The 72,089-nt window shown below is 44.3% G+C and overlaps 3 protein-coding genes across 3 annotated transcripts in view; 1 reads left to right on the top strand and 2 right to left on the bottom strand.

Annotated features, from left to right (window-relative positions):
- The window catches only part of cyth3b (cytohesin 3b), a 12,662-nt gene extending 428 nt beyond the window's left edge, over positions 1-12,234 (bottom strand). Inside the window, exons 1-7 of the mRNA XM_080856992.1 lie at positions 12,163-12,234; positions 11,778-11,890; positions 9,337-9,485; positions 8,348-8,459; positions 3,611-3,687; positions 3,338-3,409; positions 1,899-2,053 (exon numbers count right to left, since the gene is read on the bottom strand). Coding sequence (XP_080713118.1) covers positions 1,899-2,053; positions 3,338-3,409; positions 3,611-3,687; positions 8,348-8,459; positions 9,337-9,485; positions 11,778-11,838 — 626 coding nt within the window. The 5' untranslated portion in view covers positions 11,839-11,890; positions 12,163-12,234. The remainder of the gene's footprint in view (positions 1-1,898; positions 2,054-3,337; positions 3,410-3,610; positions 3,688-8,347; positions 8,460-9,336; positions 9,486-11,777; positions 11,891-12,162) is intronic.
- Positions 12,235-50,699: 38,465 nt separating this feature from the next.
- Positions 50,700-53,247, bottom strand: smim10l3 (small integral membrane protein 10 like 3). The gene is made up of 2 exons (XM_080855799.1): positions 52,945-53,247; positions 50,700-51,909 (listed from the first exon to the last, which is right to left on the bottom strand). Exons 1-2 carry the CDS (start codon positions 53,122-53,124, stop codon positions 51,889-51,891), a joined length of 201 nt encoding a protein of 66 aa, XP_080711925.1. The 5' UTR covers positions 53,125-53,247; the 3' UTR covers positions 50,700-51,888.
- A 495-nt stretch (positions 53,248-53,742) lies between these two features.
- Positions 53,743-56,103, top strand: LOC308379245 (uncharacterized protein). Its single transcript, XM_080856308.1, has 2 exons — positions 53,743-54,458; positions 54,566-56,103. The coding sequence occupies exons 1-2, from the start codon at positions 53,798-53,800 to the stop codon at positions 55,294-55,296; spliced, it is 1,392 nt and encodes a 463-aa protein (XP_080712434.1). The 5' UTR covers positions 53,743-53,797; the 3' UTR covers positions 55,297-56,103.
- Positions 56,104-72,089: the final 15,986 nt, after the last annotated feature.

Genomic DNA, 72,089 nt, shown 5'->3' with positions numbered 1-72,089 from the left:
TCTCTCTCTCCTCCATCACCACATTGACCCCCCCACCACCATCACCCTTCCCTACCTCACCTTAGCTCTTCCGTTGTCTCCATCTCCCCCAGCTGTGGCCTGCTCCCTGACCCTCACTCGCAGCCCTCTGACCACATATCATGTGAAAGAATAACAGGAACAAAGCCATCCATCTGAAACTGCACTCTCCACTGCGCAGTGGATCATCTCTCCCTCTGCAGAGACCCCGGCACAGAAAGAGAAGAGGCTCTGGCAGAGCTTCACAGAGGAGTTTTTCACGGCTGGAAATCTTGTTAGCTCCGGCACACATTCAACCCCCCCCACCCCCCCACCCAACCAAACCGAACCTAATGCAGATATCTTTCTGTGGCTTCTCCCTTTCTCTATCCCTGCAAGCAGTGCACATGAAAATAGGCTGAAAACCAGGACAGTATAGGAGGAGGAAGTGGTAAAGACAATACAGGCTATCAGATACACACCACTACATGAACGATCTCTGCTTCTTAAACCTATACAGAGGTGGATGTGTGGGGAGCTCAGATCTTACAGCTGTTATTACACACTAGCTGTACAGATGTTATAACACACTAGGTGTACAGATGTTATTACACACTAGCTGTACAGATGTTATAACATACTAGCTTGCAGTTTCAGAACCTAGACCATTCTCAGTGTGAATTTGTATAATAATGTCACACTTCAATTTGATGTTGTAGCTTTGGTTCAAAAAGGACTCCATTCGTTCCAAAAAAACAAACTCCACTTTGCGGGAAAAAATGGGGGCACTTTGTGACATGTGTGCAAAGCATGATTAAAGATTAAAGCAGATATGGGAGAGATGGAAAACCATAACCATTCCTATTGGGCATAAAAAAAATCTCAGATTGTGATAAAGCCCTCTTTCATCTGCCCAAATCCCTCATGGATGCTTCTGGAAAGATAACACGCTTGGTGGATCTCTGTTAGCATGGGGCTAGATTAGCACAGTGGTGGTGTGTGTGTGAGTGTGTGTGTGTGTGTGTGTGTACAGAGTTGGGGGGGGTAGGGGATATGTTTAAGTTTTGGCCTGTTTAAGGGACTGAGCCTCCTGCTGTTGCTGCTGTTGGTAATGGTGGTGATGCTTGTTACCCCCCTACCCTCCCCCCAGGGTGCTATAAGCAGAGGCTAATCCTCCCCTTCTTTTGCTCATGAAAGCGCAGGGGAGGGATATATGTGTGGGTAAGAGTGGATGGCTTACAGTCACTGTGGTGAGATATGTGATGAGCCTGCTGTTTCTCTACAAACAACCCTCACACAGCCCAGTGCCAGCCGCTGCATGCTACGGCGCAACATTCCAGCCTATTTCTATCCATGCATCTCTATCCACTGCACATAGCTGCATTATCATCCTGTTCTGCATCGCATAGCTGGAATCCCATTTGGGATGTTAATAAAGAAACTCCAAGTAGGGCGAACGAATGGCAAGACAATGGAAAGTTCCGGAAAGCTGTATGCTAAGCTGTGTGCTCAGCGTTCCCACATAGCTGGGGCTGGGATCATTAAGGCCAATTACAGGAGTCAGTTAATGCTGCTGAGGTGCATGAAATGCTAATGTCGCGCATTAATATTGGAGAGCCTGCCTCACTCAGCATGCACAAAATGACTTAAGTAAATGTATATTTTATTTTCCTGTCTTCCAAACAAAGATAGTCAGTTTTGTAGAGTGGGATAACGCCAGCTTCCAGCCTCTAGCTCTGCCTAGGGGGTTGGGGCAAAATTCAGCAGAATTCAACCCCTTTTCCATCGCATCCAGCTGTAGTGCTGCTGCCAAAAATCACTGCTCGTTTTGCCAAGGCTAAAACTCTTTTTTTTGTGCACAGGTTTTTAGAGAACACAAGTATTGGTATTGGGGCTCTTACTTGATGGATTTGATCCACTCCTCCTTCTCCTCAGGTGTGGGTGCTGATATCCTGTAGACCACGTGGTTGCCCTCCACAACCCTTCCATCCGCCTCCGTCTTGCAGGCCTTGATGACCTGGCCCTTGTGGTTGGGATTGTACAGCTCAAAGCAGTTCTGAGTGTGCCAGAGAGAAAGACAGAGAGGAGGAGAGAGGGTGAGAGAGAGAGAGAGAGGAGTGACCCAAAGGTAAAAACTGCCCACACATACAGCTGGACACAAGGAAAACAATACTGCTCAGAAGCAGATGTCACCAGGGCCTGATAAATGGAGACAATGACCCAATACCATATTTAGTTTGGGACAGAATAAAACAACTACAGCATGTGGTCAGTTATCACAATTCAGTGGGTGCATATTGTGCAAGTGTGCTGCTCTGTGGGTGAGGAGTGGTGGGTTAACACATGTGTGGTAAACATTAGCTCTGTCTGGGGGTGAGGTCTGACGCTGGGGGTGACGCTGGGGGTGAGGTCTGCCGCTGGGGGTGAGGTCTGACGCTGTCGGTGAGGTCTGACACTGGGGGTGAGGTCTGACGCTGGGGGTGATGCTGTGGGTGATTCTGGGGGTGAGGTCTGACACTGGGGGTGAGGTCTGACGCTGTTGGTGAGGTCTGACACTGGGGGTGAGGTCTGACGCTGGGGGTGAGGTCTAACGCTGTGGGTGACGCTGGGGGTGTGGTCTGACGCTGGGGGTGACGCTGTGGGTGACGCTGTGGGTGAGGTCTGACACTGGGGGTGACGCTGTGGGTGAGGGCCTGATGCTGGGGGTGAGGTCTGACGCTGGGGGTGAGGTCTGACGCTGTGGGTGACGCTGGGGGTGAGGTCTGACACTGGGGGTGAGGTCTGACGCTGGGGGTGAGGTCTGACGCTGTGGGTGAGGCCTGTAGCTGGGGGTGAAGCTGAGGTGAGGTCTGATGCTGTGGGTGAGGTCTGACGCTGGGGGTGAGGTCTAACACTGTGGGTGACGCTGGGGGTGTGGTCTGACGCTGGGGGTGACGCTGGGGGTGAGGTCTGCCGCTGGGGGTGAGGTCTGACACTGGGGGTGACGCTGGGGGTGAGGTCTGCCGCTGGGGGTGAGGTCTGCCGCTGGGGGTGAGGTCTGACGCTGGGGGTGAGGTCTGATGCTGGGGGTGAGGTCTGCCGCTGGGGGTGAGGTCTGATGCTTGGGGTGTCGCTGGGGGTGAGGTCTGACGCTGGGGGTCAGGTCTGATGCTTGGGGCGTCGCTGGGGGTGAGGTCTGACGCTGGGGGTCAGGTCTGATGCTGGGGGTGACGCTGTGGGTGAGGTCTGATTCTGGGGGGTGAGGTCTGACGCTGTGGGTGACGCTGGGGGTGACGCTGGGGGTGACGCTGGGGGTGAGGTCTGACGCAGGGGGTGTGGTCTGACGATGTGGGTGACTCACAGGCTTCCTGGGCTCATCCACCTCTCTGATGCTCAGGTTTTCCAGAGGGATGATGCCACGGGGCTCCTTGTCCTGCGTGACACACAAGAAAATAGGCCATTTCAAGACATTTCAAGAGCGGTCAAACGCTCCAAACACCATGCCGTCTGAGGGGTCTCGCCCAGACAAACAAACTCAGAGAGGTGAAATTGCTGCAGAGCAGCTGAGCCAGACCTGAATTACGTTGTGTGGCTATTCAGTGAGGATGTGTCTCTGGTTTTAAGTGTGACTTACTGTTGTGTACTCGAAGTAATAAAGGCAGTTGTCTGTCAGAATGAACCATCTCCTCTTCCAGGTTTTCACTCTCCCACCTGGCAGAGAGAAAGAGGAGAGAAGAGACAAGAGAAGGGCAGTGATGGTTAGTCCTGCTAAGACCTGCTCTCCATACGTTCTCCGGTTACCACCAGGGAGCCCCTGTGCAGACACCAGAGACGTGACTAAGCAGAGACACCATTAGAGGAGCCTCTTTCATCCTTGGCACACTTCTATCTGGGTGGGGAAGAAAAGCCGTGCAGCCTCTGGCCAGGAGCACAGTCTCTGCCCGCATATGTGGGGAGGGGAAAAAAAAGTGCTGTACACAGTTTCAGTTTAAAAGCTACCAGCACACCCCGAGGTCTCAGAGGAGAGGATTTTGCTACATCAGAAGAAAAAATAAAAGCAATAACACGCAAAGACTTCACAGTCATTTCACATTCAAAATCATAAGATTGTGCTGATGAACCCCTCGACTTGTATAAGGCAAAGCCCAACTCCGGGCTACTACAAGTCAAAAAGAACAACAAACGCCCATGACTGGAAGCGGCTCCAGTGTAAGGGCTTTTTTAAGGAGATGTCAGTACTGACTTGGATCATGGCAGGCAAACCTGGCCCACTCTCTCTCCCTAGGAGCAGCGGTGAGGCTGAAGCCAAAAGGTTGGATTTTTGCACTCATATATTAGCATGTTAGCATGGTACCCTGGTCAAGCAAGGACAATCGTTTTATGCGGCAAACAAATGGAATAATATTACGTTCAAGACTGAAAACTGATATCCAACCAATCACTCTCATACACTAGTTTTGGATTGCCTTGTTTACTGGCTGCACTCTCCTGTAGCTCTGTGTGGTCCTATTTGCTCATAGAGCTCCTGGATTAGCAGACGGCTTGCATATGTAGATGATGCCTGATGTAGCCAAAGCAAACAGCTGACTTTAGCCACCCAAAGACCCAACACTCATCAGCCTCTCTCTCTCTCTCTTTTTCACTTTCTCTCTTTCTCTCTTTTGCTCTCTCTCTCTCCCTCCCTCCATTCAACAGCTGCCCAGAGCACAGCTAAAGCCTTCTTGTCCCCGCCATCCAGACCTGAGACCACAGACGCTAACACAACAAATCAGAGCTGAGAGCCTGTCCCAGAGGAGCACTTAGCCACACACAGAGCCGCGCATGCACGCAAACAAAGTCCCACAGACACACGCGTGCACACACGCACACACGCACACACGCACACACACACACACACACACACACACACACACACACACACACACACACACACACTTACAGTCACACAGTTACATTTAGTCTTGAGTGAGCAGCACAGAGGCACTGAGAGGTTGGCTGACACGTCCCTGACTTCACAGCTGGTGGGAGTGCGAGGCGAGAGGAGAGAGGAGAGAGGAGAGAGGAGAGAGAGGAGAGAGAGGAGAGAGGGGAGAGGGGAGAGGGGAGAGGGGAGAGGAGAGAGGAGAGAGAGGAAAGGAGATGGGGGGCTGTTTGTCAAGCCTCCCTGGTGCCATGAGTGGAGGCCAAAAAAAATGACAAGCAGCCCAGAGGTGAAACAATTAGCGCCAGACGAGGATGTTGGCATGCTGGGTCCTGTCAGCAGTAGCGGGGGGGCTGGATGCGGGGGAGGGGGAGGGGGAAAGGCAGGGGTAAGGGTGGGGCAGGGGACAGGGGGGTGGCGGGCACAACAAATGATCCCATCAGGTACAGTTTCCTCTCTCACTCCAATCTTGTCCCCTCATTTTGCGTCTGTTGGCTCCAGTAACCCCAGTAGTCCAGAGACACACACATTTGTCAGAAGAGCTGTGGGATTTCCCCTAGGGTGAATATCCAAAAGAGATTGTGCAGTCGGATTGCAACCCATTCAAAGAAAAGGGCCAGTCACTCTGACAACTTCTTATCTGAAAAGAGCTTCCTCTCCCACTACGATGTGTCATCACACAGCCCTATAAAGTTCCCCAGTAACACCAGTTCACCAATTCACCTATAGGAACCTATTCACCTGTCTAGCAGCCCTTACTGACCACAGTGTTGGGGCTTTCACGTCAGCGCTGAGATCATCTCATTGCATATTTTGGGGGATTTTGCCAATTGAGCAATGCACATGAGTCATAGGTAGGGCTGGGGGTAAACGATTATTTTCAAAACGATTAATCTGGCGATTATTTTATCGAATAGTCGACTAATCTAACGACTAATTGGACGATTAGTCTAACGATTATTTTTCTGTTGCTCGATTAAAACCATAATGTATCTCAAATAAATATTCCAAAAAATCTTAATAATATACTTTAATGAGCACCGTTTTGCACAGCAAAAGTCCAACAATGCATTTCATGTTTATCTAGAGTTCACAGTAAAAATGTTTGGTACTCAAATGAGCCCTATCACATTTGGATGTGGTGCTCATTAATTTAAATGTTTTCAGTGCTTATAAAAACATTCATTCATTGATGAGCACTGCGCACCACCTTATGTGCAGCCCTGTCCTGGACATTGCTTGGCTGCATTAGTTGACATTGGCGATCTAACGTGGTGGTGAATCATGATTCATACTACAAGCTGGCCAACGTTAGTCTAATGTTATGTGTTTGACTCGTAAATGACCACAGCATGAGTTAGCTCTCTGTGCCGTTTGTTGGTGCTTGGTTGGCGTGTTCTGCAGCCGTAAGTTAACGTTTACCAAACTGACACAGCTGTCTAGCCGCTGCCGCTATAGTAGCTAGCTAACGTAACTACTAGCAACCAAGCACGAACAAACTGCACGGAGAGCTAAGAAGATAGTTAGCTAGCACCACCGAAGTGCGCAGAGCTCAAGCTACACAACACACTGAACAAACGTTAAATACGAGACAATAGGGTGCGTTTGAGAATGGAGATAGAAACGCACCCCATTGTCTCTCGTGAAGGGGACAATAAGTAACGTTGGTTACATTCATTTAACGTTTGTTCAGTGTGTTGTGTAGCTTGAGCTCTGCGCACTTCGGTGGTGCTAGCAAACTATAGCTCTCCGTGCAGTTTGTTCGTGCTTGGTTGCTAGTAGTTAACGTTAGCTAGCTACTAGTGTGTCAGTTTAGTTAACGTTAACTTACGGCTGCAGAACACGGCAACTAAGCATGAACAAACGGCACAGAGAGCTAAGTCATGGTGTTGGTCAGCTTATAGTATGTATCATGATTCACTACGTTAGATCGCCAATATCAACTAATGGCGCCAAGCAATTCCCTGGGTTTCTGCTCTCTCAGTCCTTGCGCAATGTTTGTTTCTGTTTGGGTCAACCACGTGTATGTGGCGAAGCGTCGACGTAAAAATATGGCGTCGACGTAATTTTGAAATCGACGCGTCGACATCATCGACGCATCGCTACAGCACTAGTCATAGGCATAATAACTCATAATAACTCATTATAACTCCAACTGAAACTGCAGATGGGAGAGGCTCTGGCACTGCCACACACCACTGAAGCCAGGGCAACACCGTGAGCCTGCAGAGACGTTACCTACAGCAGCACTGAAGCCAGGGCAACACCGTGAGCCTGAGAGACGTTACCTACAGCAGCACTGAAGCCAGGGCAACACCGTGAGCCTGAGAGACGTTACCTACAGCAGCACTGAAGCCAGGGCAACACCGTGAGCCTGAGAGACGTTACCTACAGCAGCAAGAATGCAGCCTGCATTAGCGTGGGGGTGGTGTCGGGGTTAGGAGCGAGGGGTGGGGGGAGGCTGGGGGGAGGTGGGGTAGGGTCATTGACTATAGCCCCACGCACACGTGCCTGACCTCTCACCCCGAGAGCCCAAAGGTCCCCAATGACAAGGAGAAGCAAAGCGCAGATGCCAGCTCATTGCGAGACAAGAAACGAAATGGAAGATGGAAGAAAAAGAGAGAAAAAAGCAGACACATACAGTATGTATGTCAGGCACCTAACCTGAGGGTGATGGAGCAGAGGTGAGGAGGAGCGCACAGGAAACGAGGGGTGAGAGGTCAGAGAGAGACAAGAGTGCTGCTAGTTACCTACCTCCTAGCAAAGAAGAAGGAGGGAGACAGCCAATCACAGAACAGAAAGGATGGGATCATAGGGGCAAGGAGGATATAAGGAATAGAAGAAGGAACACGTAAACAACAACAACAACAACAACAACAACAACAACAACAACAACAACATGAACAAGAAAGCAAGCCAGGCAACAAACAAACCAAGAAGACACACACAGACCAAGACACAAACCACATGCCCCTTGAGAGTAGATGTAAGGGGTGAGGAGTCGGGGGAGGGGGGGAGGGGGTTACAATTAAAAACACAAGTGAACACATGTGGGACAGTGTGTAAGTGTATGTGTGTAAGTGTGTGTGTGTGTTTGTGTGTGTTGGGGGGGGGGGGGGTCATTAAAGGCAAAAAAAAGTGGGTGTGCATGACCACTGCAACACATCGTTATGCAAACACACACAGACCAACACATTGTGCATGACATGAGTGTGTGCTGCTGACATCTCTTCCCTTAACATTCTTCTCTGCTGGAAACAGAGAGTTTTTGAGGGACCTCCTTGGGTACAGAGAGAGAGAGAGAGAGAGAGAGAGAGAGAAAGAGAGAGAGACAGAGAGACAGAGAGAAAGAGAAAGAGAGAGCGAGGGAGAGAGAGAGAGAGAGAGACAGAGAGAGAGGAAACAGATTTGGTTCTACCTCTTCTCTGTTCTGCTGCTATTCTCACTCACCCAGCTTCAGCAGCCATCCTTCTCTGTCTGGGTTGAAGAACGTGTGTGTCAGATCGTTGCCATCGTCCTCTGGGATTTTGAAAGGCTCACTCTTGATACTCTCGTACAGATTCTGGGAACAGAAGTGGAGGGGATCCAAAGGAGATAAGAGACAGAAAAACAGACAGACAGGGAAGTAGAGAAGGGCACGGTAACAGCAGACAATACACTGAACATTTTATGGGAGACAATGATACAGGAAAGTCTGAACACAGCACATCATCTTTGGCTGTTCCACACTACTGACTCTAGTGGTCCTGTTTTTGACTTGGATGGCATTTGACAGCAATGTTGACCCATAGCAGTTGCCTCACAACATCGCCTAGTGTATTATTAACCTCAATCAAAGAACAGAGCAATGCTTCTCAGAAATGTCTTCCAATGGTTTACCAGCAGAAAGGCTTCAAGCCTTTGAAACCTGAGGCACTTCAGACTAATTAGTCACTTCCTGAGTTAGAGAGTTCAGAGACGGCACGGGATGAGGAAAGATGTTCATACAGCTTCATGCTGAGCATGCCTGGGCACAGTGTGTGTACGTGAGTGTGTGTGTGTTTGGACATGTGTGTGTGTGCAAGAGTGAGTAAGTGCATAAATAATAAGTGTTATTAGTGTGTGTGTGTGTGTTATTAGTGTGTTTCTGTGTGTGTGTGTGCAAGTAGAATTAGGGGATTGCATAAGTATGTGTTCAAGCCTCTATGAAATGTGTGTGTGTGTGTGTGTGTGTGTGTCTGTGTCTGTGTGTCTGTGTCTGTGTCTGTGTCTGTGTCTGTGTCTGTGTCTGTGTCTGTGTCTGTGTCTGTGTCTGTGTAGGTGCATGTTGGTATGTGGTGTGCGTGTGTGTGTGTGTATGTGGTGTGTGTGTGTGTGTGTGTGTGTGTGTGTGTGTGTAAGTACATGTTGGTATGTGGTGTGTGTGTGTGTGTGTGTGGGTGTGTGTGTGCGTGTCGCACCCTCAGCAGCTCCTCAGGCAGGTCTCCTCCCTCGTTGATGCCGCGGTTCATGGAGATGAAGCGTTCAACAGGGGGCTTGTCCCTCACGTTGGGGTTGTGCAGGCTGGTGTTGAGCATGATGATGGCGAAAGAGAGCACATAGCACGTGTCTGTGGGAGACACACACACACACACACACACACAAACACACAACACGTGAGTTTCATTTTACACAGCGTGGGAGACACACACAAACACACAACACATGAGTTTCCTTTCCTTCTTTTCATTGGACCATTTCTTTTTTCGTTCACACATTTCTTTCACATGTCTGTAGCTGCATGTTACTTTACACAGAGAGTCGCATTCACCATTCAGTCTGATGTAATCACGTTCTGATCGTGACAGCACACTGATGGGCAGGATGTCGAGGGCTGATTAGATTAGACCCCGAGGCCAGGCACACATGAAGAAATGAAGACCGCTTCAGAGAGGCTCCCACCCAACCCAGAGTCACGCATGGAAACAAATCACAACACCGCACTCATTCAAGTTCATGTGTACTAGCAACAACAAATGAAATGGGTCTGTTCCCTTCAGCCAAACAAATATGCACACACGCTTACACACACACTCACACACACAAACACACTCACACACACACACACACACACACACACACACGCACACACGCACACGCACACACGCAAACACAGAAAGAGAACTGAAATCATGAACCCTGGCCTGGCCTTGTGTGTGAACTCAGTAGGAGCAGTAACCACCCTGCAGGCCCATTGGAGAGGTTTGTCTCAGTGGAGCATGTGTGTCTGTATGTGTGTGTGAGATTGTGTGTGTGTGTGTGTGAGATTGTGTGTGTGGCTGTATGTGTGTGTGAGTGTGTGAGTGGCTGTATGTGTGTGTATGGCTGTATATGTGGCTGTATGTGTGTGTGAGTGGCTGTATGTGTGTGTATGGCTGTATATGTGGCTGTATGTGTTTGTGCTGTATATGTGTGTGTGGCTGTATGTGTGGCTGTATGTGTTTGTGCTGTATATGTGTGTGTGGCTGTATGTGTGTTTGGCTGTATGTGTGGCTGTATGTGTGTGTGTGTGGCTGTATGTGTGTGTGTGGCTGTATGTGTGTGTGTGTGTGGCTGTATGTGTGTGTGTGTGGCTGTATGTGAGTGTGAGATTGTGTGTGTAGCTGTGTGTAAGTTTGCTTTAGTGAGAGTGAGTGTGTATGTGTAAATGCATGCCGCTTACATATGTGTGCATGCAAGCGTTTGTGTGCATGAGCGTGCATGCTTGTGTGCACGGTGATGTGTGTGTGGACCGATAGGTGTAGACCCAACCCAACCCAAAGTGCTTCATCTGAGTCCCGTACACTAGCCGCACGTGTAGGGCTCTCAGCCAGAGGGTGTGGAGCTCTGCGCTATTGATCGCTTGATCATTAGGATCAATATCATTACCGCAGCAGCCTACAGCCACGGCCTACAGGCCATCACAGGGGAAACAGTATTAACAGCAGATCAGCGGTCTGGTGGACGCCTCCTGCATCAGTGGGAGGGAGATAAGCACGTCATCAGAGGCTCTCTCTCCATACACACACCAAACATTATGGAGTACTGAGGCTCTCTCTGTCACACACACACCAAACATCATGGAGTACTGAGGCTCATACACACACCAAACATTATGGAGTACTGAGGCTTATACACACACCAAACATTATGGAGTACTGAGGCTCTCTCCCTCATACACACACTAAACATTATGGCGTACTGAGGCTCTCTCCGTCACACACACACCAAACATCATGGAGTACTGAGGCTCTCTCCCTCATACACACACTATGGAGTACTGAGGCTCTCTCCCTCATACACACACTAAACAATATGGAGTACTGAGGCTCTCTCCCTCATACACACACTAAACATTATGGAGTACTGAGGCTCTCTCCCTTATACACACACTAAACATTATGGAGTACTGAGGCTCTCTCCCTCATACACACACTATGGAGTACTGAGGCTCTCTCCCTCATACACACACTAAACAATATGGAGTACTGAGGCTCTCTCCTTCATACACACACCAACATTATTGAGTACTGAGGGGAATGACAGCGCTGGTCCTTTCAGTGCATATTTAGACACAGGCTTTCGTGTACAGAAGGAAACGAGATGAAAGGGAAATGCATCAAGGCGGTAGCACTGAAACCCACCAGACGACATTCACTCAGGGGACTCAGATGAAGGGAGCAAAGAGGACAAGGAGCATCAGGCCTTTGTCCCAGAAAGGTCCGTTCGGAACACAATGGTGCAGACACACATGCAGAACAAACCTGCCTAAAACTCTCCCCTTTCTAGAGTTGCTCTAAATCGTCTGGCTTGCCAAGACCAAAAGCTAGAGCAGAGAAAGAACATGACACTGTTGGATGTTGGCTTTGTTCCAGTAACTCACCTGTGGACTGAAAAACTCCCAGGTTGCACTGGCAGTATCGGGAGGCGAAGGCTTCCATCATACGGTCGATCTTCTGGGCCTCACCAGGCAGCCGAAAGCTCCAGAGAAACTGCCTGCATTGGGAAGAGGAGGAAGAGGATAGTCTGTAGCTGCAGCATTTAAGGGTCTTAAATCGCCAGATAAAAGTCCGTGATTTTAGTATCTCTGGAAGAAATGCGCGCATGAATTTCCTAATTCAATTTCTATGGCATTAGTGTTGGAGCCCAGCTAGGAAAGGTCTGGGCTCTACTACCTGTTTTTTCTTTGAATTCAAGCCTCTCGGATAACTGGATGGACGTTCCTGGCCTGTGTGCCTTCTTTTCTCCAAGTGTCAGGAAATGCTTACCTTAACGCCTGCACAAGGTTGAGGTCAGCAAACTCATGGAGCTCCACAAATGCCTGCAGGACTTTGATATTGAAATCATCCCTGAGGGCACAGACAGACAGACAGACAGACAGACAGACATACAGACAGACTGTGAGATAGGAATAAAAGAAGTCCAGGGCAGTGCCTGTAATTCCCACCTCCTGGAGACGCCGAAACAGGATATTATGGTCCACTGTATCAAAGGCGGCGCTTAGATCTAGCAGGACTAGTAGGCTGGGTGAGCCAGAGTCTGATGACATTAGGAGGTCACCACCCTCACCAGAGCAGTTTCGGTGCTATGGGAAGGTCTGAAACCAGACTGGAAGGATTCATATAGCTGGTGGGAGTGGAGATGGTTATGCAGCTGGAGGGAGACGACCTTTTCCAGGACCTTTGCTAGGAAGGGTAGGTTTGAGATGGGACGGTAGTTTGAGAGGTACTCAGGGTCCAGATTGTGCTTTTTAAGCACAGGTTTGATGGCTGCCAGTTTGAGGAAGGGGGCAACTTCACCAGTAGATAGGGACCTGTTTATTATGTGGGTTGCAGTGGGGACAATGGCTGTGAGGCAAGCTTTCAATAGAGATGTGGGGATGGGATCCAAAGAGCTGGTGGAGGAGTTCATTTTTAAAACAATGCTGGACATTGGGCTTGGGTGACCTCAGCAAAATGATCAAGGGCTGGGCCATCACGGGGGGCAAGATCCGAGGGAGGATCAGGTTGGTCGGGGGTGATGTTGCGCCTGATGTTATCGACCTTTGTTTTGAAAAAGTCCATGAAGCGGTTGCAGTCATCAGAGGAGGGAGTATTGGTGGTTGACCTGCAAGGTTCGAGCATCTGATTTATAGTGGAGAACAGGTGCCTTGGGTTATTATGGCCAGAGTCAATGAGAGTGGAGTAGTATGATGCCCTGGTAGCTCTAAGAGCAGAGGAATATATTTTCTGATGTTCTCTGAAGTACAGCTTGTGGACAGTTAAGCCAGTTCGCCTAAATCTGCGCTCAATTTTTCGACCCTCCGACTTAAGGGCTCTGAGATGGTCAGTGAACCAAGGGGCTGAGCGCTGGAAGGACACCAGCCGCGTTCTTTCAGGGGCAAACCTGTCTAGGCCATCTTGAAGAGTGTGGTTGTAGCGGTGTACATTCTCTTCAAGAGAGAGTGCAGGATCAGGCTCAGTCAGGGCAGAAGAGAGAGCATTTGATAGCAGGGCATGGTCAATGTCCTTGATCTTACGGAAGGTGATGGAGCGCTTGCTGCTGGGGGCAGGTGGTGTAGCAATAGTGTCCAGTAGTACCACACTGTGGTCAGATATGCCTAGGTCCAGGACATGGGTGTTGGAAACTGAGACATCGGCAGTGATGGCAAGATCAAGGGTGTGGCCGTGTTTATGGGTAGGTCCTTGTACATGCTGAGTGAGCGGGAGGCAATCAAGGAGGTTGAGGAAGTCAACGGCCAGCGGGCACTTGGGGGCATCTACATGGATATTGAAATCACCAAGTACCACCATCCTGGAATAGGTAGGGCACAGGGTTGTGAGGAGATTTGAGAAGTCTGATATAAAAGTAGGGTTAGCTCTGGGTGGTCTATAAATAAAAACAATTATCAGAGGTTGAGGGGTGAGGCTTCTGGCAGCTAAGCATTCAAAAGATGGGGAAACAGGGACCTGCAGTTCAACAAGGCCGAAAGTGTCCCGATAAAACACTGCCAGCCCCCCACCACGACCAGAGCTGCGTGCTTGTTCGATGTATTTATAGCCTGCAGGAGCCGCTTCATTTAAGGAGAGGTAGTCACCACTGTGATGCCAGGTTTCACTAAGACATAAAATGTCAATGTCATGGTCAGATCAAAATGCATTCAATATTAGTGATTTGTTTGTGAGGGACTGGATGTTAAGGGAGGCAAATTTGAGAGCCTTCTGTTTTTGGGGGGAGGGCGCGTGTTTTCTGAGAGGGCAGAGATTTTTTCTAGATCCGTGAGTGGTAGTGTTGGCACAGTGACTAGAATCCACTCCACGAAATCCATTCAGCAGAGAGTGCGGGGATCTCGCGGTGTTTCCCACGTTGGAGTGCAGAGGTCTCACGATGTTTCCTGTGCTGTTGTTGGCTGAGGCTATGGCGCGTCAGACGTGCGACAGGTGACCAGAGAGATGGGATGTTCGTCTCCGAGCAGCTTGGCTGATTATGGAAGATGCATTTTCTACCGGAGCCTCTGTGGATGTAGCGAGGGCGGCGAAGGAGTCCAAGTTCTTTGAGGATGGGGTTGTTTAGTCCAGGAGTGGTTGCGAGCTGGTATAGTTGAACACCATGGTGACCGATTAGGGATGCTGCCTAGCCTCGCTAGCTACACTGTGGTGAGATTGGAAAGTTGGAAAGTTGTCCGTCCAGGCGAGTATGATGGGTATGATGAGTATGATGGTTGGATCCCTGAGCCCTTTCCCTTAGAGCCCTTTTCCAGGTGGGACGGACAATGTTAAGAGTCTTTCAAAGATGTCAGCGTCCTCGCCTCAATAAAAAATTAAATAAAAACAAGTCTCCGGAATGATGTTTTGGTAGCTGAACTAACAAAGACCCTTATAACATTTTTAAATAGATCAAAAAGTACAAAAATCAATGGCTATGTACAGCGATTTAACTTAACTACGCTATTATATACAACAGAAGAACTGACATTTAGAATAAATTGAGATTACCGTAAAAATCTGACAAAAACTGGGCTAGACAGAGCGGCGTTAGACTCGCCAGCGTCCCCATAACCTAGCAACCCGATAGAGATATAGATAAGAAACACGTGTTCCCAAAGCCTGTCCTTTTTCATCGCCCATTTCATGCTCACTAAATCCAGACAATCGATTTCCTGTGATCTTTTTTTTGTCCTTTTTTTTGTGCTTGCGCCTCAGCCTCAGCGAGGAATGTAAAACAGAGCGGACCGTCGGCCAGAGGCTGAGTGGGAGGGAGGGGGGGAGCAGATAGCTGACTGGCTGGATGACTTACCTCTCTCCCAAGTAGTCCCCGATGACTGTTTTGTTCAGACCCTCGCCCTTGTACAGAAACTGAGAAATGTCCTCGGGGGTGTGCTGCAGCAGGTCGTTTTCCAGGAGAAACTGGATGCCCTGAAAGTCACACAGCCCCCAAGGTCATGAAACAGTCCACATTATGAACACATGCAAAGTTAGGGCACTTTCACTGGCAAAATCTATCTATCGACATGGCAGAAATTATCATTAACATAGCGAAACAACAACAGCCTTATTCTGAGTATTTCATGAGGGTTTATGTTGTCAACATGCCTTCTTGGGATCCATGTTGAATTTTTTCCGGCCCATGGCGATCTGTTTGTTTCTCTGCGTTGTTTTGCTGTAAGACAAATAGGAAAAAGTCAGAGATGCCTTTCAAAGAGAAGTGTAACAAAACAGTACCTGCCGCACTTATCCATCCTTACGTGGCAGAAATGTACTGAGGCACACAAACATGTCAGTGCCATGCCAGCTAATCTCAAGGCTATCCAATTAGCATGCCTGGAAAACCTCCGACGCACCAGCGTGGAGTACTGATGTATGTTAAAGGAGTTGACAGTCTACAGCTTCTACAGCACAGAGCAATCTCTTGCAACGTTCACAAATCTGGTGGTCTGTTAAGACCTGCATCTGGAGAAGAGATATCCACTCATTAGGTATAGGGTAAAGCAAAGAGGCCTTGGAGACTAGCTGCACCACTTCAGCGTGTTTGCACAACATGTCTGCTCCCCTTGCATCACACAGGGTCTGGTACAGAGGGCGGAGAGGAGTGTAAGGCCCCTCGGGATGCCAAACAGCCAAAACAATTCTGTACATTCCACTGTTGGGTGAACTTGGATCTTTGAAAATGTACAAAAAACAAGTACATTTCTCCCTGCCTTTTTAGACACATCGCCATCATATTTCATATTTAAGTGCAAATCATTTGAGGGGTATGCTGCTGAAAACGCTGCATCACTAAAAAGTGTCTTTTGGGCTGCGCCTTTCCAACACCCCCTCAGAGAGCATGTGTTCTGGCTCATTCTCTGGAACTGATACTTCACTTGAGCCCACTTCATAAAGAGAGTTAACCACCTACTGAAACAGACACACATACTAAAGATAAAGGAGGTTGGCAGAAGCTGTGTACGTGTATGTGTGTGTGTGTGTGTGTGTGTGCGTGCGTGCGTGTGTGCGTGCGTGCGTGCGTGCGTGCGTGCGCGTGCGTGCATTGTGTGTGTGTATGTGTGTGCATGTGTGTCTGTGTGTGTGTGTGTGTGTGTGTGTGTGTGTGCGCGTGCGCGTGCGTGCATTTGTGTGTGTGTGTGGGTGGGTGTGTGTGTGTGTGTGTGTGTGTGGGGGGGGGGGGGGGGGGGGGTTTGCTGTGGGATTACTTGGCTAACTGGTAACAAAGAACGTGCCCTCCACAAGCCTTCCCAGCATCCTCTGCACTGTGTGAACAGCAGCAGCATGGCGAAGACAAAAGAAGGATGATGGAAGGATGGAATCTCACCTGTCGCCCACGCAGGTCAGCTGCTCGATCTCAGTCATCACCTCAGCGATTTCAAACTTCAGACGCTGGGGAGAGAACACAACACACCCATAATTCCCCTTCTGAGCAGGCTTGAGGGGAGCCCATTGGCTTGAGTTAAAGCCTGTCAGGCTGGAACTCCATTTCATAGGCTGTTATTGGTCGTACTGACATTTCACTCAATTATTATAGTTGCAGTGACTGCATACTTTTTGTAAGGTTCAGAAATCAACCAAAAACCTCATCAGCTAAAAGCTACAATATGTGATTTATCTATAACCATAACCTTGCATATACTTTTCAAATTGACATATAACGTTGACATATATACCAATGGTGGAAAATATTGGTCCTGTAGAAATCAAGGGGATTGGGTTGGCAAAGCAAAGACATGTTTGGAGGGGAAAGAGCCGGTGTGGGTTTCTCCCGTCTCCCTTCCTCACATTCTCACCTCAATGTCATCCAGAAGCTCTTTCTTTCGTCTCCGTATGTTTGTCAACTCATCCCTCTCTTCTAAGGACAGGTCCTCTGGTACTGCGAGCGAAAAGGAAAAGGAAAACAAGAGCTGTTTTTAGTGCGGTCCTCACTCGCATCTCTGACCTTGCATTCCACCAAAAACACAGACATTCCTGCAAGGAAAACTGAACCAACAAATCCATGATCTATTGCACTGGCTTCTGCTCCAGTTTTCCACAGTGTCTGAGCCACTTCACTGGAAGGTAAGAGATATCATGCCAAAAGAGAGGAAAGATCCATTATTAAACCCAACAGCTCTGAATGCCCAGGCACAGGCACAGGCCCAAACACTAGGCATCTGCTAAACTGAAGAATTGTTGATTTTATTTGTTAGGCTGAGAGTGGCTTCCTTGCTCTGCTATAATTAGCAAGCCCATGCTACAGTTGGCTGAGCCCCAAGTCATTTTCGTAGAGCAGGATATTGCATCAATACATGCTTTATGTAACCCATATTAAACAGATACACGCACGCATGCACGCTCACACGCACACACACACACACACACACGCACGCAGATACATACACGCTCACACATACAAAGAAGCACGGGGGCACACACACACAGACACACTGTCCTCTTCTGGTACTATAGAGTCTGCGGAACAGATCAGTCAGCAGCAGCCTGCAGCCCCCACACCTCCATGTGTTACTACTGCTCTGAGTCTGAGAGTCTGAGAGCCAGGCAGAGAGAGGAAGTGGGTCACTCTCACACTGGAGCCCTGGCAGATTGGGCCCCTCATCCAGCCTCCTCCATCCATGGCTTGGGACACAAAATGCCGGTTATATCACCTCACTAAGCTGCTGCACAATTCATTTGTTGCCTTCCCCTTCATCAATATCTGCAGGACTTCTTAGTTGAGGGGGGGAATGACGTGATTAATACACTACTTGTTTAAATCGATAAACGAATGAATAAGTAAAACTAAAATAAACGCTTGGTGAGTCTTTAATAGCAGCGAGTATAAAGCTGTGATTGTCAAGTGCTACCCCCACAGGTAAGCCCGTTGTGAGTCTTGCTCGGGCCCAGCGACAAGATGATCTCCAAGGGCCCACCCCCCATCCTCATGGCGGGCCTGCCCGCAGGCAACCTACGCTTAATGCTCAAAGCAGAGTGCCTGCCCACTCACTCTCTCTCACACACACACAATTCACACACACACGTATTCACATGGTCTCAGAATTCATTCGCTGTCAAAAAACACAGAGATGGGTGGGGCTCCAATTGTTGAAGCACAGAGCTAGATGACAATCCCCCACTGTGTGTTTGCAAGCACACAGGCAAGCCAAAACGCTGGGTAATGTGATATCATTGAGTCTGAGGAGGGTCTCTCAAGCACATAATGAATTATACATGACTTGAGTCTAGTCAGGAAAAAGGAAGAGGACAGAGGTGACAGAACTGTGTGTGTGAGTGTGTAGGGGGGGGGGGGGATGTGTGTGTGTGTGTGTGTGGGTGGGTGTGTGTGTGTGTATGCCATCACAGAGTCGGGGGTTTTAAATTGTCAGAATGACAGTTGGGTGAAGCAGGTTACTGATGATAGACATATTTTGATGACCTTGACATACATCACTGAATGCTGAAAACAACTATCACTGCCTGTGTCAAAGCACCAACCCTAATCCACCATCACTTGGTGAAAGGAATTAAGAAGCAATCAGTTCTTGTTGGCATATGGAGTCCTTTGTTGGGAGATGTAGAGTTAGGACACTACCAATGTATAGAGCAGTTCTGCAGAAAATATTCATGAACTCAAACCTGATCAGCCATCAGCTGGGCTTCTGATGAAATGCTTGCTACAACAGTGTAACATCTAAGGTTGCTTTCTTTCAGGAACATCAACAGGAGCCACAGGGCAGGGAGCTCAGTCCCCAATTCTGAGTCCCTACCTCCCCAGCAGATCAGGTGCGGTTGGCCCACATGCGGGGAGTCCTGCTCCCCTAAGCCCATGTGACAGAATGACACATTATCATGCCAAGCCAACGGTGATGCCCACAGCGAAGCCTACCTTGGTGCGCTGCGATACCCCGCAGAAGGAATTTACGATACGCTCTAAATCTCTCGGCTGGACGCACCAACTGCTTATCCACATCTTGTGACTGTTAGGCTGCTTAGGAGGTGTGGAGTGTGATGGTGGTGGAGATGGTTGTGTGGGGTGGTGGTGGAGGTGGTGTGCCTCTACATTGTGCAGCACGAGCCCTTCAGCAGCTCATTGACAATGCGGAACATGGCTGCCCTGCTGGAACACCTCATTCTGTCATTCCAGGCACAGACAGATGCCAGAGACAGAAGCCATGAATAAAACAGGCAGATATTGGCAGACTGCTGATTCAAGAAATGGTCAGGTCAGACCTGTGGTCTTGTAGGCCTTACATGGGGCGCTTACAGATGCATGCCAAGCTCAGTCCGACCCAATAATAATGAATACCCCCCTGTCAAACTGTTTAGTTTTCAAAGGCTTTGGATCACAGAATAGCAGCCCGGGGGGGGGGGGGGGGGGGGGCTGCTTTGAAGAGAAGGCTGCCTTCTGGACGAGAGAGATGTCTGCACTGACTGGAGCAGCTCCTTCTCCTCCTTGGCATCAATAGCAGGCTAGGCTCCACCACTGACCTCAGCCCCCTTCCACGCCAGAAAGCTTACACAAGCAACATCAACCTCTATCAGCACTCCTCAGAAAAAGGCTCTCTCTCACACACACACACACACACACACACACACACACACACACACACACACACACACACACACACACACACACACACACACACACACACACACACACACACACATCAAAGCTCTTTCAAATCTTTTACATACCCCCTTGGCTCCATTTCCAAGGCCTCCTCTCTCTGGCTCGCATGGCGGACATTTCAACGTTCCTGGCCACATCTGTGTGTGGTCCCCAATACTGACCGCCTTCACACAGGGAGGTGTGAAAAAGACTGACGACTGGTTGCTCTGCTGCTTTGACATAAAAGTTTTCCCTGACAGTTCTTCCCCCTGCCAGCCCACTGTCACACACGCATGGAGCTTGCATACGTTTTAGAAACTACCCTGGCAAGTTGAACCGGCCTCTCTGTCTGGCCCGGTCTCTTTACTTCTCTGCTTGTTGTAACTTTAAGTTTATAGTTAACATTTGATGGACTTTCAGTTTATTATTTGAATAAGGGTTTAATTGAAGTTAAATTAAGCTTAAAGGGATTTGTATTTGGGAGGTATTTAAATGTGATTGATTGGTTTAATAATACTGTTTTTCTGATAATGCAGTAAATTCATATATAACTACTGATACAACAATAACTGAGCCAATCTTTTAGTAGACTTTAGACAATAGAACCACGAGGTGAATCAAAGGTCTTGGTGTTTATTTCTCACGTACAGGGAGTCAGTTCCACATCAAGATAGACAGGGTACCAGACTGAAGAGTATCACAGTGTTACAAGCTAAATACTGGTCGATCATGGGAGGATACCTTGGGGTGATAGGTCAAGGTGGGCAAAGGGGGATGTGAGTGGGAGGGGAGGTGAGGTGACCACCACCCCCCACGGAATGTTCCGGAACATGCATCCTGGTGAGAAGGTGATGTGTATTACATAGGCCATGAGTAGAGAGGGGATGTCTAGAGAGGTTCCGTTTAGCATAGGCCATGGGTGAGGGTGAGGCCAGACTGTGAATACACATGGCACACACACACACAAGAGCATACATGTATGCAATAGTAATTATATGACTATATCAATTTCCATCACTACATTTCCCATAGTGCACAGTGAGTTGCATTTCATGTTTACGTTTCCAACGGTCCTAGCTTGTATTGTGTGAGTGTTAAGTGAGAGATTTCTGCTAGTAAAAGTTCGTTTTTTTACCCAGTTGTGGAACTCCGTTTATTTCCTGCTGGCTAGTGAGATTAATACAACACTGCTCTGCCTCTACTCTCTGTCTGGCCTCACGGTCTCTTCACTTCTCTGCTCTGCCTCTACTCTCTGTTTGGCCTCACGGTGTCTTCACTTCTCTGCTCTTCCCCAGTGCTTGCAGGTGCTCCAAATAGAGAAGGGCCATGAAACGTCAACGAATCCCAGGAATAGGCTGTCATTTTTTGTTCAACTCTCGGAGGGGAGGCAAGACCCGTTTTCATCTGCACGGTACAGTTCATGAGGCATTACAGCTCAGCCTGTGCTGCTCAAATGCTGTCAGGAAAGTGAAGACATGCCTGTGTTTCTTGCCAAGAGCTGGGGAACAAACATTCGTTGACAACAGTCCAGTAAGTCGCTGCTAACCATAGACACCACATTTTGCACTGCACTGCACTGCACTGCTTTGGCTCTGTCCAACAACTCATTCATATGGACTTAAAATGAGAAGCTATGGCCTCTTTCACAGCCATTATGTTTTCACCAGCCTCAGACAAGATTTCTGTATTTTGCAGTGTGCTCAGCAACACTTCCAGGTGCCACAAGAGATAAGCCCTGAAAAGCATCTATGTTTTGAGAGACTTGTTTACAGTTTTTCTCCGTTGCTAACACTGAAAAACTTTTCAGATTATGACACAATGACCACAACCTGTACCTCATGTGCCAACTCCCTAAACCAATTCTGCTTAACTATAAGCAAAATTCTCTGCTTTAGACACAGATTTCAATTGTTAGCCGCACTTTCTTCAAAAACAACACACAATTCTCTACTTTAGACACAGATTTCATTTGTTAACCACACTTTCTACAAAATACTAAACACCATCCTCTCTACTTTGCACAGTTTATCAATGCCAAAACCTCCTTGCTTTCAGACAGAACACACTGCTATTCAAATGACAAAACTTCCATTTCCAAAGCTGTTGTGCAATTTGAAATCAAAACTTTAGCTCCTAGTTTGGAGAACAATTTATGGCAACATTGAAGTGAGAGGTGATCAGAGAGGCAGAGGAGTGAGAGTAAGAGGGGGAGGAAATTGATGAAGAGCAAGACGGAGAGCCATTACTGTATCTTTGATGAGATTCAGGCCAATGTGTTCAACCATGTGGTCAACATGGGTTTGACCATGCAGTAGGCTGGCAAGGCTGGCCAGAGGGTTCAACCAAACTTAAGCCGCTTCTCAGTTGCACCGATTCTCCGGACATTCAGGCTAGCTTTACACGACAACGATCTGAACACAAACCGCAAAAGTGGCGTTGCGTTCCCACTTTTTATTTCGCGTTTAGACGAGCGACTTTGGGTGGAAATCTGCATGCACACGGGGACGCAAAAATGTGTGAAACTTGATGTAGTATGCATGCCAGGTGGCTAGGTGGTACTGTGAAGCACTGTCATACAACAACACCAAGAGCGCGCGCATGCGTTGAAACGTCCTTCTACTTCTCTCCTTAGCGCGAAATCGAAATTCGGAAAACCAAAGCATGGCAGCAATCCGACATGTTAATTTCCTGTATGTGTGGCCATTAAAATAATGTTGAATCTGACGTTTGTTGGTGTTTGGATGTACTGCACATGGGTATGACGTCAACGCGTAGGCAAGGATAGCCAGCGTGAGCAGCTCAGAGCACACTTTTGCGTTTTCAACCCTTTAGACGGGAACGTGACGGTGGAGCGTTTTTAAGATTTCCACTCTGGAGGGTGGGTTCATTTCTTTGCGTTTTCAAGCCCCAAAAACGCTGTCGCCGTCTAAACGAAAGGCACATCTGATAAAATATTTTGTCGTTTTCACCCGGGAGCGTTGTCGTGTAAAGCCACCCTCAGAAGAGAGAATGGGTAAGAAACACTACTATGACAGTAAAACACTAGTTTGAATGCCTTATCAGGAGCATAGTATTCTTGTATTTAGAATATTTTACATTGTACTGTATTTGTAAAATTATAAACAAATACAAAGTGCAACCATTGATGACCAAGACAGCACTGAAACATTACTGTTCTGTATTGTAATCCAATCAAATGTTACTGTATTTTCAGATGTTTCACAACACAACAATTGTCGATATTGTCTAAAGCAAGAACAGGATGCAGTCTAGTGCTGTCATAATGTGTCATTCGGTGTTTGTAGGGTTAGGGTTAGGGTTAGCTGTGTGTACAAACACCGAATGACACATTATGACAACAGTCATGAACCAGTCATGAACAAAAATAACGTGTCATTAATGTGTATGACATGTGTCATGTCATTCTTATGACAGTGTCATGTCACCCTTATGTAGACCCCTTCAAATAAAGTGTTACCCAATATTTTACAACAGGAAAAGGCGTACAGTAACACTGGAGATGAAAAGGCATTATGCTCCTGATAAGGCCTTCATACTAGTGTTTTCCCATTTCATAGTAGTGTTTTCCATTTTTATTTTACATTTTTCTTTCTTTTTTTGTTGACTGTATCAATATCCTATTGTTTGTTCTGTGTAAATCATCTACACATTCGGTTGTGTTTGCTCTGATGTAAAGGCTACAGCACTTTTGAAAAAAAAAGAAATCTTTACTGTAAGTCGTTACTGTTTGTGAGTTGTTTTATATTTGACTTAAAACATTATACAGTTACAATATTTAATAATAATAACAGGAGAAAGCGTACAGTAACACTGGAGATGAAAAGGCATAAGGCTCCTGATAAGGCCTTCATACTAGTGTTTTCCCATTTCATAGTAGTGTTTTCCATTGAGCACATCAGTGTTCAATCAATGCTTAGAATGTCTACTCAAATAATGGTCTGTGTTTGTTGTTTGAAAACAAAATACCCTTTTGAGGTGACATAATAGTGTTTTGAAAGCAAGGTAGCATTTTGCAAGAGATATAAAGGGTTTTGCATTTTGTGTGAGTGGTTTTGGGATTTGGGTTAAGTGTTCAGAGAAACCGAGGCATGCTTTGAAAAATTGAGTTTTAGGAACGGAGAAAAACTGTAAGTTGTTACTGTATATTTGTGAGTTGTTTTATATTTGAGTTTAAACATTATACAGTTACAATATTTGGTAACACTTTATTTGAAGGGGTCTACATAAGGGTGGCATGACACTGTCATAAGAATGACATGACACATGTCATACACATTAATGACACGTTATTTTTGTTCATGACTGGTTCATGACTGCTGTCATAATGTGTCATTCGGTGTTTGTAGGGTTAGGGTTAGGGTTAGCTGTGTGTACAAACACCGAATGACACATTATGACAACAGTCATGAACCAGTCATGAACAAAAATAACGTGTCATTAATGTGTATGACATGTGTCATGTCATTCTTATGACAGTGTCATGTCACCCTTATGTAGACCCCTTCAAATAAAGTGTTACCCAATATTTTACAACAGGAAAAGGCGTACAGTAACACTGGAGATGAAAAGGCATTATGCTCCTGATAAGGCCTTCATACTAGTGTTTTCCCATTTCATAGTAGTGTTTTCCATTGAGAACAGCAGTGTTCAATCGATGCTTAGAATGTCTACTCATATAATGGTCTGTGTTTGTAATTTGAAAACAAAATAACCTTTTGAGGTGACATAATAGTGTTTTGAAAGCAAGGTAGCATTTTGCAAGAGATATAAAGGGTTTTGCATTTTGTGTGAGTGGTTTTGGGATTTGGGTTTAGAGTTCAGAGAAACCGAGGCATGCTTTGAAAAATTGAGAAAAACTGTAACAGGTAACTGGCTGCTATCTGTGAAATGAGTTGATCCGCCTCCACACGTGGGCCTGAAGTAGAGAGGCACAACTCACTACGCAACCACTGGGTTTCAAAAATGACAACATGGCTGTACATTCTTTTTTGACTTTTTGGACTAAAATGGGAACTGTAAAGGTTGATCAGTAATTCTCTAAGACCTGTTCTGTTTGACATTTGCAAGCTCCTGTTAGTCTGGCTCTCATTTACAGGCCGTCACCTCACAATAAGGTTGCCAAAACATGCAAAGTGTTCACAAGTTCATATGGGAAAAGGTGAAGAAGCATTTCAAAGGGCTTCTTTTCCAAATGTCTATTCCTCTCCTGCAGAACACATTATCATAGAGAAGTGTGCAAAGCTCATTTCATACACTGAATGAGGTATTTAAAAGACATGAAACAATTTACAATTAATGTACTTTTAATGAAGTGCCCTTTAAAAATAAACAGTAGCTTCTATCAAAAAATACTGAGTATTTTTCTGTTGTGAGAGACCTGCAGAAGCCATTAGTCTGGATAAGTCATCTGGCTTGAAAGGCTGCAGACCATAATACAGCACCTTTTGTTTTAAACTAATATTTTGAACAGGAATGAACACTCCAAATGGCTCCAGATGGAAACTTCAGTGCAAAGACAGAGGACTAATGGAGATTTCAGACTGTGATTGACATCTGCTCTTTGATGTGAGAGCACCCCGGTTCAACCTATCCTATATCCATACGCACCCTCCTTGAGTGTGGCGTTAGAAGAAATAAAAAGGTTTTGCAATGTTATTTTCAGATGTTTCACAACAATTGTCGATATTGTCTTGAGCAAGAACAGGATGCAGTCTAGTTTTTTTGTCCTTTTTTATTTGACATTTTTCTTTCTTTTTTTGTTGACTGTATCAATATCCTATTGTTTGTTCTGTGTCCCTGAGCTATATTTTCTTGTTTTTCTTAAATGTTAAAATATTTTCAAATGTTTCAAAAATGTTTTCAATTTGTATGCTTAAATGTTTTTCTTTTTTTTTAAATAGCCTGTATTTTATTTTCATTTGAATATTTCAATCTTGTAATGTAATTGGTTGTGTGAAAAGTTGACCCTTGAACTGAGGCTGTGGTAACGGAAGCTGGAGGGTGAACACGAGGGAAGAACCAAAGAGAGCAGCAAAGATAGCAGCTAGCTAGTTTTGAGCTCTGGATTTAAGATTGACACTGTACAGTAACGTACACTCTACACACTGGTTACGTCTACACCTAGGCTATAGGGTGAGACTAATGCTGAATAAGTTCCTCGGACAGACGACACACCGTGTTCTCCACACCGGACTTTCCATCGTCCTTTCCCCACGTTTTCCCAACGCCTTGAGGGAAAGGTTCGTTCATCTGCTAGCACCTTTTTGTTTGCTCTTAAGCGAAGCGGCCGATCGTTTCTTGTCCCACCGCCCACAAGCTACATACAGATCTGCAACGTTTGGGGGGTAATGAAAGGTTATGCCTGCATAGCATATAGGACTGTATATATATATGATTGTGTGCTGTTTCTTTTTGACTGTTTCTACTTATAGTAGTGTACATATGTGTGACGTGCCTTTTCAATATTTTATGTGCCATTGCTAATACTGTATATAGTTGTATACCACATTGGGCTAACGGTAGCCACATTGTAGCCTTAGCTGCTATAGCTCAAAGCTACCTAGCTTTGAAGTAACGTCAACGGTCAAGGTGACCTACGGTTAAGTTGAACACTTTACATAAGTAAACGTTTTTGATTTTACTTATAAACCGGATATTGTGTGTTTCATTGTTGATTGCTATACTGTAGGATTGGTATATTTAGGATTTGGGAATTATAGGTATATTATTAGGGAAATTACGATTGCTTAATGGTGGTGAAAAGAGTTCATTTAAGGAACACTATAAGATGGAAACAAACACTGTAAGGGTTTATCACTCATAGGGCCCTATCTTGCCGATCAGAAACGCAAGTAGGACGGCGCCAAACGTAAGTAGCTGTGTGGGCGGCTCTATGGCGCAGTTGCTATTTTAACGGCGGAAAAAACACACTTGCGTCCAGCGCAAGTGTCAAAAGGGTTGGTCCAAAGGAGGTTACTCAGCCATAGGTGTGGTTTGGGCGTAATATGCAATAAACCAATCCGAGCATCATCTCACATTCCCTTTAAGAGCGAGGAGCGCATAGTCCATAGCGGCTTGTTATTTTGATGGCGGAATTACCTGGTGGAAGACCGGAAAAGTTCACAGCCGAGGAGACCGACGTGAGATTTACAGCAATTTTTTGGCAAGCCATATATAATTACAAGGAAAATAAAGTATTTACCACATGAGGAAATCATTGTGATATCCATATCCAAGATATTTTAAAAATAGGCATACATCTAGCGTACACATTGACCCAAATAATTCAGGTTAATTGAAGCTGCGTGACATTTGATTTATTGTATGGGTTTGTAAAAAGCCGGGAGATAGATATATATGGGGATGCGAGAAACCCTCCAAAAGTTAGCAAAGTCAAGCAAGCATGGGAAGATATTGCCGTGATTGTTTCTGCTACGGGGCACCCGAAAACGGTGCCGAAAACGCTATAATGACGTCCGGAGACGTGGGACATCCAAGCTGGAAGGTAACACACGTTCTCGTGGCCTCACGGGAGGTGGATCTGCCTCGACCCAGGATCTGACGGCAGCAGAGGACATCGCCACGTCTACCCTCACGCCTGAGAGCGTGCAGGGATTTGGGGGCATGGAAATCGGCACCCAACCCAGTGCACCAGCTGACCAAACCCAAGGTACATAAATAAAGTCCACATACACAGAGATGAGTTTGCAAGATTTATAATAATACTGACATGAAATAAATGCAACAAAGCCATACAATAAATCAAATGTCACGCAGCTTCAATTAACCTGAATCATTTGGGTCAATGTGTACGCTAGATGTATGCCTAGTTTTAAAATATCTTGGATACGGATATCACAATGATTTCCTCATGTGGTAAATACTTTATTTTCCTTGTAATTATATATGGCTTGCCAAAAAATTGGTGTAAATCTCTCGTGTAAACGATAGAAGTAAAGTGTAGCCTATAGGTCCTATACTGAGCGGGCAAGCACATGCGCCCTTAAAATAGCGTTCTGAATACGCGTTACAGACTTTAGACATTGCGCCTCTGACATTAGACCAGCTTTTTTGTGGTCAATGGCGCACGGCGCACTGCGTTGTTTTGAGACTGCAAAATACCACTTGCGCCAGAGAAACGCCTTCTCTGTTCCGCCCCCGCCCATGTCGACGCAAGTTCATTTCGAAGCACGCCTCTGGAGGGAAAATCGCGCTGTGCGCCGGGTGCAAGATAGGAATGATACATGTGTCGGTGACAATGTCAATTGCGCTGGGTGCAAGATAGGGCCCATATAGTGTACGTAATTGTTTTAGAGAACTTGGGGAGCGCCCACTGTAAAAGGTTAGTTGAATTACAAGGTCATGCCATCCTCAAGGGCATGAGGGGTGCTACATGTGCAAATCATCTACACATTCTGTTGTGTTTGCTCTGATGTGAAGGCAACAGCACTTTTGAAAAAAAATTAAAAAAATATTTAAGTTGTTACTGTATATTTGTGAGTTGTTTTATATTTGAGTTAAAACATTATACAGTTACAATATTTTACAACAGGAAAAAGTGTACAGTAACACTGTAGATGAAAAGGCATTATGCTCCTGATAAGGCCTTCATACTAGTGTTTTCCATTGAGCACATCAGTGTTCAATAGATGCTTAGAATGTCTACTCATATAATGGTCTATGTTTGTAATTTGAAAACAAAATACCTGGCACTCCAAGCGTAACACTTAATACCCCTTTCGCCACAATAAAACCTGCTTGAGTGGGGAACCGGCACAAAAGGGGCATTCATGGCAAAGCTGTTTCAGCCTGCTCCTCCACGTCTGGGGCCCAGAATCCAAAGCTTCCTTCCTCTTCCTGATGGTGGTGAAAAAACAACAGGCTAATTGCTCTATTTTTGGCCCATTGACTGCCATGCTCTTCTGACCAATTATATTAGTAGCTTTTGGCAGAGGCGCTTGTTGTTCTTTATCTTGATTAGTGATTTAGTTGCTCCATTTTCCTCTTCTCTGCTCCTTATCATATAGTCCTCCTTGACCTTCAGTCTTCAAAGGAAAAGCTGCAGCTTAGTCAAGTGAGCCACTTCAGATGTGCGATGAGGAGACCATGAGGCTGCAATGTTAAATGGCACATGAAGTCTTTTCCACTGAATCCTGAGGAAAATCAACTTTAGCCTCAGCTGTTGGAACTTAGCTGTCAGCAAGACTGTATTTCATTCTGCAGTGTGTGGCTCATATTAAACTATGTTAAAAGCAGGGCGATGCTGGGGACAAATTAGGCTGTGAAACTGGCCTGAAAAAGGACGAGCTTGTAAGGATCAAGCTGTGGGAGAACAGCACTGACCCCACTGGGTAAACCTGGCTCACGGTGTTGATGTGGGGAGGGGGGCGAGTCATAACAAAGAGGTTGAGCCCAGCCACTTGGGGACTTTGAAGAAGTCAGGATTGGGACGGTGTAAGGTCCCTGGGATCGAACGGAGAGGCCACTGTGGATGCTCATCGCTTCGGCCCTCCGTGAGTCACTCAGGAAATGAGCGCAGGCTCTCATTCCAGGCCGTCTGATAGAGAGGCATGCAGGGAGAGACAAACAGGCCTCTTGCTTCTCTGACAGGACCTGTTTAGATTGGCTCCCCCCAGCCAGACAGCACATCTGGAAACGAGTAAAGAGGCGGGGGCGGGGGCTGGAGCACTAACCCCACACTCTCCAGTGTCTGTGAAAGAACACAAGCAGAGGAGAAATGTGTCTGAGGGAGGGCAGAAAGAGAGAGAGAGAGAGAGAGGGGAGGGGGGGGGGAGAGAAAGAGAAGAGAGACTGGGATCGCTTTTATTGGGGATCGAATGTGACGTGGGTGGAGAAGGTCCGGCATCCTGTGGTCTTTGGTGCTTTCACAAGCTGTTCATTGTTTTCTAGAAGCTTGTGGATCATGCTCTTGCACCGCTCATGACGTTTCCAATGAAATCTCCATCTGAGGTTGGGCTTTGTGGTTCCTGTTATCATTCAGCCTTTCGGTACAATTCCCACAGAGCAACAGTCCACATCATATGAACCTCCACATTCCCCGTCTTGTCATGCACTTTGGATAAAGGAATGCACTATCATGTAAAACGTCAGTAGAAATTAGTCTATGTAGAACTCAACCTGGCTGGACTGTGAAATATTCTCATCAACTGTTTGCTTAGTCACAGGTACATCTGAAGGCTGCTGCATCTCAACAGGGTTGGCCTCTTCACCTGGGGAACCATTCTCACCTGCTAGAGTTCACAACACAGTTCCCAACAGTGCAGGATTCTCAACTCCCTCTCATCACCTTGAAGCTACGCCCAGTCTGAGGAGATCCTGCAGGACCAAGTGGCTCCCCATATCTCCAGAGAAAATCCTCTGTGTATAACAGCTGATCTGAGAGCAGTCCCTGCGGGGCCAAGTGACTCCCCGTATCTCCAGGGAACATCCTCTGTGTCATTCACAGCTGATCTGAGAGCAAGTCCTCGCCTGCTCTTAGAAAGTAGAAGTTAGAAACAAAACAACACGCTTGACTCAAGGTTACTACCTTTGGGCTTTGAGCAGCTAGTCCCCTGGTGGCCTAGACATCTTCATCCTAACATACACATCCTCTTCATCCTAACATACACATCCTCATACCAAACACATGAGCTCACAGCAACAAGAATACAAAGCCCACCGAAACAAAGCAAATAACCCCAGGCCTGTGAAAATACGAGGCCCAACAATGCAGGCACATTTGGGAAAGCATGAAAACAAAACACTGGTGAAAAACAGATGAAAACAACATGATGAAATGAAACCCTGGACAGAGACCAGTCATCTGAGGACAGTTTTTGGGCCTGTCCAGCCCACTCAGACTCATGTGGTAAGCCCTTGATGATCAGCCCTCTGCCCATCCCTCTGATCCTGCTCCATCCAGCTTGATGATGGATTGACTTTTAAGCTGCCAGCCTTGACAAGTCAGCCTTGTAAAAGCACTGATATTAGCAGGACACAAAGATGACTGACTTACAACACTAAAAAAATACTACAGACCACAGATTTGTCCTCTGACCGTGAAATTGACTTGTTGATATTACTAAGATGCTTATGATAAGAACTGTCTTTTCATCTGTCCCTCTATGCTACACACAGCTACATATTTGTTCGGATAAAACTACTATAATCACTTGTTTCCTTCGAAGAAACCCAATCCTGTGTACACAGGGGATAAGGGTGGGATAGCATCTGGGGGAATTTGAAGGGAACCTCCCACACAAATGAAACCTATTGCCCAACTGCAAATACAATATCAGAGAACTGTTTCAATATGCAATAAACAACGACAGAATCAATCTAAATCATACACACATTCATATCCAAACCCTACTGTGGCTGAGTCGACCAGTCAGCTGTGATAATGCCTTTAAGATGCACACTGCAGGATCTGACACTGAGGACCTGAGTGACTGTTCTATTTTTATCCTTCTTATCTTTACTCCACATCCTCATTCTCTAGAGTCCATTGTTAGCTTTAGGATGCCGATTGGGGTTCCACTGAGTCTGCATGCACTACACGGCTCATGTGCAGATGTGAGGTGGCCTGGGGAGGGGGAGGGGAGAGGGGAGGTCAGCTCTCAGTGTGGACACATGTGTCCAATTTCCGATTTCAGTCCGATTTAAATTGGATATTGGACACATGTGTCTCCCCAGAACTAGATTCATTGTGTCCGACTTGAGTCCCACTGGACTCCTATGTAAACCCCTGGACACACGATTCGATTCCGCTGGTAATTGGACTGGGCGCGCATGTGTCTCTCGTATCTGATTCAAATTGGACAACAACAACTTTTGCACGTGCTTGAGATCGTGCCCACAGACATATAAATGCATCATATATAATGTATATGATATGATAAACGCTGCTAGACGCTCAGTTCTTGTGCTCCCTCTCATTCACGTTGAAATACTGAAAGCGAAACTGAAACTTAGAAACTGGAACGCAACTGTTTGGGACAGAACGCTAATTCAGTGAACAAATATTTTCATATTACTTTCCACCAGTTGTTAGTCATGTAATCCATTCATATCGATGTGAATCAACCAATACTAATACAACTTTAACTGTGGTGTGTTTTCGTTTCATTTCACAACGTATTTACTGTATAATCAACGGTAGCAGATGTAAACATTCCGCATTTGATTTGAACTGACACGGCCAAGATCTAGATTGGTCACTGCCATGTGATATAGAGCAGTTAACCCCCCATGGAGACCCCATGGAGAGAATTGGATGGGATCGGAGTGCTGCCATCATGTGCCCGCACTGACTGATTCACTGGCTCTAAGACCCAGCCTGTCAACTACCAGCAGTGGTTCACCCTCACCACATTACTTTCCCTGGCTGCTCCGATGTGATCAGCTGCATATGACAGCTGCCTGTCAGCCTCCACTGTGATGTGTCATGTAGTGATGCTGGCTCACACCATGATATCTGCATCTCCTGTCACTGACTTCTTTTTCAACCTGTTCATTCGATCATTCATAATATTAATAGATTCATAATAGTGCTTTTCTACAGTCATTAGTATCAATTACAGCAAATCAGCAGCTCTGGATCACACATAATATTGTCCATTCTTGAGGCTACATTAATAAATAATCACTTTAAACACCAAAGCCATATTCATTGCACAGACTTGCATAGTTTCCTTGCATAGTGTGGTTCCTGCAGCTGGAGCAGGGGGAAGCGTAAGCTTCAGACTGCTGTGCGTCGCGTTGTGACTCCCTCCCTGTGAAGAGTGAGCCTCAGACTGGGCTGTGTGTTGTGTCTCCCTCCCTGTGAAGAGTGAGCCTCAGACTGCTAACCCTAACCCTAACCCTAACCAGCTAGTTCTGAGCCCCTGACCCCTAATCCTGTCCCTATCATCTAGCCCTGCTCTGACTTCCTGAGCAGGCCCATGTGTTTCAGTCTCAGTGTGATTAACCAACTCCGCTGGAATGGGAGAAATATGAGACACACATACATACAGAGAGAGAGAAAGAAAGAGAGAGAGAGAGAGAGAGAGAGAGAGAGAGAGAGAGAGGGAGTCCGATTAAACACCATTTCCATCAGAATGGAGGGAACAGAAGATACACTCAGCTGTGCACAGATCTTTACCAACTAACCTACTTTGGCATCACACTATATACAATGTGACTCGAGCCTCCTCTTTTCCTCATCAGTGCACTTTCACACGCACACAAACACACACATACACACACACACACGCGCGCGCACACACGCACACACACACACATCCCTAATTACACATGCACCCCCATACACACACAAAACATCCATACACACATCAACTCACACAAATGCACACGTCGGTCTGTTTATCCGAGATCCGTGTATTATAAACACAGAAATCTCAGCATGCTGACTGTACCGAGTGTTTGCTTCAGCAGACAAACCTGCGTCTCCACCTGGAGCAGAGGAGAACTCAAGCGTAGGGGTGACTTGGGGTATCTAAATAAATAACACGGCCAGAGAGAGAGCCAATGAATTTTTCAATGACGCTGCATCCTGAGGCATGAAGCGTTTACAGAAAAATGTGTGAGATGGAGTGGAGGGGTGAGGATAGGTGGAGGAGGGGAGGGTGGTGTCAGGCAGCTGCATAGCTATCTGACATGAAGGATCGAAACAGTTCAAGCTGCGAGCCTGATGTAGTCAAGGGCCAAGTGTGGGGCTCAGTTAAGGCTGTTTGGCTGGGCAAGGACATGGGAGGGTGGAAGTCAGCTGCACTGTAAAACCCACACCATACAGGTCCTCAGAGGCCTTGACAAAAGGGTTTTCAAATACATACCGTCATGCAATTCACACCTCTGGGGAGGGGAACGCTTTGTTGTTAATGTTGCACCTTACACTGCATGAAATGTGGGATTTACGACAGTCTTCGACCCTGTGTATTGCCGTAGAAGCCCACATTGGTGTGAAAGCCCCCCTTCCCCTTGGCCAGGCCTAGGTTTTGTTATGTTAATTTAATTGACCTGGATTGAAAACAACTCCCCCCCCCGCCAGGGGAGGCACCCCGTCACTGCTTCACTGATTTCAAAAACCTGAAAGTCACAGGTTCGATCCCCACTAGTGGCAACCATGGCCCAAGTTGCTTAACGACTGTTAACGACTCTTAATGACTGTTATCAGAGTAAGCCTGACTCTGTATAATTACATGCCAGAAACGAATCTCAAGAACATTAAGGTGAAATAATAATATATAAGTTAGGAACATTACACATAGCCTAAGTTAAAACTTACCACACATACCACCATAAACATTTGAGATAATTCAACAAGAGATATTGAAAGACAGCTAACTCACTGCTTCGTCAAATAAGACAGATCAACTATATATATATATATCTGGAAACCACTTACAGATTCCGATTAGCTAAATTTGCGTCTGGATGGAAAGGTGTTATCATTCCCCATCCCACCCATGCTAAGCCATTTCTGGCATAACCTGCGATTTTTTAATAAGTTCTCACCACACAACGACGTCTCATCTTTGCTCCTTGAATGTCGATATGGTATGGTGTTATTGAAACTTACTACGTGTAAAAAACGTTTATTATTCGAGTCTAAAGTTTCTAATGTTGCCTCGGGCGCCTTTAAGTGAACATAATTAAAACTTCACATAAGTCCACTAAACAATTCCCAATTCCCACGCTCCAGTAACAGAAGAGAAATACCCCAGAGGAGGGAGGAATGATATACCAGTGACTTGGTCGCACATACGAGCATAAATCCTTACCAGCAAGGTGGCTAAGCGGTTAGACGCAGCACTAGGGATGCGTACCGGTACGCCGGACCGGTTCTGGACTTGTAAAAACGTTTAGGTCCAGGTCCAGAAAAACCGAAACCCCAGTGATTCGGTACTGGACTTGTAAAAAAATCTAGCACTCACATACTATATCCTTTTCGTTCAAGACCATCTTAAACCTTCCATAGATCGCGGAATTCGCGGTGGAAAAAGTCATTCCTATACCGTTACGCACCCAGACCGAAATGTCACGCAGATTTCGGTGCCTGAGCCGATATAAATAAATAACAGGAACAAATCATGCAGCTAAATCTTGAAAACTTACGTAAAATGTTGTCTTATAAACAGGAATTATTTCAGGCTGCAACATGAAACACAGGGGCTGCTTCCAAAACAGTAGAAAACTAGCGATAGCTAACTAGCAGTAACGTTAGTGGTGTCACTATGATCTATGAATTATTTTGTATTTTTTTGCCAGGCAGATTTCGTGGGGCACTATCACAACTGCCCTAGCTCCCAATATAAACTTTGTCCTGTGTTGCTCATTGGTGTTTTTATAGCAACAGTCTTATGACAATGAAGAGCAGGCAGCATTTCACAGAACAAGAACAAACAGAGCTAGCCATAAACCTTTTAACAGAGAAAATACCGAAAGGTAAACGGTCAAAAGTGTGGCTGTATTTTGCACAAAAAGATTCAAACATCGCGACGTGCAGCAAATGCAAAAGAGGGGAGAAGGTCAACAGCAAATCAGCAACCTCAGACTGACAAATAAACGGAGATCACAGCAAAACGTATCCTAGTCTCTTAAAGGGGAAGTGCACATTTTCTCGTACTCAGTGTGTTCAAGTAAAAAGATTAACTATAAACAGATAGAAAAGATAGGTATCAGAAATGGTGAATTCCATGAAATAAATAATACAATACAAACTAAATAATACATTTTTGACTCCAAAGGCAAATATGCTCATATTTTTGCAAAATAAGTTTGAAGCTGTAGTGTGTGCAGAGTGTGTGTGTGTTTTTTGTACTTATTTATATTTATTTAAGTAAACTATAAACTGTTGTTTACAGTTAATATAATGTTCATAGTTTGAAGTAAAAAAAAAAAAAAAAAACTGTAGTTTGAAGCCAAATGTTTTGTATGTATTTATATTAATAGTATACTTTAAACAGTTCATATATTCAATTATGCCATGGGTTCGGGTCCGGACTTATTAGGTCCGGACCTGAACCTAAACCTCTGGATTCGAATTCGGACCTGAACCTGAACGTGGGTTTAGGTATGCATCCCTAGCAGCACCATTAGGTACACAGTACCATTAACCTGAAGAGCGCAGGTTCGAAACTCGCGAAGCTCACGTAAGATTTCAAAATCTACCTGAAAAGACACAGGTTAGATATTCACAAGTGGCAAACATGCCCAAGTTGCGTAATGACTATCTCAATATCAGAGTAAGCCTGACTCTGTATAATTACATGCCAAAAGTGAATCTCAAGAACATTACAGAGAGGAAGCGCAGGAATATGAGTGGAACAGCCTCGTAAGTACATGCAACCCTCAAACTCTGAAAATTAAAGTCAAAATCAAAACCCTAAAGATAGAACTCTGAAAACGGAAGGCAAATCAAGAAATGTGATAACCCCGGAGCAAAACCCTAAAGACAGAATATTAATTAAATTAGTATCGAGTACATTTTAATTTCGTTTTAATGGGGCAATAGCTGTAAATGGGAGGGGATACGTTTTGTCAGTTGAAAGCTGACCAATAGACAGAATCTCATTCCGTCTCATCACAAGACGTTTTAATTCAATTCCTTGTCGTTTTCAACCAATGGCTGCAGCAGGGTGTGTGTGGCTAGACTGCTGACAGTCAATATGTTAATAAAAGCATTTCGCACCTCTGTCAGCGAGAGGTGAGAATGCTTAACACATCGCCCCCCCTCCCCTCGCCGGTCTGTTTCCGGGAAATTCCGTTCGTATGCGGCAGACGGATATTTCAGGGTAATGTCCGCGATCAGCCAGGAATGGTGATCATTCGCGGCTGTATCACAGCGTATACGGGGCCCGATAATCTTGGTTTTCGTGCAGTGTTATCGACCAAAATCATATTACATTTCGGTGGTAGTTGGCCACTAATTCAAAAGTCCCACTTGAGAAAGAATAAACCAGATGTGCAGAAATAGCACCGGCGGATTCAGAAAAGGAGATGGGTGCCATCGCCAGTATCCCTCTACAACCAAACCTCTATCATCATGTGTACTATCACCGGTAACCCTTGACAACCAAACCTCTATCATCATGTGTACTATCACCAGTAACCCTCGACAACCAAACCTCTATCATCACGTGTACCGTCACCAGTAACCCTTGACAACCAAACCTCTATCATCATGTGTATTATCACCAGTAACCCTTGACAACCAAACCTCTATCATCATGTGTACCATCACCAGTAACCCTTGACAACCAAACCTCTATCATCACGTGTACTATCACCAGTAACCCTTGACAACCAAACCTCTATCATTATGTGTACTATCACCAGTTTACAACCAAACCTCTATCATCATGTGTACCGTCACCATTAACCCTTGGCAACCAAACCTCTATCATTATGTGTACCATCACCAGTAACCCTTTACAACCGAACCTCTCCAGCCATCAGCTTACAGATGTGTCAGGACAGCAATGACTACATTTGTATGGAGCAAAAAAACATGACGTCAATTCATTTATATTTTTTTTCCCCACAGCAACTTACAGTACAGATTTTCTTTTGGGTGTGTGCACCCTGGGTAATGAGTGCGTGATCTTGATGCCGTTAACACCTTACCATACCACCATAGAACACACGTCACCTTATCCACAGAAAGCCATAAAACCACATTTTCACTCTAGACCCGTGATGAGCATCTCAGGAAGATAAGGACTCCCAAACTCCTTCCTTACGCACGGGGTGTCCCTGATTTTGTCTCTTAGGGAGTTCTGATTGGCCAGGGCAGCCCCTTGAGCCCTCGCTTCGACCCAAGGGGTTGAGTCTGGTGCTAATGAGCCCTTTAGGCCGGCATGCATCTCTGCTAGAAAGCAAGCACTCACACAACAGGAATGATACATAAACAAAGGGTACTCAATTGAAGCCTTAGTCTAGGATACATGAGACTGATATACACTCATATATCAAACTCTACATCCTGCTGATTATGCGTCCAACAAGATGGAGCTCTTGCTGACAGTGGTTCTTTAAAACAGGGAATAAACATTAAGTAACCCTGTCTTGTAAATATAAAAAAGACAAAAAGAATGAGCAGATGTCTCTCTTAAAGCCAAATGACACAAGGCCTGTATGAGGCCTTATCAAAGAACAAAGGCAACAGCAAGGAAGCAACCTTGCCCTGGAGTCCTGCTCACTCATCGTAACAGCATCCTGCTGACTGAGCCCGTTCCATTTATAGTCCTGTCTCACAACACCCACAACAGTACAGTACAGAAAAAACAATGTCCATGTCTCATCTCTGTGTATTACCTGATGGACATTACAAACAGGCAAAAGTTTAACTCTGTGGATTACGTGATGGACATTACAAAAAGGCACAAATTGAACCTGATCCATTTGCTTTGTTGCAGATTAAAAGGAAAATCATTGGTTTCATCCAGCACCACTGTTAGCATACCTTTAACATATTTATTTTCTTCTTCTCTTTAATCAATGGCATGGTCTTTCAATGTAAGAGCATTATTTATTAATTTCACATACAGATTTTGTAAGGTATTCCCTCAAAACCTGCCCTCTCTCTCTCAAATAGACCCCACCCAATTGTTGTGAAATGACCCCATAAACATTCACCTACCAAAAGAAGTCCAGGTATAATGTTGACCAATGAAAAGACAGAGATCTCCATCAAATGTCAAGCCAACTAACAATGCATATAGCAGTACTGCGTGCAGTGCCATTGCGTGAGTATTTGAATTTGAATTTGTCATTTATTGATACTAAGCAGAACCAACTCAGCATCGCTCATGTGCCACTACTACTGAGGGGACTCAGATATTCCACCAGATGAACATTAATACCATTAATATTTAAATGGACAGCCTAGATGGCACAACACCTACTTGCATTTGGAAACACTACATTAGTGAGAATTGGCTTGTGTGTTTTGCTCATTGTGTATGGAGCGACAGGCTGATCCTCTGCTCACCTGGGCATCAGGAGTCAGCACATTTATAATTCATCATTACAAATGGCCATCTCACTTTTGCTTGCCAGAAAATGGTCTCTCTCCCTTTCAAGCGCAGCCTAAGAGTTGGTTTACTGTACCAATGGATCGCATATTGTTCTTCCTCTTGCTCTTCTTTGGTTTCTCTGGGCCTGAACATCACCGCTACCACCTTCTGGGTGGGTGAGTGTGGGGATATAGATGATTGGCTTTCCTGTAGAACAAATAGCGTGGTCTGTGGTGGACCCACAGCCCATCAGCAAGCATGTGGTGAATTAGTTAGCATAAGTGGTTTGAAGCCACAGTAAAGGGGGCCACACTAGAGTGGGTTGACTGTAGGAATATGCATGGTTTTTACAGGGCTATATCTTTCAGTGCGTACAGTCAGAGAATGGGAGCCGACCTGGGAAGCTGCAGAAGTCTGTTGAAATGGTAACTGCCACTCTCTTGAACATGTGCTTATTTGCTGCCTTGTCTTTTTTATGGGAAAAATGGACAGCGTTGGTTTGAGAACATCTCATCTACACAACACTACACAAACACAACACTCCAGTTTAATGGTTAAGCAGAACGTACGTATATAAATAGCTTTCTTACTTTTACACATTGTTGTTTTCACTGATTTTTTTATCTTACATTTGCTAAATACCTTAACTGTAACTTTCCACTTCATCAACCAACATAACTATATTGTTTATGAGTTTCATACAGTATATATTCAATATTGAATTAAAAAATCCTGGTAATTTTATGGTCACCATATAGTACAAGCTCGATAAGTGTGACATTGTACAGTACAAAACTGCCCCCTCCTCCTCTTCAACCTTCATCTCCCTCCCTCTCCCTCTCCCTTTGAAACTCACTGTCTGCTGGTAGCGAGAGCTCAGGAAGTGGCTCCCCCACCATTGATTACTGGCTCCACAGGGGGGTCGTCGGCAGCGTACGACCCAGGAGGTCTCAGACGAGATCTCAACCAGGGCAGCCTCTCCCTCCAGTGCCTGTCTGATCCCCTCAGCCACTGCCTCCCACTGCTGTCTGGGAAGCTGGCATCACCCCATGTCCCCCCAGGTGACACCCCCAAAGGTGCCTACTAATGTGTGATTATTTGGGATATGAGCCCCCCCCCCCCCCCCCCATCACAAAGACTGAAAGTTGTGTGTGTGCAGGGATAAATGCCAGCACAGTCCTTGACTTTCAGGTTCGATGGTGGGGAAACACTTAACTGCTGTCTTGTTCTGACATTTAGCTCACAATGCTTGCAGGCGAGCCCAAGAAAGGGCTGGTCTTGGAAGAGCCGTTAAAAAGCTAAAAGGACCCGGAGCTGGGTTTCTTTTCAGCTTCCATTACCGGACCATATGCCCGTCAGTGCTGACATTTCCACACGCTTACACACAGACACTTGGGCAGCACAAAGAGGCCACTGTGTCCTCAAGAAGAACAGAAATACACAGCCTAAACTGGCCACTAGAGGCAGGCGAATTGTAGCACCGATTCGAATGCACATTTCTAAAGATGAATAACTCGCCACCTACAAAAACCATCTACTTTGTCTAAGGAAAGATCCTGCAGAACATCACAGAAGGGGCAAAGAGGTTCCTCTGGTATCCATGCTTGGAACTTTTGTTCTAGATGGCAAAGCAAATACAGTAGATGAAATGGCAATTTCAATGGCAAGAGAGCTATTAAGAATCCTCCACATTATTTTGTCAGCCTGGGTATGTTTCAACAAAACATTTTACCGTCCAGAAGGCAACCAAGCAACATTGTTCAACAGTGCCAAATGGGACAAGTGAGACCTTCTCTGGATGGCAATAAACCCTTTTTTGTCTTTTTCATTATGAGTGAAACTTCAATCATTATGGACCTCTGCCAGCCACATTCCACTGTGTTAAATAACACTTGTCAGACACAAAATACTTTCCAGCACCGATAACAGACGACAACTTACTACATACTTCCCTGTAGGACCTGTTGAGCCCAAAACGCTGGGTGAATAAAAACTTCAATGCAGAAGCGTGTTTATGACAGGGCTCTCTAGAGGCAGATGATTTCTCACTACGCTTGGCTGAAATGTAGGTCATATCGTACGTCTGCCTTCAGACACCTCTGCTTCCAGGAGATGGCATCCTAGCCGTCGTCCTTAGTAAGAACTTACGATCATTTTCTCAGTGAGTGTCCCCTCATGGTTAAGTACTGTAGCCAACAACAGCTGGTTCCAGTCCAGACCAACAGTAACTGTGCCCTCTCCACTGGGACAGGGCACCACATTCACTGCCTATTTAGTCTCTTGACCTGATGAAGTGTGCCACAGGATAAAGTACACTTTATACACAAATAATAGTAGGGCTTATCCAAAGAAGGACTGGAACAAAACTAATGGGATGGATATATGGGTCCGGCGTTATACACTGTAAAATGCAGCATATCATAAACAGCACTTAACTTAGATGGGAACAGGGAAGAAAGAGTAGTGGAAGTCTCACTTCTCCAGTGTGTTTTAAGACATGACATTAACCATGGCTGCATATTAACCACCACTATAAAACCAGAAACTGTCGAGACAAAAATAGGGTGGCGTGTACCTAACCTAGTGTGTGCATAGCCATAGCTTATTAAAGACTATTCTGTCTGCATCTGTTTATAAGTATATCTATTTCTGGATGAAGATAAACATGCAGACATGTGTCATAGGTTCCACGCATGGCGTTGATACAGTGCTGGGTACATCTCTTACTGCTGAAATGACAAACCTACCGTGGTTATCCTCGTCCGTGGTTGTCATTATGACTCAAAGGTGAAAACGAGTGAAAATTGTCCAAAGCAGTATGTAAGTTCGTGTCGCGAAGTCTTCCAAATGTTACGTGAACCAATTTGTTGCACTACCGAATACAACTGCTTGGCTAAACGTCAGCTAAAGAGCGCTTGTGATGGACTGAAACGTCATGATTTGTGAGTCGCTAATTCTGGGCATAAATTCACCAAAGCCACCGATTCGTACGGCTTTCGTTGTTATGTCCTGCGTCGACGTAGATTTCAGACTGAACTGAGTGGTCGCTTCAATTAGAGTACCGCTCACAGATAGCCTACCATCCAGCTGGAGATAGGTCCCCTTCATCAGAGGCGACACTCACATCTGTGCTCCACCACTCCCCCTCATCCTCCCTACGTCATTCCCGTCCGTCCCGCCCTACCGTGACAGCCACTAGCAAGGTACGTGACTGATGAAAGGTGCATTGTATTGAAATTATTACGCTTACACCTTATATATACTAACATGACAGAGGGGAAGAGATACATTCTGCAACTAGCAATTTAAATCTATCTATTTTCCTCACTCATTCAATCTGTACATCCGATGTGTATAGGCTACATAGGAGACGAGACCCAAGGCTGGACGAGAGCCGACTATTCATTTTAATGTAAAATCGACATTAGTCCATGAAGCCGTTGAACAGACAACATTTGTCGCAACGTGACTATTCACTACTTGCTAAGCGAAGTGAAGTCAATAATGTGCAGTTGGGTGGGAGTGAGGCGCACAGACAATGTCTGATTTCCAACACACGGATTCAGTTATCATTCCTTATGAAAATGGAGAAGCTACGTTTTCACATTTGTCGAGAGTCGAACAATGAGGATGATTTGAAGCCATCATTCCATTGTTTACTGGCAGACTTTGCATTGACAGGATTCAATACATTGTTTCTCTCGTGTTTCAAGGGTCAAATTATTATCGCAGACAGAAGGTGAAATGTAAGATGCAATAATATCCATAAGTGGGTCAAATGTTTAAAAAAAATCCAGTCGTATTACTCAAGTATCATGGTAGCCTATTTAAAGGATGGAAAGTTGGAAGTGAAGATTTTGACACTGGTTTGGCCCACAATGGGAGTAGAAGAAGTGGAATTGTAAAAGCAGAGTTGCACTGACAACATGGACAGTGCTAGAGAAAGAAATCTGAATTATTTAATAATGCCTCCGTGTCATTTTGATCTATTGACATGTTCACTTCAAAATCGAAGCCCAACCAAAAGATGAGATCAATGGGGAGCTTATGTGCCAAACGTATGCAGAGGTACTTACGTGGGTGCGTGTGTGCATGTGTGTGTGTGTGTGTGCGTGTGTGTCAGTGCACGTGCATGCAGTACAGGGGGAGACCACATGGAGAGCTGAGCTGGGGGCCTCTGGTTTGGGGGAGTATTTCCTGCGTGGGGGTGCAGCTGTTCAGCCTTGTGCAGGAAACATTCTGTTTTCTTAGTTTTGCCCTGCACCCCAATTTATAGGGTGGAACACTAAAAGGCAGGCAGGCAGGCAGTGTAGATTTTTTTTCTTCAACTTCAGTGTATATGCGATCAAGGCAGTAAATGGGTCATGCACATCATTTTAGTGCACAGATACAGTCAACTGTCCATTTCTCTAATTTGCCTATATGCTGTGTTTAGTGAAGTCATGCATAGTAAACTGCAGCACACTAATTGCCTCCACTGAAATTTCAAGAAGGCTGAATATGCAAACTATCTCTCTCTCTCTCTCTCTCTCTCTCTCTCTCTTACTCACTCACTAGCTCTTTCTGTGCACATGTGTGTGTGCATTTGAGTGTGTGTGTGTGCGTGCATGTGTGCATAACAAGTGTCAGACAGACGTGATGGAGGCTCAGATCAATCCCATCATGCTTCCCTACAGAACCCACATGGAGTTTGGCAATCACATTCCTTCACAGTGAGTCCGTTCGAACAGTAGCATGGCGAACAGTAGCATGGTTTTAAAGCGGGGCATGTGTCTGAGAGGCTGCCCTGTCTGCCCGGCCGGCTGGCAGGCTGGCTGTCTTGCTGGCTAAAGTGCTGCCAGGATGCACTGAGCCCACACCGGAGGGAGGGCCCGCCGGGCAGCATATGTCGGCCAGATTATGGCCTCTGTCAGAGGAGTCGGCTGTGCGCTGCTGACCGAGTTCACTTGCCCTGATTGAGCAGTCAGATAACCAAATTTCGGCACGCTCCAGTCGCCCCACTGTTGCCGGGGGGCATAACGTGCCCCTCAGCCTCCAATACCCCAACCCCCACCCCAGACAAGGCTCACTGCACCCTCTTTTTCCCCCTCTGTTTGGGGAACTAGGGGTGAGTGCCCCTGATGTGGTGAACCATAGGTTTTAGCAGTGAGTTTCAGATGCGCTTCATGAATATATATACGTGTGTATATGAATGGATATTATACTGTTTCATTTATGACATGCTCAAAAGATGATTACATGAAACATGGTTACTGGCTGGTTATGCTGTCACAATACCAGTCATAGGAAGAGCCATAGTTGGCAATATGACTTCACTGAATTCTTTCTACTTCGTTTACCTGCCTCACTATTGCCAGAGATATCACATACAAGAAGGCTCTGTATACCTTTGCATGAAATGAGGAAGCTGTTTCAGTGGATCTGTGAGGTTTGTCCACGGAGATATGTCATGATATATGTTGCTACTCTACTGTACACATAACCAAGGGACCTTCTGAGAACACTATAGAATAATTACAACCATAATCTTCTAGAGAGGAAAGGTTCAGTGATACGTGATTCGCGCTTAATTCCATTAGAGGTTTAGCGACATTCAGCAGCAGACTTTCCAGTGTCTATTCCAAAGTCAGGGAGCCAGCTCTCCCTGTTATTTGAGAAGTACCGTACTTGAGAAGTAGGAAAATGCCCAGAGTTGTCCCAGTGTCTGTGGAAGGATGTTAGGGAGTGGGGTGGAGGTGCTTCAGGACAGCCCCTCTCTCTCTGGGAAGGAATGTTAGGCAGTGGGGTGGAGGTGCTTCAGGACAGCCTCTCTCTCTCTTGGAAAGCATGTGGGTGTCAGAAGCTTCCTGTTGAGCTAGGCTCAGGGATATCACTGGGTCGCAGGAAGTGCATTGCATCTGCAGGCCTTCCGCCATCTGCATCGTTTCAGCTCCCTCCCTAACACTCTTTTCCACAAGCAGCAGAAATTCATCAGTCACTAATGGGTGCTTTGACATATCCACTTCCATCCTCCACAAAGAGAGGTTGTCCTCCCAAGAGGACACTACAGTGTGTGAAGAAATGGGTACACTCAAAAAAATATGTTTTGTTATGTCAATGTTTTCCTCCTAACTGAGTTTTGTTCAAAGTACAGAGGAAATAACTAACTTATGTGAAACCAACAAGACTGTATTAAGTAATTTCAATATTATTTGGTCAAGTTAGCCATAATTGATCAGGCAGTGTTCATCTGACTAAACAGACCTTCATTACACTGACCTAACTCAACTGGATTTACTAACACCAACTGAACAGCTCCTTGTAATTCCAATTTAACTGTCTTGAATAAGCAGTACCTAAATCGTTTTCATTGTTATAAAGCCTAGTTATGTCAACAAACAAACAAGGCTGACTTCAGTCAGTTTATTGTTGTACAATGTTGCACACGTGCATATAGTAGATGACCACACACACAAACACACGTCGCCGTGAATTTGACTTCTGCATTTTCCCATCCCGGACTGTCCTTCCTCCAGGACCCCAGGAGCAGTGGGCAGCTTTTAAACGCCTGGGGACCAAGTGAAGTGAACCGTCCATCTTGGTTAGGGATTGATTGGAGAGTGTGCTGTTGGGGTCCTTGTGGACACTGGGAGAACTCCACACAGAAAGGCCCGGGTACGTTGCCCACCTGAGCACTGAGGGTCTGGGGAGGACCTGCCCCTGAACCAACAGTGCCCCATGAGGGAATCAAACCCATGTTCTTCTTGCTGTGAGGCGGCAGTGCAAGGACCTGAGCCACCATGCCATAGCTTGGTTCTATAATATTATCTATTACCAATGAAAAGCGACAACAATCATGTGACATCAACGTAATATCATTCAACATATACCAAACTCTGGGTGTGGTAAAGAAAGCATTAAGTTTTATATAAAATGGTTATTTATTAGTAATTGAGCTTTTACATGCATCTTCAAGGACTGTCAGGCAAATCATCTACATTTATCAAATATTGAAATGTATTATATAGCAACGACAGTACGACCATTCTGATTGGCTAATGCGTAGTCATGCCATCCACATATTGCCCAATTCACCGGTTAATACGGATTCTTTTTGCTCTCTGAAGACAAGATCGCTATTTTAATGTATGTATGTCAGGTAACATTTTGTTAATCGGCTAGCTTGTTAGCTAGCTAACATGTGCTCATATATGCTTAGTTTTCGCAAGACAAATACAGTAGGACCAGCAATATCACTCTTAAACCATGCACAAATATTTCAACATCACAGAATTACCAGCTGGGTAAGACTGTGACCTCCAGCACATTCATTTGAACACAGCATCACACTCAGAATGTGCAATGTAAGACCTATAGAAACCCATCTAGGACCTTCTTGTATAGAGGTGATCGTGCCATTCACTCAACAGTGTTATTATATATTAACTTAGCTGGCTTCTTTTGCTTTAAAAAGTTTTCATTTTAAGTTAGACTTACTCAAGTAGACTAGATTTAGAGGTGATTGTTAATTTTAAGATAGACTAACTAAAGTGGACTACATTTTAGAGGTAATTGTTCATTTTAAGTTAGACTTACTAAAGTGGACTACATTTAAGAGGTAATTGTGCCATTCATTTAACAGTGTTATTTTGAATAAACTTAGCTGGCTTCTTTTGCTTTAACAAGTTTCCATTTTAAGTTAGACTTACTAAAGTGGACTAGATTTTAACCCTTTCGTGCATGGTGTCCACATGCGTGGACAGTTAATTAAACATAATTTTGTTTCGCATTATCATAGTAATATTCTCCAAACCACATAGGGGCAGTGACAGTAGACTTAGAGCAATATAATAACAATATGTATAATCTTGTATTTGGAATGTTAACTGTGTAATGACATCATTAAGTCAAGATGGCTGACGGTGCTGAACATGTGCTGAATACTCAGGCATATCTGTTAAAAACTTCTACCCAAGAAGGCAAAATCAGTCCCAAAAAAACATTAGCATGTAGGGGAAAGTGTGTTGAACAAATCTGTGTTAAAAAAAAATAAAATTTGATGTAAAATATAGTTTGTACACCCTAAAACCAACTGTCCACGTATGTGGACGTCATGCATCAGAGGTATCGGATGATATTAAATCTAATTATAAAACCTGCTATTATTTTTAATTTTTTTTCATTTCAAGTTTAGGTTCATTTTGAGTAAGAACATCAATCCAAAAAAAATGTAGACAATTTTTTTCATAATTCATGCATGAAAGGGTTAAAACCGAAATCAGAAATGTTAATTAAATTGAATATAAGTACATTTATTTGATTTAGCAACTCACAGAGTTCACTTTTTTGAGTGTACTTTATTTAAATTAATTTGTTTGTATTCTAGCTAAATTAGCTAAGGAGAAACTACATAGATGGTGTATTTACAGTCTCTCACTCCATTTACAACACGTACCATACATGGGAACATCTAAGAGGTTTTGCTCAAGAGGTCATGCTTTAGTAACTGATTCCATTTGTGTCTTGCACTCTCTTCGGGAGGCAGATGGGAGTAGACTACTACTCAACAATGGCATGGCACAGAAACATTGGTACCTTTGAAGACTGGCAGTATTGCAGGATCCAATGCCTTATTAGCTTCCACTGCCAGTTCCAGATTAGAATGGGAACAGCGTTCAAATCACTGATCAAGTATAGAGCTTTGAATACCACTTTACTATAAGACTACCCTCATAAAGGATTTATAAATGGTTTATGTATGTTAGTAATTAGGTAGTTAACACTTTATAAATCCTTACTAAACAATTATAAACAAGTCATAACACAGTTTTCATACATGAAACACTAAGCAATGGATGAAAGTTGACGCTTTTTGCTGCCCAAATGCATGCGCATACTATGTGTGACGTAGCTCATTACAGGGTCTATAAGGCTTCCTTTTGCCCGTTATAAATGGTAGTAACTCATTAATACATTTCGAGGAATTTCCCACTTTACAATAAGGCTCCGTTTTGCCAGTTATACATGTTAGTAAGATTAATAAGAAGTAAGCAGTAACTTGATCTTGCCAAATAGTGAGCCCACGTCGATGTATGAAAATGGTGTTATAACTTGTTTGTAATTGTTTATTAATGATTTAAAAAAGTGTTTACAACCTAATTGATAACCTAATTATAAACCATTTAAAAGTCCTTTATAACAGGTCTTACTGTAAAGTGGTACCGAGCTTGGTACAAGAAACACAAGTTCCTATTTATGCAGCTTACCCAGTGGGAATAACTGGATTCATTTTTGCGTAATGACATACACACAGCCAACCGAACAGACCTACTTTTAAAATGTATATTATAAGTCAAGATGTGTGTTTTAAACTGTAGGCTGACATGCCTGCTTGGAGCAGCTGCTAATACAAACACTCCTCATATCAACAGTCCGTTCTTCAGACTCTATGAGAGAATTATTCAATTTGTGGGTCAAACTAAAAAAAAATTCCAGACCATCAGCTCTATGTAAAAGATGACTTCTGTGTACTATTTCGAATGACGAAGCTAGAATTGCCCTCTTATCCTCTTGTAGGGCTACCTCGTGTGCTGTCGTTTTTTTCCATGACATGCAAAACATCATCATTTAAATTTGCATTCCAGTAGTTTCATGTGTTTGACAGTATTCCCAGGCACTGGATTGACCATTAGACTGTAATATATTTAATGCCGGACACTGAGTGATTTGATTTGTGAATATTGATTGCACTTATGAAGGTCTTATGACTACAGGCTGCACGGAAACAGTCTGCATAGTAGTAACCAGTTTTACCCAGTCAGTTTTTCGAATTTTCCTTTTGACTGACACGAGGGGTGACAATTATTCTTCCCTTCAGGTTTGCTCCCTGACAACACCTCCCTTCTTTGTACCTGCCGTACACACGCAGTAAAATGGTGTTCACTTGCTTAAGGTGATATGGTTCCAGCCACCAAACACATGCCAGGACATGTGGTTGAAACGTTGTAGACTCAGCCCATGAAGTCAGACTGAGGATTGGTGGGGCTGCCACTCAAAATGGTGTCAGGATTCCCTGAGTCTACAGAAGACTGCTCTGAGAGAGATTGCCTTTTCTGAAATGGTGTAGAGTACTCGGCCAAATGTTATCACATCAGGGTAACACACCGCTTAACTTTGAACCAGATTGCCCCTCTGTCCCCCTCCCTTCATTTGCATGTCACACAAGCGTTGCATGTATTCTCACGTGCAGGCAGAGATGCCGATCAGGATATCCTTGAGGGGAATAGATTTGTAGACTCCCACCACTCCAGTCAAATGGACAGGGGATGTTGTTAAGTATCAGGACAGCCTATGAAATGGGGACATGGATTTATTTTACTACAACCAAACTGGATATGAGTGTCAGTTACTTATACTGACCGTGAATGTTAAAAAACCATGCATGACTTGGGCTGAGAGACGCTTCAAACCTCAGCTAAGACATGGAACAATGGCCTTTCTGCACTCCCCTTCTCTAGCCCAGTAAACTCATCTTTTATTTGAACACATGGCAGGAGAGTGGCTTTAGACAGAATCTCAACTGTTACATGACATGCAAATGGTTGTATTGCATTCGCACCAACAGCAACATAGTTTGCCTAATCAAACTTTCTGTCAGTTAGGATTGCCGAGCCTTTACCTAAAATGCTTAACTGGTATCTGAACAGAAAATGTTTTGGTTAAGTAATTCATGTGAATTTGTGGTAGAAATGTATGGTTTAATAATCAAACAGTATTTAGTTTGAGTGACTTTAAATCCAGTAGATCGGTTAAGTAAATCTGTTTAATTTATGTAAAAAAATATATTTTAGTACCTAAAGAAAAGAAAAAGAATCTCAATTTACCAGCATTCAAGTTGAATTAATGCAATAAGTCAATGATCACACCTTCATGGCCTGTGCCTAATGTGTCCTCTGCACCTGTGACCTACACAGTGCACAAACAGCACGACACATCTGATCACAGAGATGATTTATCTTATCACAATGGTGCCTTTGTATCATCCGTCCCCTGATGCCATCATAATCTCTCATGTTTGATCTCCTCTGCGTGGACTACCGCATGTGTGTACAGCAGATGAATCCACTGTCTTATCTATTATCATTGCTTTCTGTTCCTACAACTCCCTCTCACTAACCCTGTTAAGCCATTTTCATTTAGAATTTTTTACAGGGGGGAGCATTACGGCAGTTGCCGTGGCAACACTTAGTGTTTTATTCCATTCTACCATTTGACCAGGGACTGTGTAGTAGGACGAGGTTTACACAAAACTGTGTCAGCGCTTAGTGAATAGCTGCACATAACATCCCCAAGAATATACCATATTCAATTCAAAGACAGGTTTGGGTAACAGTCTGTTCGTGTAAGTCAATGATGGCATCAGCAAAGTGACATTTATTTGTTAAAATAAGCCTTTACACTTTCCGCATATGAATGGAAATCCTTCTGCTGCTTAAAAAATAGAAATGGGCTTTCAATCCTGATGGGGAGCAACAAATTGGCATGTGCTGCCCCCTAGTGCTGAAAGACAGATTAGCAATATAATATAAGCAATTCTATCAAAATATCCCAAGACATATTCAACTCAGAGAATAAGACTGAAGCTCTCATGTGACATGTATGAGATAAATAAAGTCAAAGAATGTAAAACAAATATTTGTTCTGAATTTATTTATCCAAAACAACATTAGCTAAATCGAAGTGCATCCAATCCAGTGACTATAAGAGTTTCTTGAATGAACAACCTGTCACACACAAAACAAATTATTTGCATTTAAAAAAAAAAAGAATGTATAATAATAAATAAATAAAACTGTAACCTTACACTGTGACCATTACTGTACAATGTAACATTAGGTCTAAAGGCTGGGTGGAAAAGTGGTGCATGACCTAAGTACCAACAGATGTGTGTGTGCGTGTGCGTGTGCGTGTGCGTGTGCGTGTGCGTGTGCGTGTGCGTGTGTGTGTGTGTGTTAGTCATTCACGTGACTCCTCTCTGGCATTTTGGAGAACATGCAATGAGTGTAGGCTGTCATATGCTGCACAACTTCCACTGGGAACACATCCAGTTCTTAAAAATATCCATGGCTTTCCCAGCACTGGATCGGTCCTGTGCTGTGTGTACCTATCATCTTACGCTTCCTTACGACCAGGAAGTGAGAGGCCATGACTAAGCACAGTCTGAAGCCCCATTAAGAAGAATACAACCCACTCAAAAACAAGTGTATGTCTATAGAATCTGTGACATTCTGGTTTAAAAACGTTTCTTTTGATAAACTATAAATATTAAGGCTCCAGTTATTCCATATGAGAATAAGAGATGTGATCTGGCCAGGGCAAAGCAAAAAAAAAAAATAGGGTTGGCAATAATAATCATAACGATCCAAAAGGTGTAAGAATGCCCTGCAAGAGTATCCTCTGTATACATGCTAGACCACACTGAATTCCCTGCTCTTCCAGTTAACCCTTTATGTACCAGTTCACACAGGGGCATTTCCCTCCCACCCCACCCCACCCCAAGTCCCTAGGTAAACAGATGTGTCAACCCTCCTTCTGCTGGGCACTCCTGTCCTGAGGTAAACCGCTGGACACGTCCATAACATGCACCACAGCATCAACATAGAGCCTTCTTCATGAAGCCTGGACTCCATCTAACAGTCTTCAGCAGTGTCATTTCCCTGTGTTTTCCCAGAGTGTAGAGTCCCTTGTCACTGGACTCCTGCTTACAGTCTTCAGCTGGCTGCATGGTCATTTCCCTGTGCTTTCCACGAGTGTGGAGTCCCTTGTCACCGCTACTGACGTTAGAGAAACGTCGGTGCCACGCTGGAAACATTTTCAGGGAAACGGTGAAAAGTGGAGAGGACAGCAAAACGGTTGAGATGCAGATCAATGGATTTCAATGTGAACCTGCAGAGAAGACAATCAAGAGACAAAAAGTCAGGGCTTATGACAGGAGTCTCATTCTTTTGGGGGAAATTGAGTCTCATTTTCTTTGGGTGAAAACGCACCTCACAGTAAAAGTTCAGATTTCGGTACCACCCCTCTCCTTATAGCCTACCATTTTCATCCATTATTTAGGGACAATATTGTTATTGTATGTTTGTTATGATCTGTCTACTACTTGAGCTTGCGGAAGCCCAAGGACAGGTTCATAATATTGTAACATCTAGTACACTGACAGGCATTTTCATTTTGAAATCGTCAGGATTCTGACATGAGGTTGTGCAAGGGTTATCAATAGACTCACTAAATGAGTGAAGCAGATGACAGATTGTTGCCAAAAAGAACAAACAGGCATATTTAGCCTTCTTTTTTTTCCTTTTTTACTGCCAAACCAGTTCTTCTAGCATTCATGGCAAAAGAGTGACTCGAATTTGGTATTGCCTGACAAAAGGTAACATGACCGTCTCATCTCAACAATTTGGCGTTTGTGTACTCATCATCTAACATTTAAGTGTAGCCTACACAAAGGCATTCCGGTGTAGAAGATGCAAACGGTAGATTTTATTTACAAAAATGTTAAGATCAGCCGTACAACTGGAAATGCGACTCGTTTGTCGGTATATGACATCTTCATCACTGATTGTAGCGATAAAGTAAAGAAACAGTTCAGCGACTGCTCTAAACAGCAAATAATTATTGATGCATAATTGAAGTTGTGGCTCTACCTCACACAATCAGCAGTGTTTACATTTGGCGGAAGGTTGACAATGCGACAGGGTGACCAACTAGTTTACACCAGACATGAAATGTTTTGTGTAAGCAAACCCCGAAGAATGCCAATCACTGCAGAGTTTTTATAGTCAACAAATGCGGGCTACTATACCATGGTGTGCCTGAAATAGATTTATGGGTGGCAGCTTGCTAGCTAGTTAGCTCTAACCTTAAAATAAAGAGTTCAGTGTAAGGTGAGATTAATTCAAGAATCGCAAAGGTGTTTACCTGTAAGCGCACATTAAACATCATTGAGGCGATGAGGTAGAGGTATGGGAATCGGATTCGAAGTCGCCATGCAAGATCAAAAAATATTAACAAAGTCCGTGTGAGTCCCTTGGAAAAAACTCCATAAGTCCGACCAGCGGACCCCGAAAAACGAAACACTAAGTAATGCAGCCCCGCCATAAGACGCTGACTGTCGGTGTAGTTCTCAATGTAAGTCAAACCAATTATTTGTTAGTTAGCTATTTATAAAAGACATGCTGTTTTGAATTTGCTTAACACTCCATGTCTATTCTCTGTGCAGTCTCCCTGAAATCATCATCGTTCGGAGGAATAGACGTGCGACTCACGGATGGAGCAACAACTTCCGGTGACGTTGAAATGTCACTGGCTCTGTTGTTACACAATATTTGGGCATGAATTAACTTTAGATCATGTCACGCCCTGATAATTCCAATAATAATGTTAACGCTACATGCATAACAATAATACCGCAAGGTTGCTGTTTATAGAGTTGCAATGACAAAGTAATACCCACTGAGTCTTTATATTTTAAAGCAGGCCATACACAGTACCACATATACGTACGGGTAATTGTCACTTAAGTAATAAAAAGCACATTTCAACATATAATGTGCATGAAATGGAAACAAACATAGACATATGTGATATGTCTATGCCTACAACCATAGACATGTCTATGCCTACAACTACCACTAACCTAATCGTGACGTCAAACTCTGCGACCCGATGTAACAAAAAAACCGCGACGCTACCCGGACAAAAATACCAGAAGACAAATTGTAGCTGTGTGCCGAACCAACCAAATTGTTTTCGGTTCTTTAAAAACACAAATATGACGTCAAATATAGACGTCAGTGTCTCTTTTCTTAGATATGAACTGGCTTCCACGATTGAGCAAGCAGTACGGTCTGCAGTGGACACCGTTTTGAAAGATACAGCAAGGGTTGTGGGTATCAAACTAGCTGCCGCTCGCACCGCCGCCGCTGAGAGCCACCGAGAGAACCAAAGTTTGAGGGAACGATTGGAGCTATCAGAGAGTGAATTAAAAGCTGTGCGGTACTATATGACCGCGGCCGAAAAGAATATCAAACAGTGCCTACTTCTTAATAACCAGAACCAACCTCGATCCAGTGCATTGCGGCCACAATCCGAAGACAATCTCTTTCTCTTCTCACCCAACACCGTTGAAAGCAGTCAGTTGACTAGAGACCACTCTAGCCACCGCACCGTAAAGACTTTTAGAAACTCTCCAGGAAGGACTAGTTTTTCCAGAACACTTCCAAGCGTAGGTCTGTGCCTACCTACTCTCCAGTCAGAATGGCCCAGGAGTGTAACCAGTCGTCGCAGAATCAGATCATCAGTGGCACTGAACCAGTCTCTTTCGAGCCACAGCCAGGCCATCCAGGCCCCGACGGAACCAAACCAGATCTTAACTGGAACCGAGGAAGGAGACGGACAGTTTTTTATTGCCGACGACGGTGTCATTAATAAGGGTAAGTTGTTTCCCGTTCAATGATACTGCAAAATCGGTGAGAATGTGTCGATATAAACACAACTGAAGTGTGTGATTTCGTCATGTTAATTGTAACATTTCCCACAGAGTACAAAGGCACAATGATCTCCACAGATGATTGCAACAGGATTCCTGAAGAGCAGGAAGCTCCAGTGCAATCAGAGGACATATCAGACCTAACCAGATTTGAATTTGAAGTGGGTGGTGCTGCTGGGAATGTCAATGAACTGGGCCTCATTCAGGTGCTGGAGGACCATGAGGAGGTCAAAGACGCAATGATCAAGATCGAAGACGACCCAGAGCCTCAGAATATGGTTGCTTCTGTGCCTGACCCAAGTGCAGCGGCAGCAGCAGAAGTGACTGCGTCCTCGTCTTCCTTACTGTCCCAGGTGTCAGGCTCTCTGATGGGAATGGGGATGGGTGAGGGCAGTGCCCCCCTCCTGAGCACGGTGCAGACCTCCAGGGACGGATCGGAGAAGATCTACCGCTGCAACGTGTGCGGACGCGGCTTCCGGCGCTTCTACTGCCTGAAGACGCACCAGCGCATCCACACGGGGGAGCGACCCTACCCGTGCCGGTACTGCGAGAAGCGCTTCCGCCACCTGGACAGCCTGCACAAGCATCAGCGCATCCACACCGGCGAAAGGCCTTACCGCTGCGCACAGTGCGGTTGCTGCTTCCGCGAGCTGGGCCAGCTGAAGAAGCACAGGCTCACCCATTCCCCTGCCCAGACTGCCACCACCACGCCGCCCCACCCCTCGCTCTCACTCATGCCCAGCACAGCGTCCTTCACTTGGCCCCACCTGGACTCCACTTAGTTGGATTTGTTTTTGTTGTTGTCACATTGAATGTTTGTAATCACCTATTTCATTTTAATTTCTCTTCATTGTTGATATCTCTGAACACAGGTTCAGAGGTCATATAGAGCCTCAGATATGTCCATTCATTTTGAGAATGCAATACTGAAGACTGTTCACAACCCTAAAATGTCAACCTGTATGGCATAGACATGCCTCAAATTTCCAAGTGTGGCATGGTTGGCTGGAAGCCTTACAGTAGAGGTTGACAACCTGACATATCAGAGTATTTGTTTGTTTGAATTACATTAAGAAAACAACTTGAAGAAAAACAAATCTTCAGATATAAGACAGGGTCTCATTAATTGTTCAAAACCTGAACCAATGACAAGAGAATATTGAGAATAAAATATTGGAATATTCAGGAATTCGTATAAACAACGAATTGGACAGGATGCTTGGATATTCTGTTTAGACTTCTGCTCCTTGTAGTTTTAGTAGCTTGCTGGGTCTGACAGTTGTGTTGCAGCGTTTTGAAATCCTGAGGAAATCACACTTAAGACCTTAACAGCTTAAGGACCACAATAAGATAATTTATCATCGTTTTAATACCTAAGGCAGTGACTTTTTTTTCATGTGCGTCAGCTATACATTACAATGCCAATGGAAAGATGTGCTTAATTGTTTAGAGATAATATGAATTAGTGTACATGGTAATCAGGACTCAATTGATACATCTGCAATGCTGATCATGATATGCTATATCAATTATTAAACTGTCATATTGTCTTAATAACAGATACAACCTTTGTTACAATATAAGGTGTTTATCTTTAACATTTTTAAATTTACTCTTGGAGCTGGTAGCCTGTAGGCTTGAGAGATCTTGAAGTGATTATTTTCACAGTTTTGTGCAGATCAGGTAGCTTGGCAATATTTGTAGCCAAAGTGACTGGTTATAGATATTGTACAGATTAAACATTCAATAGTGAATATTTGAACCCACTGCAGATGAATGCCTTGCCCTTGCCTGAGCTTTTGGTAAGTCTGATATGTTGACCGCAGCAGTCAGTGAAGACAACACAATTGGAAACTAATAATATTTGCTGACGAAATATTTACAAGATAAGCTAATGGAGACGCCTCTGGTGAAGTGTCCTGATGGGAAACCCAATCTCGCACACACACACCGCAGTGGCATTGAATAAATTGAAAGAAAATGTACGATAAAAAAGCCTTGAAATAGTTAATCCAGAAGGGGAACTATTGCATTGTGGCATGAGAAACGCGGATTTGATGTTTGTCAGGTCGACAGAAGAGAAATCCATTGCCACACTAAAGGTCTGGTGTTAAATAACCTACTGACATTCAATTGATCATTAAATGGATCAAATACCAAAGGTCTGCCAATCGACAGTCAACCTGGCAATTGCTTATATAAATTCACAAATTTTGCATAGCATATATGACAGGCTTGTAGACCATTAACTCTGAATAAAGGCAGATAGGATGGAATGCAGGCAAATATAATGCATGTATGGATGCACCACAGGACAGAATCAGAAACAGCTAATTGGGAGTAAAAGCAGCACGCTTTGGTCACTGGACTTTGAAGACAGCGAATGTATACTGATTTCTATGGCAAGCCGTTTTAACATTTAATAGCTAGACTGAATATGTATTCTTCCTAGTCAGAAATAACATTTCAGATATCCAAAATGACATTCTTCCTATCTACAGTTTTGTTATGTCAGATATCCACAAGGACATTCTTCCTAGGACACATGACGCCGCTTTTACCAGTCATGCATATTGGGCTATACATTTCAGATAATCATAATCTTTACTATATATATATATACTGTGTGTATATATATATATATTTATGCTCCAGAAGAGGCTTCTCTAAGACTACAAGTGCATTGCTTTTCTTCCAATGAATGTTGATATCCTTAAAACCAACCTATCCAGAAATGAGGCCGTTTTCCTGAATCCAACTACTTACCAGTATAGAGTGTGGGAGTGACCGTTGTCATTTTGTATGGGGCCGACAAGCATTTTTGCAATTTCCAGTTGTAAAAAGAAAATTCCTTTTATGACATAATTAATGGGTTTTGGTAAATGGACACGATAACGCCCTTGGTAGTTAAATGAGTGCCTGAGAGAGCCCACATTTGATTCTGCTCAGTGAAATGCAAGTGCATGTCATCTCTAGACTAAGGACCAATAGAGTATGGGTGTTGATCGGGGGTTGTAGTGTTTAGTGTAAGCATTTTGGTTCCAAATAAAAAATCCCTATTGAAAAATTAGTTGGTTTTCGCAATATCTGTGAAAATACGGTGTGACCGGAACAATGCCGGAAGAAAACCTAGCTTAAAATGTAGTTATTAGTCTGTCTTTTGTAGTGAGGTGCCAGGAGGCAGGGATGCATAGTTCATGTTTAAATTAGAAGAGAAGGAAACGGTATAACCGAGAGCTGAAGCTTGTGTGGTGGAGGTCTCTTGTTTAGGCTCCAAAGTGATAGATATCACCAGATCAACCTTGTAATAGATTCTATTCTATCCATGGCCCTTTCTATGTATATCGCTGTGAAGTTTGTATGTCTTTGTCAGTGATTTGCCTTACAAAATCTAGCAAAACTTTCATTAAAGTTTGTCTTCTGTTTTGTCCTGTCTCGCTACCACCACGCCTATGATACTATGACATGGTGGGTCGACAGGTCTTGCTTTCTCAATCAATTTAGCTCTCTGAGGTACACATTGTTTTTCTTATTTGTACTGTAGTATCATTTGGCATTGACATTGACAATATCTTATACCATCTTGCCTCTTTTTCCATAAGAAAAGGTGAGTTTTAAAATGGCGTGGTTAAGGGGGTGATATTAATTGGGAAAAACAAACTAGAAGCATACCATTGATTTAAATGTGAAAAATTGGTAATAGTACACTTTACCCTTAGTTTTACATTCACAGGGGATTCAACTTGTTGATTAACATAATGGTTTTAATGGAATATGATTATATAACTGACTGAAAATATGTACAATAGTAACCAAATTTGACTGGTATCTTACATTTAACTGTAGCTTCTCTTAAAACTGTGAGCTAGCGTGTTAATTAGCTAACAAAACAATACAACATAGTTTACTATCTGAAAGTAAGGAAAACACGTTTACTGTTCAAAACACGACTGTGTGGACATTATAGGGAATGTAAATTGTTGTGTAGGTGAATTAAGGTGCAACTTTTGTGTGGGTGATGTTATAGGTTGAACTGACAACAGTACTGTTTTGAGTCAGTTTGTGACATTTCTGTTTGTTAAACTGGAAATAGCAAAAGCTAGGAATTGAATTTGAGTCTACATCCTGACACTTACAGTGGGGAAAATAAGTATTTGAAACCCTGGCGATTTCACAAATTTGGCCACTTGCAAAGAAATGTGTGATCTATAATTGTAATGGTAGGTGTATATTAACAGTGAGAAACAGAATATCATTAAAAAAAACAAGAAAAATGCATTTTATAACATTTATGTCTTTATTTGCATTTGATGCAAAAAATAAGTATTTGAACCCCTAGCAAAAACTGACTGACAAAAATGACTTAGTACTTGGTGGAATAGCCCTTGTTGGCAAGCACAGACGTCAGACGTTTCTTGTAGTTGGTCACCAGGTTTACACACATCTCAGGAGGGATTTTGGTCCACTCCTCTTTTCAGATCCCCTCCAAATCTTTAAGGTTGTGTTTTCAATATGAGGGAATGAGGTTCAAGCCCAATATTCCACGTTACATGGCCCCATCCATAGTCCCCTTTATGCGGTGGAGTCGTCCTGTACCCTTGGCAGAGAAACAGCCCCAAAGCATAATGTGACCACATTCTGTCTCCCAATCCTCCTTAGAATCATTCAAGTGTGCAATGGTAAACTTCAGATGGCCCTGTACATGCGCTTCCTTGAGCAGGGGGACCTTGCGAGTGCTGCAGTACTTCAACAAGTTAAGGCGGGGTGTGTTGCAAATGGTTTTCTTGGTGATTGTGGTCCCAGCTGCCTTGAGATCATTCACAAGCTCCCCCTGTGTAGTTCTGGGGTTATTCTGCACCTTTCGAATGATCACTGATACCGCACGAGGGGATATCTTGCATGGAGCCCCAGACCTAGAGCGATTAACATTTGTTTGGTGTTGCTTCCATTTACGAATAATCGCACCAATAGTTGTCTGCTTCTCACCAAGCTGCTTGTCAATGGTTTTGTAGCCCATTCCAGCCTTTTGCAGGTCTACAATCTTATCTCTGACAACTCTTTGGTCTTGCCCATGGTGGTGAGGTTGAAGGTGTGAAGTATGATTCTTTGGACAGGTTTCTTTTATAAACGTCACCAGTTGAGATCAGATTTACCTTGTTAGACCTAATGAGGACTAATCTGTGTGCTTCTTGGGCTGGTCATTGTGAGCCAGAATTCTTGCTGTTTGCTTGGGCGTTCAAATACTTATTTTTTTTGCATCAAATGCAAATGAAGTCATAAATGTTATAAAATGCAGTTTTCAGATTTTTTTTTGATATTCTGTTTCTCACTGTTAAAATACACCTATACAATTCTAGATCACACATTTCTTTGCAAGTGGCCAAACTTGCGAAATCGGTAGGGGTTTAAATACTTATTTTCCCCACTGTATAACTGACACTATATAACACTCGTGTGCCTTTAATTTATGTTTTTTTTTTAAGATTTAAACTTTTCAAAGCCATTTGTTTGCCCCCAAAAGTTTTATTTTTTCTGTTTTCATGACACGACCGCCTCATGGTTTTCTATTCGTTTTTCTAATGCCATCAATCTGTAGCTAAGGCTATTTCCTTCAATTCAGTTGCTTGATTATGTTGATGGTCAAATTGGGTAATCGTAAAATGAAAAATAAACTTTAGCTTGTTAAAAGGCACAGTGTGTAGTTTTTAGTAGCATCTTGTGATGAGGTTACACTGGCTGAATACCCTTCCCTTTACAAGCGTGTGGAAGTACCTATGGTGGCTATCAAATGCCATAACAACACGAAAAGCCCAGTCTCAAGCTAGTGGTTTGGTTTGTCCGTTCTGGGCTTATGTAGAAACATGGCAGTACAATGGTGAACGCAGTGGAAGAGGACCTGCTCCCTATCTAGATATGAAGGGCTCATTCTAAATGAATGAAAACACAAGGATTCATATAGTTACAAGTAATTATACACTAATGAAAACATAATTATTCATAATATATTCCATTTCTACTAATAGATGCCACTATCACACACTATCCCTTTAATACACTGAATCTATTTGTTTTCGACATATGGTTATTCTACATGCCACATCACCTGATCGAAGAAAAAAAAAAGTGTCCAATAAACATATTTTGGCAACCGTTTGCATATATTAGTAGATATCAGGATTGGCTGTCACTATTGACCTAATCACTGTCCTTCAATTCATAATCTTAAGAAATACTGGTAATCTATATAATTTTGTTACAACAACTGTATCTCCCTCCCATTCTACCTTAATTTCAATTGCCGCTTATTAGACATATAAACAGAAGTTGCTTCTCTGCTGCATTTATTCCATGATGACACCGACACGACTGAAAATGCAATTGTTCACTGTTATTGCTATACTGTATTGGCGGAATCTTCAGAAATGCCGAAGGCACTCCTTTAGAAATGCATTTCCTTATGTTGAACACTAGAGGGCATATTCCTTAAATAAAACGGAGTTGCGGACAGGGTGAGCTGCGGTGTGATTACATAAACCGCTGTAGATGATCCCCTACGTAGGCTGGTCGTCGTCGCTGCATTATATAACAGGGCCATGTGTACGTGTTGCAGACGATGGTGGGACAGGCTCTGACGTACAGTCTTTTTCAATGATTCAATTAAATAAGACGTTTAGGAGACAATATGAGATAATGTGGCCTAATTAGCCTATCATGAATTTAGTTTATACCTCTGAAATATCCTCAGAATGTTTCACCATTTATCAAAATGACTTTAAAGCCTTGGAGAATTCACTCTTACTATTTTTACAGGCCTTTTTCATCAAATCTGGAAGGCTTGTAGCCTATATGCTTTTAGACAGATAGTCCTGGAAGGGAAAGTTTAGTAAATGTTTACTGTCATGGTTTATTTGAGCTGGACAAATCTGTGGTTGCTTTATGTTACGTGATTTGAATTGTTGATATAATGGGCGCAATGGAAGTTAAGTAGCTAACATTATTTTATCTGCATTCTGTTGACTAAGTCCACGTTGCTGTGAGTGTCCTAGGTGCATATCGCATCATCATTTTATTATCTAAATGATTAAGCAAGAGCACGGAGAGGCTGTATAATAAACAACACCTGAAGGTTTTGCATTAGACTACAGGAAATCACCCTAGTTTTCATTGCCAACAACACAGTTGACAACACAGCTGTCTTATGTTAATTTTCAGCAGGTATGGTGGCTCATTTTAGGATTTATATATTGTATGGATTCCTGTTTTTGCTATCTTTGGGGTAGCTGTCCACCTTTACGTTCAAATTGATTTGCACTGTCCATTGAGCATGGACCTGCATACTTGTGTTCATAAATATTATAAAATATTTTGAAATTATACTATTTGTATTTCTACTTGGGTAATGAGATTGTGTACTCCACGGCCATCCCTGATCACCACGGAGTCGAGAAAGAGTGAGTAAACTCGTCCACTGGTCAGTCAAAAGAGTGTGAGTACACTGGTCCACTGGTCCACGGCACCTACTACTTTGTACTGCTTTGTAGTGGGTTGGGGGAATAGTACAATAGGTACGCATATTTAAGGAGACTGCAAGGATGGTGTACTGGTGGGTGGTGTACTGGTGAGTGGTGTAATGGTGAGTGGTGTAATGGTGAGTGGTGTACCGGTAGGTGGTGTCCAACCGATTGTGGTGGGCCGTTTGGCCCCAGCGCTGATTTTTCTCCCAAGGTTTAATGGTTGCCTTGCTTTATTGCATTAGTTGATGCACCAAAGTTCATTGTAATCTATCAGACAGCTCTGATGTCTCCAGTTGAGCATTTAACAGCAAATACATCCTCACCAGTCATCACACACAACTTTTGTGTAAGATGGGGGAACATCTTATCTACCCCTTTTAGTGTTGGGAACGGGGTCCGGCAGGGGGGTATATTATCCCCAGCCCTTTTCAATATCTATATGGACGACCTTTCCAGGCAGCTGGGGGAATGCAGTACAGGTTGTATGATAGGTGATTCCTTGGTCAACCACTTTATGTATGCAGACGACCTAGCTTTACTATCCCCGAGTACAGGTGGGTTTTAACAGCTGCTTAACATCTGCACTAATTATGGGGTCGATTTTGATGTTAAATATAATGCCAAGAAGAGCGTGGTAATGGTCTGTAGAACTAAGGAGGGCATGGATATTAAGTTTCCTGCCTTTCACCTTTCTGTGCAAGCTCTGGGGGTGTCCAATAGTACCAAATACTTAGGGCACATTATCACAGACACATTGGAGGATGATGCTGACATGTTTAGACAGAGGAGATTGCTCTATGTCCAAGCTAACATGTTGGTAAGAAAATTCCACCTCTGTACATATGATGTAAAAATTAATTTGTTTAGAGCCTACTGCTGCCCTCTCTATACAGCTCCACTCTGGGTGAATTACAAGAAGGAGAGCTTGCGTAAATTGAAAGTAGCCTATAATGACTGTCTTAGGATACTCCTGAAGAAACCCAGGAGTACTAGAGCCAGTCAGCTGTTCTGTAATATTGGTCTAACCACCTTCATGGCCTTGCTGAGGAACCTTACTTTTAAGTTTATGTGTCGGCTGGACCGCTCTTCAAATGTTATAATTGATCTGACGACAGACCCTGGCCGCAGCTCTGTCAAGTACACATCTAAGATCTGGGAACACTGGCATAAGTGTCTTTTTTAGCCCTTCTTTTCTTGTGTATTTATATGTATTTAAGATTGTATGTATGTATGTATATTTATATGTAATGTATTGATTTTATGTATTGTACATCTTCCATGTGGGCCTTGAGCCTGTAATAAAGTTTATTATTATTATTATTATTATATAAAAACCAGTACAGACTTGAAGGCTTTTGGATCTCCACTGTGCCGAGTATCCGTTTGCATCGATGTAAGCTCATTGGTTGGGGTGGTACAGGGTCATGCATATGTATGTCATTTGTGTTTCAGACTGATTGCTTTATAGGACTAGAGGATTGTTGTACCCAGAACTGTCTTTCATTAGGTTGGCTGTGTGCAACACATTTTGTTCACTACAGCATTACTTACTGAACTATTACATGCTACCTGGGTTTATCCAACCATTTGTTTGCCCATGTTTAAAGTTTGTAAGGGATGTTTATGAGCTGATTTTTCACCTGCACGGCTGGAGTAAAGTAGGTCAGGCTTGAATGTTGTTGCTGGTGTTGCGCAAGAGTAAACCCATGACCCCATTTCTCTCTGTGTGTGTGTGTGGGGGGGGGGGGGCTCATTGTTTGGTTTCCTGTAAGAGCTGTTCACCACATAATAAACCAAACATTAATAGAGGCGTTAATATGCTGGGTTCCTGAAACTCTTATCTCTTTAAGGGTTAGGGTTAGGTTCAGTGCACTTCCCCATTCGGCTAAGAGGAAGCAGCAGCATCTGTCTCAGGTCTACGTGTGTGTACACTGGAGAGGATTGGTAAACATTTGCACAATGCGGTTGCCGTTGCCCAACACAATCAGTGCACACTGCGCAGTCCTTTATGGAACCATAGAAACACATGCATAACACTAAGACACATCATTCAAATCAGGTGCCGGACCTGCTTGTAAACGTATTGAGCATAAAAACTGGGTAGATCATGATACCTCTGTTCAAATTGGCTGCATCTTCATGCCTAAAAGCTCAAATCCACTGCATGAACATAATATCGGTCTCTCTGCCAATCAATCAGCCTGTCTTGTACAGTCACTGCAACATAATAGCATCACTAGGTGAAAGTTGGCTTGCAGGCAATCCTATGAGCCACCCGATAACTGAATGACTCACAGCGTGCACATTTAGGATGAATTGAGTGCTGGCTTACAGTATTTACTTCCGTTCACTACTCTGTGTCCTGACCTGCCTTGACTGCTGCCGTGCGTTGGCCTCCAATGCTAAGCAGAGCTGCTGATCCACAGACCTTGCGACCTTTGCCCTAGTGCCCTAGTGTCCTGGGCGCTTGCTTACGTGAGCTTTTGCTGAATGAAAGCTTGCTGAGGTGGAGAATGGCGGTCGTGTAGCGAGAGTGTGTTTGTGTGTCACTGAAAACAACGCCTCTTGTTGATTTCCCCTCTCCTTTCATTGTTCTCCCATTTCGCTCAGCAGCTTAATGCGTTTTCCATCATATATTTGGTGTGTGTGTGTGTGTGTGTGTGTGTGTGTGTGTGTGTGTGTGTGTGTGTGTGTGTGTGTGTGGCGAGCTAGAGAGCGCGAGGTGTGGAGGCTCTTTCAGTATGACTCACACACTGACGAATGCCACTCCTTTCGCGCTCACATGTTTGGCCCCGGCACATGGCTCACAGACAACACACAATCTGACTTCACGTGGTATCCCTTCCCTTGCTCCCTCCTGTCTATCCCTCCCCCTCCCGCCTCCTCCCTCTCTCCTCCTCTCTGCCTGCCTCTGACGGAACAATAGCACCTTTTTTTCCGGCTTACTGCCGTGGAGGTCATGACCCAGTTTCCCTCAGCAAACACCCAGGGCTCTTCTGGGGCTCTCCTTTACCTGTGTCTGCCAGGTCCTGGTTCTCTCTGCTCTACATTTCACTACGTTGCATTAGGTTTCCTAGGAAGATATCCATCAAATCTGTATGAGCCATTCATTGAAAAAGAGACAGCACTGACTAACTCCTGATGTTACCTGAAGTATATAGAGTGGCGCCTGAACCAGAAGACAATGTGATTTGACCGACAGGTACCAGCAATACATGGCAGGGGGGTAGGTTTTATTCAAAGTGCAGTCTGTCTTTTTTGGGGGGGGAGGGGGGGGGGGCTTTCTAATGCATTTAATTGATAGGTTAGTGAAGAGTGGACTGGAGAAATTACATCAGGCCGGATTCAAACCCATGTCCTCCGTTTGCATCAAGCCCAAATGTGGTTGAGGCTACTGTGTGAGCTACAGTGCCCCCCCTGCTATCTGGTTTTAAAGGGTTTAAACAACATTCCAATCAATATCACACTTGAACTTATGTGAAAGACGTGTTATTTGTCGCTGTTGTTGTAATCTTAGTATATTATTATTTTTGGTTAGTTGATTGACATCCTTCTAGATGCCAGTCAGAGGAAACTAGCTGCCCTGCCCCTTTCAACGTGAAACAACTGAAATGCTCCAGATTGTTAAAACAGTGGCGCATCGGAACACTTTAAAGTGTGTGAGCCATGATGGCTGTAAAGAGTCTGTTTGTTTGTTTGTTTGTGTGTGAACCTGACAGGACAGGTTGAGTGACCCTCATTGTTTCCTTCAAATCCCAGATTATCTAAGCTCTCTTACTCACTTCAAATCCTGGGTGACGAGCAGTCTTTCTCTCTCTCTCTCGCTCTCCTTTTTCTGTCTATCTCTCTGTCCCTCCCCTCTTTCTGTTTCTCTCTCTCTCCTTCTTTTTTCTCTGATGTTTCAGTATTACGATAACCACTGATATGACTTAGACCCTATCAAGTATTATTATGTCTTTCTTTTATTTCTGTCTCTCTCTGTCATGTCCTGCATAGGGACAACGGATGAAAACTAGCTAACCTAGCTAATTCCGGTGCATTTACATTTTTTGGGGAAATGTTTATCAATGTACACTGTCACTGTACACACATAAATACGTTCACAGTTGTACTCAAATATTCAGAGAAGCAACACGAGCCTTTCAGTTCGATTGCTGCAGTTGAAGTTCAGATTAATGTGACACACCCAACCACAACCTTGAGGCTGAAACACAAATGTAAACAAACACGCTAATCAAAACACATACACAGATAATATATCACCCCTATGCACAATGGCAGGCAGCTCCCCACATTTCCGCAGTCTGTTCTCCAGTCCTCCACCCCTACCCATCGCTGTGCCCTTGGCAGTGTTTCCCCAGTGTGGGTGCACAAACATAACCGCCCTGGACCCAGACACTGTGTTACAGTAACACGTTGCCTTGCTGCCGCATGTGACCTCTCAGTCCCCACCCTAACCCCACCCCCAACCACTCAGGTATCTGGATTACGGGAGGAAGTCCAGGCCTCTGGGGGAGGGAGAGAGAGAGAGAGAGCGAGCGAGAGAAAGAGAGAGAGAGAGAGAGGGAAGAGGCCCTATAACCTTCCTCCACTCCCTTGTAAGGAGAGCTTCAACATACCAACCTTGAGCTGAAGGTCTCCCCACCCCTGGGTCGTGGCCTAAAGGGGTGTTGGTGTCAGGTAACTGTGAACAAAGACACATTTATTTCCATCACTGGAAGGCTCAAGGCTGTCAATGACAAAATGCTTTACAGCATTACAGAATTATTTTGTTCATGTAAACTTGTTAACGTTACCTGACAGATGTTTAGTCTTTGCAGTTTTAAAACACATTTAATGTAAAGCCATATAATATCCAAAGCCCTGTTACACCATATGATAGCCAAAGACCATTTATACCTAGACATGTGCTGCATGGAAACCAGAAATGTTAAATGTCAATGTGTTGGGGGATCCGTCCATGTAGATTTGGACGGATCCCCCAATACCCTCAGGTTATGGATCTGTTTTCCGTGGTCATTAGTCCTGTGACCCTTCATACTCCCTCATCCATCATTTTGTGTTGAGCCCTCCAGCAGTCCAGCAGCAAACAGCGAACAGGTGCAGACTGACGTGCATGTCCACACACACGGCTGCCAAAGGAAACCAGGCTTTTTTGTCATCTCACCCCACCCCCCCCATATGGGCCGCAATGTGAGTTTTGTATTGTACTGTGCCTGTTTCACAATGTGAGTTTAGTTTTCCACAAGGCTTTCCTAGCTGTAACACCAAGTCTTGAGTCTAGAAATGAGGACATTAAGACACTGTTTCAGCCACATATACAATTAAGCTTTATCTGATGAAATTGAAGTTTAATTGATGATAACTTTGACAGCTTCTAAACAGTGACATTTGTTAGGTTTCAAAGTTGTCAGTCATTCAGTTTAAGGAAGTGTTGTTCTGCAGAGCATCAATTACCGCTAGAGTAAAAAGTGGACTGGGTGTGTCTGACAAATGCAAGTGTCCACAAACAGTAGGGCACGTGTGTGTGTGAGTAGCAAGAAGGTGCTGCTGCCATCCTGTTGTCATACTCATTGTGATGGCACAAGAAAAAACATGTGTAAATAGAATTTGATTTCCTTGTTATACTTTCCCCGAAACCTGTGTGTGTGTTTACTTTTCTACTGACCCCATGCCAGGTCAAGACAAAACAAAAGATAACGCAGCAGGGGAATAATGAACTGATCAAAGTGACACCCGCAGTGTAACCTGAGTAGGTCACCGACCATAATGGCCGCCAGTTTTGCAGTTGCAGCAACAAGGTGAAGGGTCAAAGTGAAGGGAAGCAGTATGGTTGATTTATCCTCATGACCTCACCTCTGTCCTAGGCTAACACTGCCAATTAGCTAGCTGTGTAAATAATCTAGAGGTTCTCCAGAAAAACAACACTACTTCAAAGAGATGGACTTCCAGCAGCACGTGACCGTGAGCCACAGGACTTTGAACTTCATTTCTGACCAGTGTAGGTCAGCTCAGACATGATGAAATCTTGAAGATGGAATGCTGTCTTTAAGAGTTGTGGAATCTGCAGTCATAACATAGGTTATCATATAAATAATTGCCAGTTCGTTAAAATGTTAAGGGTAGGGTTAGGCATGTCAATTTGCTACCATGATCAAATAAAACAAGCTTTCCAGAGCCTTCAAGAGTCAGTCTCCCTCCTAGTTACCAGAGGCAGTTTCCCCCGTAGTTACCAGAGTCACTCTCCCCCCTAGTTAATCATTCCATCCGCTGTTTCTGACTGTCAAGTTTTCAATAGCAGTTTGTTGACAACTACCTGTGAGTGAATGGGAATAGGAAAGAACATGTGAGTGAATGGGAATAGGGAATCATTTCAACTACATGTGAGTGACTGAATGGGAATAGGGAATCATTTCTCCTCTTTGCATGCCGTCAAAGTAGGGTCTAACCATCTTTGGGTAAAATGCAGAAAAAAACTCTTCACATTTGCCAGTGCAGTGTTCCTTGGGCAACTACAACAACAAACTGTGCTCTAGCTGAGGGCTCTCTTTCTGAATGAGTGAGTGCTCCATTCACGCTCCATTCATGCTCTCTCCCTTTTCTGCCTCTCTCGTGCTTCTAATCGCAGGCCGCAGGCTGTTTGTTGTGAACATGTCTGAAGTTGGTGGAGTGGATGTAGTCCACAGAGAGAGAGAGAGATAGAGAGAGTATAAAGTGTATGAAGAGAGAAATGGAAAGACATATTGAGCGAGACACTGCCTATGTAAAAGGTATACCCTTTGAGAGTGATCAGGATCCAGGCACACACACAGACACATATTTACACACATCCATGTGTGTGGCCTCTTGCCACACACACCTCATCGGGCCTCTTGCCTTTCACCTGAGGACATAAGGCCAGGGCCATCACCCCCAAGGGCCAATGCGACCCATCTGAGGAGGAGGATGGTGTGTGTGTGTGTGAGTGTGTGTGTGTGTGTGTGTGTGTGTGTGTGTGTGTGTGTGTGTGTGTGTGTGTGTGTGTGTGTGTGTGTGTGTGTGTGTGTGTGTGTGTGTGTGTGTGTGTGTGTGTGTGTGTGTGTGTGTGTGTGTGTGTGTGTGTGTGTGTGTGTGTGTGTGTCTGTGGTGGATGGGGTTCATGGGATGGGTTGCTGAATCTCTTTTTTGAATCATCCTGAAAAGCATGTAGGTGTTGTGATGGTCTTATCAAAGGCATTTGTCTGTGGTGGTCGCCTTTTCAGGGATTCTTTTCTCCACGTTGCAAAACTTTAATGTCTCCAGTTTTGAGGCTGTTCCAAAGAGTTAGCAATGGAAGTGGATGCTTGGTATTATGACATTGGACCATAAGAGTAAAGGCACACCCTACAATGTATCTGAACCATCCAAAAATGCCTCTGCCCATAAAGACCATGACCGTGACATTCCTGTTTTATGAGCCTTGCTACTGTGTGGAAACAGAGGGGTCAGAAGTGATAAGGTTACAACACTCCCCCGCGGAGGCTCTGCTGTCGTGCTGTGCCCACATGGCTTTTATCTCTCCAGAGTCACTTTGTAGTCCACTCAACCTTGGGCTGGAGGTTAGCGCTTACCTCTGTTTGGGAAATACCCCTGACCAAACATTTACCCAAGCCTCTATGCTATGTACCGGCTCATGCTGCAGTAAAGTGGTGCGCACACTACAGACTACCACAGATTCACTGACAGGTTTGTGAAGACAGACAAAGCTGCGCTCAAATGGAGTTCTGCGTTGGAGAATACTCATTTTAGCAGCTGCCTGAGACTTGTATGAGACTGAACCCATTCCTCTCATCTAGTCTTTCTTCTGTGTCTCACATGGAGCGCTATCATTGGAGGTGGACATGGCATCAAAAAGGCCACATCTTCATGGCAAACATCACACAGACATTGCCGTCAGTCTCTCAGAATATTAAACAGTACAGTGTGCAAACAGTGCGGTGTTCAAAGTGCGGTGTTCTATGGAACAAAATGCTCAACCTGGAATGGAACTGACTGATTTGTGTCTCAAATAGCATGGAGGGAGATGCCTGAAAGTCCATTCATAAAAAGGGATCATATGCCAACATTAGTAGTTTAAACATGTAAAAGGTTTTTAAAATGGGATCAGATGCAAACTTTAGTAGTTTGAACATGGGATCAGATGCCAACCTTTGTAAAGGGGTTTTTATTCATTTAAATGGCACACTCTGTGGCATGTTCTTTGTGCAGTTCAGTATGGTTAAGAACTGTTATCCTTGTATGTAGAAAAAAATTATCCTTGCGGCACTGTATTGCATTAAGGCCGTTTTTTACTTCTACGATTCTCTCCGATTCGGTTTTAGGCACGCCTTGGCACGCCTTGGCACGCCTTGGCACGCCTTGGCACGCCTTGGCAACACCTTCACCCAGGTGTTAACGCCCATCCGAGCCCTCGGAGAGCTGGTCGGAGAGGAACGCTTTTTTCTAACTTTTCTTAAAGATTCGGAGAGAGTTGGATACCCCCTTGGCTGTGATTGGCCAGCTTACGGCATCATTTCCAAACTACATAATTTCCGGAATCACACATGTCAGGACCTCACATTTCCTGTTTTCTGTCAAAATGTTTTAGTACGACTTTGGTAAACTGCAAAGCCTCACCGCTTGCGGCATTACGGCTACCGTATTTTATATAAACCCTCGAAAAGTACATTGCTCCCGACCACTGTTGGTCTCTTGGCTGGTGTTGAAAGTGCCTTCTCCAACCAGCTTGAACTGACAGCATTACTTTTGCCTCAATGAGGGTGGCGTGTGAAAGCATATCAGCACGATAACGTTGTACTTGTTAGCAGCGAGGCTAGCTAGCTAAGTGTATCAATGGGTTTTTGGTCTAAGCATTAGCAGCACACTTTTGAGTGTTATTGTGAATACGCTAACGCTTGATTTAGCGGAAAATCTAGTAAACGTACATACCACCTGCGCTTCTGTCTCCTGTTCTGTTGTTGTTGTAGTTGTCGCAAAAAAAAAAAATCGCTACAAGCACGTCCTCTGCTTATAACTCAAACTAGTCCAGCTCCACCATCAACCATTGTCTAGTTGCCATCGTTCGCTGTATGTGAGGATTGCCGGGAGGAGGTATTTATACAATAAACGACTATCACACACACAACGATTTCTCTAAGATCGTCTTCTTGAAAATTGGGCATTAAAGGTGTCCGGGGAGAGGATCATAAGTAAGTGTGCTCCTGTTTGTGTTTTTCAACATATTCATGGTTACCCAGCCATCATTGCAAATCTGAATGTGACAAAAATACCAAAGAAAATAAGAACGTATTCATTTTATTGGATCGTTTTATAATAGTTTCTCTATTGTATGTAAGATAAGCATATCGTTCTCTTATAAATCGCTACTATGTTTTTCACCAAAAAATTACCACCACGATGGAGATACATTTGCCTTCTCAAGTGAATGTATAGCATTAGACATTTTGACTAAGCTACATGTCTCCAAGGCCCATGTAACGACACCTGCCCGCCAGGTCCAGAGGGAGCCTACATGTCATGTCAGTGACACATGGGAGGACGGAGAAAAAAACAATCAATGACTTCCAACAAAGAGGTAATGGGGTATCTACGGCCTCGACAAACAGTGGTTACCCCACCCAGTGGTCCGGCGCTGAATAGGTTTTTTTTTCGAGGACGGAGAGGGATGCAGAAGTATATTGAGGCCTTAAGGGTTTTAAAATGACTCTGTCGACGTCTGGATGTCCTCAGACAAATTGGGCCCCTGTTTAAATGACCTGGCATACATTCTCTTCCTTTTTAATTCCATCTCATCCCATTCATGTTCAAGTTCATGGTTGGGGATAATGGGAGAAGCTGGATAGGATGTCTTACAAGTCAGCTGTCTGGCCAGGGGTTCACAAATGTTTTCCAAGACTTCCTATAAAGAGTGTCTGGCTCATATGGCGGAAACATTCTGTTGAGTGCATGGCGATTGATGGATGTGGTCCCTTAGCGTGGTGACAGGGGGAACAAACAGGAATTCAGGGTTCAACTGCAATATAGGAAGGTCAAGTTTTTCACCA

The sequence above is a fragment of the Sprattus sprattus genome, assembly GCF_963457725.1.
Source record: "Sprattus sprattus genome assembly, chromosome: 18".
Lineage (NCBI taxonomy): Eukaryota > Metazoa > Chordata > Actinopteri > Clupeiformes > Clupeidae > Sprattus > Sprattus sprattus.
The sequence above is the reverse complement of the archived record's forward strand: the minus strand, read 5'-3'. Positions and strand labels throughout refer to the sequence as shown.

Excerpts from the sequence above, each read along its gene's own strand:
- smim10l3 (XM_080855799.1), bottom strand. The coding sequence starts at position 53,124 with ATGGCGGGGCTGCATTACTTAGTGTTTCGTTTTTCGGGGTCCGCTGGT. Across the intron at positions 51,910-52,944 it reads TGTTTAATGTGCGCTTACAG|GTTCACATTGAAATCCATTG; the intron begins GTAAACACCTTT and ends TCTTCTCTGCAG.
- LOC308379245 (XM_080856308.1), top strand. The coding sequence starts at position 53,798 with ATGACGTCAAATATAGACGTCAGTGTCTCTTTTCTTAGATATGAACTG. Across the intron at positions 54,459-54,565 it reads CGACGGTGTCATTAATAAGG|AGTACAAAGGCACAATGATC; the intron begins GTAAGTTGTTTC and ends CATTTCCCACAG.